This window comes from Armigeres subalbatus, chromosome 3 (assembly GCF_024139115.2).
Source record: "Armigeres subalbatus isolate Guangzhou_Male chromosome 3, GZ_Asu_2, whole genome shotgun sequence".
Classification (NCBI taxonomy): Eukaryota; Metazoa; Arthropoda; class Insecta; order Diptera; family Culicidae; genus Armigeres; species Armigeres subalbatus.
Genome location: NC_085141.1, coordinates 224,806,722 through 224,867,669, shown reverse-complemented (window position 1 = coordinate 224,867,669; position 60,948 = coordinate 224,806,722). Strand labels below are relative to the sequence as shown.

At 42.9% G+C, this 60,948-nt stretch overlaps 2 protein-coding genes across 2 annotated transcripts; one reads left to right on the top strand and one right to left on the bottom strand.

Annotated features, from left to right (window-relative positions):
- Positions 1–738: 738 nt before the first annotated feature.
- Positions 739–21,052, top strand: LOC134220360 (dynein intermediate chain 3, ciliary-like). The gene is made up of 4 exons (XM_062699406.1): positions 739–1,463; positions 6,610–6,859; positions 7,074–7,816; positions 20,542–21,052. The coding sequence occupies exons 1-4, from the start codon at positions 1,080–1,082 to the stop codon at positions 20,992–20,994; spliced, it is 1,830 nt and encodes a 609-aa protein (XP_062555390.1). The 5' UTR covers positions 739–1,079; the 3' UTR covers positions 20,995–21,052.
- A 136-nt stretch (positions 21,053–21,188) lies between these two features.
- On the bottom strand, positions 21,189–37,753 carry LOC134220359 (ecto-NOX disulfide-thiol exchanger 2). Its single transcript, XM_062699405.1, has 5 exons — positions 37,591–37,753; positions 36,335–37,507; positions 34,924–35,030; positions 32,763–32,864; positions 21,189–21,983 (listed from the first exon to the last, which is right to left on the bottom strand). The coding sequence occupies exons 1-5, from the start codon at positions 37,637–37,639 to the stop codon at positions 21,315–21,317; spliced, it is 2,100 nt and encodes a 699-aa protein (XP_062555389.1). The 5' UTR covers positions 37,640–37,753; the 3' UTR covers positions 21,189–21,314.
- Positions 37,754–60,948: the final 23,195 nt, after the last annotated feature.

Here is a 60,948-nt window from a genome sequence, read left to right as displayed (position 1 = left end):
CCTGCAGAAGTTGAAATATGTTGCGAGAATGCCGGAGAAGACACTTTGATAAGTTTGTAAAACCTACCTTCCAATAAAATTCCACGTGACTGGTTCAGATTCAAATTCAGAGGTATATTTGGCTTCAGTGGGCGAGTGACTGCATCATCATGTCGTCTTCCTTCATATATTGATTTGCATCCTGGCGTGGCAGATACCAGTGTTAACTAACAATTGAGATTATCAGTGCATTGAACATAAGTGCTAGTCCTAGTACCACGCAAGCATATTGGTTTTTTGTACAGGAACAGCCGATTTGATCATAATTTGAATGCTTTTTGCTTTCTCATACCTACATATATTAGGTATGTTCACGTAGAGGCTATAAAAGCAGTATAAACCGGAAAGTTTATTGAAAGGCCCTAGACCCAGAGTTGTATACAAATCTTGTCCAATTGAGGTGATTTCTGCTTGCATTCTATTGCTATGCAAATTGATGAATTATAAATGTTTGAAAATCTGCTTTATAAATATCAAGTATCAAGGTGGGAAGTCAAAACAAGATATACGTATACAGCGCACAGATATACTATTACAAGTAGAACTCATTGATGACACCCAAAGCACGTGGCTTTCATTCACAAAACGCAACACTTGGGGTATCCATAACATCCAAAAGCCTATCGACCCAACAAGCTGCTATTCAAGAAAACCAATCAGCTTCACCCCTACCGCAATAAAATAAAATTGCGTTACCAGCATTCGCTAGTTGGAAGTTTTAGCACCTAGTCGTGGCTCTTTCGCTCTTTCTTCCGTCGGACCCCGTTATTGATACCTTCGACTATTCACTGACGACAGCCGAAGACGCGTGGTCTACAACGCCGTGTTACGTTACGTACCCTGCAGAAGTTCAACTATTTTACACACATAACTCGCGGTTTGGGTTGCTTCGTCGCGCGTCTGGGGAAAGTTTGCGTGCGAAAAGGAAATTAGGTCACAGACATAGTAATAAAGGTTTCCAGACAAACATTGTAGCGTGCTATCGTTAACACAACCTTGAACTTGGGCACAGCAGTCTAGCTTAGCGACACTAATTCACGATGAAGATCGACGGGAAGGTAAGCACCAGCCAGATGGAGCAGAACTGGACCCGGTACATGGTGATGACCGACACCAAGTCACTTCGGAAGCCAATTGAGTTTCAAGAGGAAAACGAAGTGCAGGTCAGCGTACCAACGAACAAAGCGCTCCAGAAAAACTTCACCACCGTAACTCCGGTCGAGAAAGGTCTCCAATCTACGCCGCTCATATTGAACACGCCGGTCTGGACGGTGCACAATAGTCTGGTGCACACGGGAATAACCCACTACGAGGGTGGCTGGCCAAAGGATATCGACACCCACGATGAAGAAGTTACGGCCAGATACAGGCGCAAACAGGAAAAAAGCGAAGCATACCTGCACCAGATGAAGGGGCTGACCAAGGTTAGCGAGTAGTATTGATTATCAAAAAATAATATTTTTGGGATATCCTTGACAGACTGAGTGACAGGTTCCCCCGTTCAACTGTGTTTTTTTGCAGTTTGAACTAGATAGCAACTAACGATTGCATGTCAAGCGCGGAACTGCAGTTTTCGTCTATATTGGATGTCCAAAATCAAATGCACATTTTTTTGCTTTTCTCGCACATTTATGTACAGCCGAAAGGTTATATTATAGTTTGAAAACAAACTTTTGTTTGAATTCCCCTGAAGGGACAAGTGACCCTCTTACTGATCAACCTAAGTTTCTTTGTTTTTAAAAATTCTGAACATATTCAATTTCATTCGAATGAAAGGCACCAATAATACGTTTAGGCGAATCAATCAAAGCCTTTTTACGATGGAAGATAAATTTCAGCACAAAGCTGTTTGTTTATAGAGGCAATCGGTTTCATTTCAAGCTACTACCTAGATATAAAATAGATTTTAACACCTTGATGGAAAGCATTATGAACTTGCCGAAAAGGCGAACACGAGTATCTGCATCGCGTGTTTTTCAAGTCATTTCACATCCTACAAGTAATGCTCTTTAAATGCTTTCGATGTCATTATCAGTAACATTGACCGTTACAAGTTCGATACTGCCTATTCGACTGCCCATGCAATCGGCTGAAACTGAAACACAAACAAGGAAAACAATTTGACTCATCTTTCTAGAGTTGAGACCAACTGATCTATCAAGTTAACTGGGTTCGATACAAAGCCAATAGCAACCTATGGTGTCCATACAGGCCATGCACCTGATTAACGATTTTGATATATCCAAATCGGATGTTGTAGCTCTACAAACCATTCTGGAGTTCGGACCAATTGTTTAACCAAATCACCTGGGGTTGCACAATGGTCGGATTGGTCAAATTTCACGACATAAATCGATAACTCAAAAAACAATCAGTGTTAGAGTTTTGACGTCTTCAGAAGAAATGATCTACAAGAAGAGATCTATTTTTGGTGTAAGTTGTCATTAGGGTGGCCATTCGGTGAAATTTTTTTGGAAATGTATTTTTTTACCCTTTTGAGTTAGGAGTTCATATAGTAGAGTACAAAGTTGTAGAGAATTTAATTCTAAGCATTTTTGCTTAATAAACATTTATTTTATCTCATATGGGTAATGTTTTATGATCAAATTGCTAAATTTAGATAGGGTGGTCCCGAAAAAAATAGTTTCTAGCTTCCACTTTCATCAATTCAGAATATTTTCAAAAACTGTCTTAGCATCGCTTTACGGTCTCTGGATGGCGCATCTTTTGGTTACATAAGATGGTTGATAGCTTTATTTTAAGCATATTATAAGCGTTTTTTAATGAAAAAGCGAAATTTTTCTGAACATTCTACTGCAGCTAGTAGCAAATATTAGCAAAAATTTCAATCGTAATCTGAAAGTATACATGCAGGCCCATCAAATCCATGGTATTTCATTTGTCCAGGTTTGTCCACTTTTGTTTGATAATCATATTAGTTTTTGTATGAAAAATCTTATGTAACCAAAAGATGCGCCATCCAAAGACCGTGAAGCGATGCTAAGACAGTTTTTGAAAATATTCTGAATTGATGAAAGTGGACGCTAAAAACTATTTTTTTCGGGACCACCCTATCTAAATTTAGCAATTTTGTGATGAAACATTACCTATATGAGATAAAATAAATGTTTATTATGCAAAAATGCTTAGAATTAAATTCTCTATAACTTTGTAGAGTTATATGAACTCCTAACTCAAAAGGGTAAAAAAATACATTTCCAAAAAAAAAATCACCGAAGGGCCACTCTAATGACAACCTACACTAAAATAGATCTCTTCTTGTAGATCATTTCTTCTGAAGACGTCAAATCTCTAGCACTGATGGTTTTCGATTTATCGATTTATGTCGTGAAATTTGACGAATCCGACCATTGTGGGTTGGTTCAAAATGGATAGCAACCAAGGATGTCCAGTCCCTTAGAGGCCATGCGCCAATTTACTATTAAGATGTGTGCAAACCGGATATTCATAGTTCTCCGAATCATTCTGGAATTTGGCCCAATTGATCTACCAAGTCAACTTGGCTCGATACAAAGCCAATAGCAACCCATGGTGTCCAACGCTTTGACGAGACCTCTTGCAGTTCACCACAATCGGAAAGTGAGAGTGAAACATTCTCTTTATATTTGCTACAAAAGTTCTACGGATAATGTTGTGAGATTGATGAATTTACTTACGGTACTTCATTATATTTTTGCAGAAACGGAATTAAGCTAATTCCGAAACGGGTACATATCGAAACAGTCTTGTGCATTTTCTCGTTAAATTCTTCTGAATCTTCACCGGGAAACCCTATAGTATTTACGAAAAACTTTCTCAGGAAAATATTCGATAAACCTTCTATTTTCCAGAATTGCAATCTTTTGAATTCCCGCTGATTTTCTCTACTGGGATTTTGATTTGAGTATTTTTATTTGATTTAAAAGGATTTGTTTTTCCAAATTTTAACCGAATTCTCTGTGCTAAAAACTTTTGTTTAAAAAAAGTGAAATTCTTTGAAATTAAGACTGCTAGACGAATTTTCTTCCACAACTATCTTCGACAAGAAAAATATAAACATTATTAAATTAAATCTTAAATTTAAATATAATTTCAGCAATTGTGTACTATCGTAAAACTTTTGCATCACATCTATAAACCTTATAATAGTTCAAATTCATAATCTAAGCTGTTAGAAACAAGGATAAAATTTTGAGAAAACTTTGAAAGTAATGTGAACAATGATGAAATATGGCACAGCTACTAGTAGCAGGGCTTTGAGATTTGGAAGACACTTATATATTCCAAAGAAAATAATAATGTTTGAGAAAAACTTGAACCTATAATTTAATATTGAAGCTTTACTCAAATTTGGTGAAATTCGGAAATTCAGAAGCAATCTGTAAAATCTGTAAAGAATCTGTAAAATCGAAGGTCGATTTATTTTTGTATTTTTTTTATTTCCCTAAAATTTTGCATATACATTAGGGTGTCCCAAAAAAAATCGATGTTCGAAAAGTCATGGTGCTCAACCCTAAAATGAAAGATATACCTGACGATGGACTCTAAGCTGTATAAGGAAGAATGTCTCAAAAACCGCGTACTAAGTCTCATAAAAGCCCATGAAGGTCCCGTGAAGTTTTGGCCAGATTTGGCGAGTTACCACTTCAGCCGGGAAGTCATCCAGTTGTACTGCGATAATAACGTAGATTTCAACAATAAAAACATAATCCACCCAACTGCCCGCAGTTCCGGTCCATCGAGACATTTTGGACAATAATGAAGCGGAAGCCTAATAAAAGTGGATAAACAGCTCGGGACGCGACTCAGATGACCAATATGTGGAAGAAATCTCGCTTAACTTTTCGAAAGGTCCTAAGTAACATTTTTTCATGAATTAATTTGAGTAGCGCAATCAACAGACCAATATGAAAGCTTTTGATTGCACTACTCAAATTAATTCACGAAAAATGTTACTTAGGTCCTTTTGAAAAGTAAAGCGAGAAATGTGTCAAGGAAGTTGTCTCCGGAGGTGTGCAGCGTTTGATGAGAGGAATAAAGAAGAAAGTGCGAATTGTCACTAGAAAACTAGAAATGATTTGCATTTATATTTTTTCCTTAAGGTCACTCCTCACGGAATCCAAGTTTTAAAGTGCTCGCGTTTTCGGGGGCACACCATTCGATACGGAAGACGCAGCAAAGCTAAATCAACAAAAATGACAGTTGTGCGCCGCCTCCGTATCGAGTGGTGTGCCCCCGAAAACGCGAGCACTTTGAAACTTGGATTCTGTGAGGAGTGACCTTAAGGTGATTATAGAATGAAGCCCGTGGTGAATTTCAAATTCACCACACGTTTATCTACATACATTTCTAAAAGCCCAAATCTGGCGTAATAGTTTTCGTACAGTGCCGAACCTCAAATTATGATTGTTCAGCATAACTAAGCAAACGATCTACCATTATTTCAGCCCCATACGCGTTATGGTTCTTTTATCTCGTGCTCTTGAAAAATATATTGGAAAAGCACGTGGTTTACAAAATGGCCGATTTCTGGCTTCATTCTATAATCACCTTAAAGTTCAGTAAATTACCTTTGTTTTGATGTATCCGTTACCTAGATACATATGTTTTATCATTCCGGATTCTAAATGGAAATAGCTTTATATAATGCTTATCAATGGGCCACATGTAGTGTTTTAGTTTAGAAATCCGTTGCGAGCCGCAGGAAAAGGCCTCTTTGGGGATCACTGTTGTAAGGTATGGATAGAAAATAGGGCGCATGGACCTTTTTTGGCACGTTTCGGTGTTGCTGACTAGACCAATCCATAAATCCTTATTAGAAAAATGAAATAAATGGACTCTTGTGGAGTAGCGCTTAAGTCACGTTCTTTTAATGCGATTTCCCCGACTTGATTGAATGAGTTAGTGACATTATGTCTGTACCTGGAGTCAATTGTCTCGCTACGTTTTGCCTTTCACGTATAATAAGTATACGTAAAGGCTATAGGATCACTCCAAAACCGAACTTTTGATAGAAGACTCGGAGACCCATAGTGTTATATACCAATCGACTCAGCTCGACGAATTTAGGTGATGTATGTATGTGTTGCTGTATGTATGCATGTGTGTGTACAAAAAATGTGAGACAAACTTTTTTGTACTTAGCCTTATCTGATTGCTTGCAACAGATTGCATTCGACGCGGAATCCTTTTTAATTTTTCGCTATTGAAAATTTGCCCAATCGGCCATTGCGTTTCTGAGTTATTAAAAAAATATTGGCCAAGGCCAAGGGCCCCGGAAAAAAATTCAAAACCGAAAATTTTCTTTTTTGAAAAACTGCTGCAATGCATTCAAATAAATGCAAATAAATGTGAATTGATGGAAATAACTGAATCTATCTCCCTAAATTGCAATTTTGACCTCTCTTATGTGCTTTTCTTGTTACTTTTATGTGTTTACGTGTTTTATAATACACGAGAAAGGCACCATCACCGCTAGGTGGATTATTCTGGGTTTTTTGCTAAAAACTGGGATCTAGGTATTTATTTCCTCAGTAATCTGATTTTATTTTTTCCTAATTTTACTTCAAGACAATGGAGCATGCCATTCTTCAGAACAGTGCGTGCGATATTTACCAAAACTACTTCGAGGACATCGAACAACACGAGTTGATCGAACAGTTCAGCTCAAAGACAGTTCACGTGTATAAGGACAATTTAGATGTGAAACGATCATGTTGTTACATTTGTTGGTCGGAGGAAGGGATGCATTTCGCTTCAATACACTGCAATATCGGAGAAATGAATAACACCGTAACGGATTCGTATATTTGGGATATTGGTAAGTAACTATGTAGGTACTAGAAATTATTGTTTTTTTTTTATAATGCTGAGTTAAGATTGGACAAGTTATTTCATCAACTCAATTAAATTCAATTAACATGCCAACATTTTGTGTCCAACTTTTTTCAATTCAAGTACTTGAATGGAAGTGTTTAGATATTCAAATCAAATGACCTAATCTAAACGTAACATGAAGTTTTGTTTTATTTTAGAAAACCCAAATGTACCACTGCAAACCCTCGTACCACCGTATCAAGCACGCTGCTTAGAATATAACTTCAAAGATGGTTGCCAACTGGCTGGAGGTTTATTCTCGGGTCAAATAGCGATATGGGACATAAGGGTGGCCAACGAACCGGTGGAAATTACCTTGCGTGAAGCGAGTCACAAAGATGTGGTCACAAAAGTGCTCTGGACGGGGACGAAGACATCCAACGAGTTCCTATCCGGATCAACCGACGGTAGGATCCTTTGGTGGGACATGAGAAATTTGAACGAACCGTACGACTTCCTGAATCTGGTCCCTAAGGATACCCAAAATAATGACCCTAAGCGTTGCTTCGGTGTTTGTGCGGTGGAATTTGAACAAACGATGCCAAATAAGTACACGGTCGGGACGGAGAATGGATTGATCTACAGCTGCAGTCGAAAGTACAAGACACCGGCCGACAAGATCCAAGCGTTGACTACGGCACACACAGGACCGGTTTACTCGGTGGAACGAAATCCGTTGTTTATCAAAAATTATATCAGCGTTGGCGATTGGCAGACGAAAATATGGACAGAGGATTGCCGCGATAATCCAATAGTCTGGACCAAGGAGTACGCAGTCCAGTTGACATGTGGCGTATGGAGTCCGACACGTTGTTCATTGGTGTTCATCTGCCGTATGGATGGAGTAATGGATGCTTGGGATGTCATTCATCGGTTGGATGGACCGGTTCTTCGGATAAAGGTAAGTTGAATAATATATCATATCAAGTTTATGTGAAGTGACGTTTAATTCCAATTGGCTGCTGATGTTGCTCTTCCGCGACAGACCTTACAATCAATGTCAATGCGACAAAATAAAGTTAAATAGCAAACAATACATGTTTTGAAATGGGAGGATTAATAGCAAATTAACGAAAACCCACAACCTCCTATTTTCCAGAAAAGCCTGATAACCCTTACACAACAAAAAAAATAGTAATCTGAATCAGACCTCTCTCCTTCTACGCTATAGCTCCCACAGTATTTGCTCCACGACTCTGCTTACCGTATTACTAGTGCCACATTTGCTATGCGATGTTTTCTGTCCATCTATATACTCCCGTGAACCTCGGACAATCGAATACCACGTGTACTAGAATCTCCTCTACGTTGACACACACCAAACAAAAGAGCTACGATGCATGGCCACATATCGGTGTAAGGTAAAAGTTCCCCTCTCCATGCTTCCTGTTCACCCACGTCGACACATTGGGGATGAGCCGGTGGGTCCACCTTTCATTCTCCGCATTGTCCCACTCCTGCTGCCACTTGTCCATAGAGTCCAGTCTGAACGTCCTTCTCGTATTACTGGTTTCTCTCCGTTGGTAGCACTCGATATTCAGCTGGGCTAGGGTTATGCAGATTAGAATCATCCTGGCGATAACGCAAACTGCCTCCAATTAATTGGTCTATACGGAATCGCAGGTCGGATGCCCATCAGACGAACCACGCTGTCTAACATTCTGCGTTACGTTTCGTTTCCATGTTGTAATTCTATACCTCAGTGAAGAGGATGATACAGCCAATTGAAGACGCCGACTGCTTTCGGTATGATCTTTGCTAGCGCACTGATAATTTTAGCCATCTTTTAGCAGGATTAGTCGACATTTGTGTTGAAATTCAACCGGTCGTCGCCGATAATCATTCCTAGATGTCGCAGAGCCCGCACCGACAATATGTCGTGGCCTCCGACGGCAATCTGCATAAATCTGGATCATTTGGCAGTTAATGACTACCATGCAGTGGCGTAGCCACGGGGGTGGTTTTGGACATAAAACCCCCCCCCAGAGACAAAATTTTTAGAAGAAAATTTTTTTTCGAACCTTCTAGAATTTAAAAAATGTTCAAAAAAAAACCCACCCCAGACCAATTTTCTGGCTACGCCACTGCTACCATGACTTCTGTTTTTGTGCTGATCAAGCTGCAACTTAACGCCATTCACCCTGGTTTCAACTGCGTCGATCGACTCCACCATCAGCGTTTCCACTTCTTCTAGCGACTCTCCTTTTATCGTTAGCACGACATCATCCGCAAATCCGAAGGTCTTCACGCCTTTGGGCAACTTTAGTATTAGCATCCTGTTGTACATCATACCCGCCCTAAGCGCTCTTCTAATCCTAATCGACTTCTACTACGTATTCGTTTCGAAAACCAAAATCCGGTTCTAGAAATAGCTCTTAAGGACTCTACACCAGTGTTGTCCTACACTCAAGGCAAAAAATTCTGCTCTTTGATTTTACTCCATCTAAACGATTTTATAGTCTCAACTAAGTAAGTTCAACTAATAGAAGGATATTTGAATTTTCTAAATGTCATGGCAAACTGTCAAAAAAATGCACTCCAGAGCCACAGGAGCGCGCGCACTGAAAATACACTGGAGTGTTTTCACTGGAGTGTATTTTCAGCGCGCGCGCTCCTGTGGCTCTGGAGTGCATTTTTTTGACAGTTTGCCATGACATTTAGAAAATTCAAATATCCTTCTATTAGTTGAACTTACTTAGTTGAGGCTATAAAATCGTTTAGATGGAGTAAAATCAAAGAGCAGAATATTTTGCCCTGAGTGTAGGACAACACTGCTCTACACCACACTTCGAACGAATCATGTACATTTACATCAAATAGCATGCACATAATTGGAGCATGATAAACGATAGAAATTTACATTTCATTTTATTTTTACATCACTTATCATTTCCAATTTATGTGTTGTTTTAAATTTACATAATCTGTTTTATGCCGTATAAATAAAAAAAAATCAACATGAGAATCGAACTCAGGCCCGCTCTACTGTTTTCACTTCTTGAAACCACTGTTGCTCAAAGAGTAACATTTTCTGAGTTATGGCGATTCTAACATACAGTACCGAACCCGTCGTGATCGGGTTCTGGCTAGGTAATGTAAATTTACATGATCTGAGTAAGCGCATCGTCAAGGGGAAATATCTGGATGGATGAAGTGCAAGAAGTTGAAGTTTTCCATCGATTTAAGAAAACGCCTGATAAAGTACACCAATGAAATGCAGCATCATGGATGCTGCTTTGTAGTCGCAATGGAAAATCTTCGCTTTAGTATGACGGTGGTCGAAAACGATGGTTTCCCGCTGCATTTGCAGCTGCCTTGATGGAACTGTTGGTTTGTTTACATTCTACCGAGATCGTCGCAAGCGTGGCCACCTTTTGTTTCGGTTCACATAATTTCATGTAAACTTAATGGTTTATAAATTAATTTTCAGGGTGGATAAAGTATTGTTTTCAATAGAGTGTAGTTGGTGATGTATCTATACGGTTTGATTCATGCTCCGTTTATGTGCACGGTTTTCAACGCATAATTACATTCAAAAAACGATTACATGATCTGTATTCACATTAGTTTTATTGATTACATTACCAGTAAAAGTCAAATTTATTTACTGTGCATATACTCAGAGACCTGCATTCCGTGCAACTTTGTGGCGATGGCCTCCAGCTGACACTGTTGAATGCGTTTTTAACGTCAATCATTACTGTTGCGCAGAACCGATTGCCGCATCTCTTTTTCTCGAATTGTACTGTTGTTTATTGTCAACAGGTGAAATGGTCACCCCAATAAGAGTTATCTCATGACTAAATACACTTATTTGTTTCTCGTGACACATTAAAATTAAACAGAGAATAACATTTGTTAAATAGACGAAACATGCTTCGCACAGACTCTTGTAGCCTATAGTTAGTTCTGGATGCAGGAAGATTGAGAAACGAGTGCGATCGGAGATTATGGCGGCGTGTGTTGATGTCCAGAAAACTAAGCAGTATTGGGCAGTCACACCTTGGACCAACATTGACTCCGCCCTCAAGGAAACGCTTCGGTTGCTGCTTTGTTTGATTGTGTGCGAAGTTATTCGAACCACCTTTTTTTTGATAAATTTGTGTTTATTTTCTGATTTGATTTGCTATATTTTTATACATGGCAAGTGTTTGGCCACATGGCCTTTCAGCTTTGATTATTATTTGTGTTTTACATATTTGATGAACACGGTTTTCCGGATAAACTGACACGGTTGATCAAGGCGACAATGGATCGGGTGATGTGCGTAGTTCGAGTTTCAGGGGCATTCTCGAGTCCCTTCGAAACCCGCAGAGGGTTACGGCAAGGTGATGGTCTTTCGTGTCTGCTATTCAACATCGCTTTGAAAGGGGTAATACGAAGAACAGGGATTAACACGAGTGGTACAATTTTCAATAAGTCCGTCCAGCTATTTGGCTTCGCCGACGACATAGATATTATGGCACGTAACTTTTAGAAGATGGAGGAAGCCTACATCAGACTGAAGAGGGAAGCTAAGCGGATCGGACTCGTCATCAACACGTCGAAGACAAAGTACATGATAGGAAGAGGTTCAAGAGACGACAATGTGAGCCACCCACCGCGAGTTTGCATCGGTGGTGACGAAATCGAGGTGGTAGAAGAATTTGTGTACTTGGGCTCACTGGTGACTGCCGAAAATGTCACCAGCAGAGAAATTCGGAGACGCATAGTGGCTGGAAATCGTACGTACTTTGGACTCCGCAAGACGCTCCGATCGAATAGAGTTCGCCGCCGTACCAAACTGACAATCTACAAAACGCTCATTAGACCGGTAGTCCTCTACGGACACGAGACCTGGACGATGCTCGTGGAGGACCAACGCGCTCTTGGAGTTTTCGAAAGGAAAGTGCTGCGTACTAGCAACCCTATAACCAGAGACCGGCGGAGTGAAAAACTGTCGAAATGGCAACGTATGAAAATGCATGAAATCGTGAAAATGATACTGGCAGCACTTGAACTTTTTGCTTGCTTCTTATGGGTACAAAAAGTAAACAAGTCGAAATGGAACCGCTTTTGACGGTTCGATTGGAAACAAGATGGCGTCTTCGCCGATCTCTTATTCTAGTATTTCTACTGCGTACCATCTATGGTGGGGTGCGGATGACGGACGGTACGTGGAGGAGGCGAATGAACCACGAGTTGCATCAGTTGTTGGGAGAACCATCCATCGTTCACACCGCGAAAATCGGACGACTGCCGTGGGCCGGGCACGCAGCCAGAATGTCGAACAGTAACCCGAAGAAAATGGTTCTCGACAACGATCCGACGGGCACAAGAAGGCGAGGTGCGCAGCGGGCAAGATGGATCGATCAGGTGGAAGATGACTTGCGGACCCTCCGTAGACTACGTGGTTGGCGACGTGTAGCCATGGACCGAGCCGAATGGAGAACACTCTTATATACCGCACAGCCACTTCGGCCTTAGTCTGAATAAATATCAATAATAATATTTGATAGGAGAGTTTAAAAAGTGAATCTAATTTGACATATTTGCCTCTCGGAGGCAATGATTAGTTTGTAAATTTGATAACCTAACTACTATATGTACATTAAATATTTACAATACAAATAAATGATAACCTAGATTGGAACTAGCGTCCTAATATCGGGCTGATCCGAAGCTAAGCAAGTGTTTTGATTCCAGTCAGACGGTGGACCTCAAAATTTCGTGTCCTGGGAGGGGTGTTGAGGATCTTCCTCAGGAATTTGTTTAAGGCCCGTAGAAGTTTAGGGTGATGGGTTTTAGCGTAGCTCCCCCAGACCGGCATGCCGTATTCGATAACAGGGAGGATGATTTGCTTGTAGACAGCAAGCTTATTTTTCAGGAACAATGACGACCGACGGTTGATCAAAGGGTACAGTAGCTTCAACAAGACGTTACACTTCGTCACCGTTTTGTCAACCTGTTGACGATAAAGCTTTCTGTCGAGGGTCAGGGCAAGGTAGTCGACCTCATTGGCCCATCCCACAGTCGTGCCATTGAGGATGATTTCTTCGCCGTGTTGATACATATCTTCCAGCTAGTGCGGTACTCTGTCAGGGAATCCAGGCCTCGTTGGAGTTTTGCCACTAGCGCTCTGATCACTCTACTGTTGTAGACGATGGAGGTGTCATCTGCGAACAGAGACAGAATGCTGCCTTCTGGAGGTTCTGGCATGTCGGACGTGAACAGATTAAAAAGTAGGGGCCCGAGGATACTGCCCTGTAGAACGCCTGCGACGATGTTGTGCGCATTGGAACTCGCTTCGCTGATTGAGACCCGACCCTGAATGCCTTCTCGACATCGCGTAAGACAATGGCGGATGTTTTAGAGACAGACTTGTTCCGCCTGGGGACGTTTGGTGTACGGTTGATCGACCGCGTCGGAAACCAAACTGTTTTTCAAGCAAGATGTTCTGGTATTCGGCAGACTCAAGTAACCGGCTAAGAATCGCCTTTTCAAACAGCTTGGATAACCCTAAGAGAAGGCTGATGGGGTGATAGGTTTTTGGAGAGGGAGGATCCTTACCAGGCTTCCGGATGGCTTTGGCTAACTTCCAGGACGATGGGAAGTAGCTAAGACGGAACACTGATTAAAGAGCAGCGAAAGGTGCTCGAAGAACGGAGCACTCATATGTTTGAGCTCAAGATTCAGGATGCTGTCGAAGCCTGGGGCTTTCATGTTTTTCGATGATTTGATATAGGCCGTCAATTCGCCAGCTGTGATCTCCAACTCCTCGGAGAAGTCGTTGGGAATAAGATGGATGTGTTAGCATGCTCTCTAACGGCTGTTTCGTGTGGACTGACGACTTCTGTCCACGATTGTGTGAGCTGACGAAGTTACGACCTATTTCAGTAATCTTCTCTGCAGGAGTTATTAAGCGTTACTTAGAGCCATTGCTGTCTAATGGGATCAAAGGTGGAATGGGTCGAGGCTTGGATTTTAGAATTTTGGTTAGCTTCCAGAACGGCTTAGCACAGTTCTTATTGAAAAAATCACTATTTCTGAGGTCCACCATTCTGGCCTGGATAATTTTGGTCATGCGATTGCACCGGGTCTTAAGCGCAGGCAGCCCAGTACGTCGGTACTGCCTGCGAGTGACATTTCGCAGATGGATCAAATCTTTAGTGAGTATATCAATGTTCAGGGTGTTGCTTACTTCTTGGGCCTTTGGAACATGGTGCTCGCGGGCTAGAGAAAGCGCCTCCTGGATGGCGTTCAGCTGCGGATGACACCGGATGTCTCGTCCACGCACCGTTGAAACCTACCCAAGTCGACTTGATGATAGTTCCGCCGGGCTCCGAACTGTGTCAACCGGGTAGGGCTGTCAGGGCTCAGGATGGTGTAGTGGCCCTCTAGCTCGACGTTGTACCAGATGACTCCGTTCCGGTTTGAGACGGTGTTGTCCCATGATTGGTGCTTAGCGTTCAGGTCTCCGGCGATGATTAAGCCACGATGAACGTGACGACTCCGACGGAGGTGGTGACTTGCACTCCAACGGCTTCGATGATTTGGAGCTTGAAGTCCGGCAGCAGAGGCCAGGCGATGTTCCTCCGCAAGGCGACTCCTTGCCCTTTGGAGCTTGTTCGATCGATTCTCACCAGCTCACCAGGCCACTCCTTGCCCTTTGGTGCTTGTTCGATAGATCCTCACCAGCCTAAAGCCCGGAATTGTTGCACTTACCTCGGGATTCAGGTGGGTTTTGGTGATGAAAGCCGCATTAATCTCCTTCTCCTGAAGGAAATCGCTGAGCTCGACGATTTTGCTTTTGAACGAGCAAGCGTTCCAGTTTGCCAGACCCAATCTAGAACCCAGCAAACACAAGATCGTATATCATAGCGAATAAGTGTACAAAGTGGAGGCCATATACGTGCGCTTTGCATGCAGGCAAATGGAAGAATGCGCCTATATCGCCTCCACCTTGTACACTTATTCGCTAGCATATGCGACTTTGTGTTGGATGAGAAGTCATATTTAATGGCGAAAAGGCCCAGAGCCGAAGCCGAGCCGGGAGCATGCTGCTCCGGGGTGTAGAGCGGAGCGGAAGCCTCCGAGGGTTGAGTATGCTCATCTTGCTGAATCCAGAAGGAGGGAGCGGGGTCCATTCGCTGGAAGATGGAGCCGGCGGTGCTGGAGCTTGAACCGACGCAGCTGCTGCTGCCAGTCGCTTGCGCGGTTGTAACGGTGGATTGGAATTGCTCGACGGGCGGTCGGGATGGCCGGATAGTTCACCTCGTTGAGCTCAGGAACACGGTTCTTCTTCGGAAGGGTCCTGGTGGAAGCCGGTGTAATTTATAACGCCGACCAACTTCAGGTCCTTCCACGTGGTGGAGCCGTGTTCCAGATGAAAGCTGGTCGCGATATTTCCTCGCCTTGTCGGGACGAGTAATCTTGTGCACGGCCACTGGCTTCAGACCGCAACTTTCAAGCTCTGCTCTTCCTCCTTCATGCCGTGGAGTCCTCGCAGCGGCTTCCTGCCGGGGTGGTCATGAGTGTAGTACTCATACTTGTGGACCTCGAGGAATTCCACGACGGATTAGTGATGGTCCTTGTTTGCATCACTTTCACGCCCTCGCTGAAGAGCCGAAATGTATACTTCAGCCCTGCTTCAGCCAACGCGACGAGGCAAAAACGAGAAACAAACGAACGAACAAAAAACACTTGAAAAAAAAGCGCGAGCAAAAAGCACGTCCGTACGCGCTGCAGTCTCGAACTGGAATTCGAGAAATTATTTGACAGTTTGCCCACGTTCGAGGCTCGGTTGGAAAACATCAAAGCGGTTTGATTTTGGTTTGAATTGCCGGGGCGGAGTCAAGGTTCACCGAACATGTTTGAGCGTTTGTAGTGAAGTCGCACAAACCCCCATATATTGTTTGATGGATGGTGTTTAAGTTGGCCCTTCGGTCGTTCGTGTGTGATATTGTTGGTAGAAAAAAAAGAGTGTTCGCGCCGCTGTTGGTAGAACATGGTGGATGCTTGACTAAACGAGAGTTAATGTTGGTCAAACTGCTTGACCGGTGTGTACGCTGCATTACGTCTTGTCTCGAGTCGAGATTGATAGGCATGCATTTTTTCTTTAGCTTAGATCTAAACTAATACCGTTTTGCTTCGAATTGCCGGACGCTTCGAAAGCCGGACACTTCAATTGTTATTTGACTTTATTTACCATCTCAACAAGTATTTCTTGGGTTTTCAATGCAGGGAACGATTCTTGGACTTGAAACCATTTTAACAAATGTAAGTAATCCGTGATACGTGGTAAAAACTTGAAAATTAGAGGTAAAAGTTGAAGGCATGTCATAATCAACGGTGAATTTCGTTTTTCTTAGAATGCAGCTTTAGACTCAACATTAGAAAAACTTAGGTCATATTTTCTATATTCTATCATTTGCAACGGGTATTAGTATTTTATTAACATAGTATGATAGCACTCTTTGTCATGAATTAAAGAAATTGCTTGGGAATTCATGGATTTATAATTTTTATTACATTTTCTGTATGTCCGGACTTCGAGGCAAGTTTTTACAATTGCTTCGATTGTCGGACATGCTGAAATGATGTTAAATAACTGTTTAACAGTTAAGTTAATGGAAATCAAATGATTCGTAATAAGCAAGCATAGTAACAATTTCATTAGATTTGAGTTGCTACACCCCAGAAGGAACATTGCTTGCTCTCAGCTTATCGGTATATACTCATACACATATTGTAAATGGTATCACTTTTTTAATTGCACACAAGTAGCAAAACTTGCCATCAGTTTCTAGTGAAAGGTTGTTTTCAAAAGTATTTTTTAACCATTCACATTTTGTAGAAAAAAATGAACTACTTCGTAAAAATAGCTTTCTTAACAGAATTGTACAAAAAGACACGTTGTGAACGACACCTTCCAAATAAAAAAAATCAACATTTCTCGGACACGCCCGGATTTCCATCAATCCGCAAGAATTCATTATTTCAATCGCTCCTTTCAATTCATGATTTCTAATAGCAAACTGAAACGGATTTCAAAAGACACATAAATACCACTAATGTCTATATTTCGAAGTATATCTTAAGAATGACAAGATAATGCATTATTTTAATTCTCCGATGTTCATCCCATCAAAAACAAAAAAAAAATAAAAATTGTTTGATTTATTTCTTACTAGCAGACCCGACGAACTTCATTTCGCCTAAAATTGATTTATTCTCTGCTTAGTTCTTGAATTATGCAGAAATTTATGTTCCATTTGTATGGGAGCCCCCCTTTTCAAAGGAGGGAGGGGTCTCGAACCATCTTAAGAACCTTCCCCGGCCCGAAAAACCTCTGCATACACATTTTCACGCCGATCGGTTCGGTAGTTTCGGAGTCTATAAGGTTCAGACAGACAGAAATTCATTTTTATGTATATAGAAGAAGAAGATTGATGTGATTTTTTCCGCAGTGAGCACGCAGGTTGATAAAAATAATCGACGAATTTGGTACAGTATTTCTTTGTTTCGCGATGAGATGAATATATATTCAGATGGAAATCGGCACAATTGGGGGAATATTTATTTCTCATTCATTTATATTCCCCCTATCATATTTATTTCTGGTATCATTGATTAGAAAAGAATTTTGGTCATCTAATGATTCTCATGATCCATTGCAGCTTATCCACGTTGAATTTGAGAGGTAGTTTTGAATAAAACTTTTCATTACCCACAGACACGTCAAATTTCTAAAAAGCGTTCTACCTTACGGATTTATGTTAATCGAGAAATATGAATGCTGTATCCTAGTTGTCTTTGAACGGATTAAATTGGCTATTTGAGAATCAATATAGGCCAAACTCGAAGTGTCCGGAAATTCGAAGCAAAATTGTCCGGTATTTGAAGCATCCCTTATACTGTGTCCGGATTTCGAAGCAAGCGATGTTCAATGTTTTCGATAATATTAGCTATTTCGTGCATACAAAATGTCATTTTCAGTACACTACAGCAAATTTGATAAGTTAATCTTGACAGGATGTGTTATCACTCAGTGTCAAATACTTAATTCCGTTTGAAATATTGAACTGAAAATTCAGCAGTGCTTAGGTGTCCGGACTTCGAGTCAAAACGGTAATCACCGAATCAAAAATTTGACGCTACAATGCACGGGTCGATGCCCGATCTCTTCATCCTCGATTGTGCCCCACGCTCGCCAAGTCGTTCTGTACCTGGTGCCCCACCTTGCTCGCTGCGCTGCACGCCTTTTTGTACCTGCCGCGTCGGAAGCGAACACCATCTTTCCTCGGTTGCTGTCCGACATTCTTGCAACATGCTCTGCCCATCGTATCTTTCCAGCTTTGACTACCTTCTGGGTACTGGGTTCATCCTTCGCCACCACATACCGTCCACGTACACCGACAAAGATGGTCCCTATCATTAGAAACATTCGGTAGCATGGGCGTGAATTGGCATGGATAAAATGTAGCAATACTAGCAATCGGAACGCTCTCAGCTACAGAAGATGCTGGGAGTTGATAGTGCTTGCTAATTACAAGATTTCGGAAGACTCTGTTTCCCAATTCAGACGAAGAACCGGGACGGCTGCTGGTCGCTGGGAGCGGATGCTCGACTGCGCTCAGAAAAATAGGGGTTTCCAGCTTGTGTCGATTGTGTGTCCCGGTGGCAAACTTGACGAATGAGCCGCGGCGCAGCGGATTGATGATGAGGTCAGAATGTACTGTGTGGTGCTTGTGGGCCCAACTCTCAACGTAGGGCCGGGACGGCTGCTAGTCGCTTCTTGAACACTCTCTCTGCAACTTGAACGACTGTCCTGATTGCATCCACCGTCGATCTGTCTGATAAGACGGTCTCGCCTTTCGTGAACAGTCGATTAACGATAATCCTTCCCAGAAGCACCCACAATGTATCCAGCAAGCATATGGACCGATACGATCTTGGATTTCCCGGCAATTTCCCTGGTTTCAGCAGCAACACCAGTTTCTGGATCTGCCACTTACCTGGAAAGTAGTCATTTACTAGCCATTCCTGCAAATTCGGAAACACCAGTTTTTATAATCATGTTTGGGACTCCGACCCCATCATGACAGCTCGTCATTTGCATACATATAATGGTTACTCGGTCTTCATCTTCGTATGGTGTAGACGGCCACGTCGTAGAACCATGCTGCGAGAGAAGATCGTCCACGATGATCTTCTGCTTATTCGGACAAATTTACGTAGGCGTCACTGGATTCATGAACTGCGAATTCGCTGTTATGACCCGATAAGCGTTGCCCTAAGGATCAACGTCAGCTTCTCGGCACAACTCCTTGATATAGTTGGACTTGCTGACTTCGATCTCCCGCTCTTGCTTAATGGGAAATTATTTTACGCTTCTTTCTGATCGTTTCAGACCTCCTTCTGGCTCGAAGATTGGCAAGAGTTTCGTTCCATCAGTAATTTGGCCGCCGACTGCTCTTTGGCTGCAGTTTCCACAGCATCGTAGCATCTAAAGACTTTGCCAGCGTTTCCATCAGCTTATCTGCATCAAGATTTGTAGCGCCACGGTCTGCTCGAAGTGCATCGATGAAAGGATGTTATCTCTCGACGTACCATCGGCATTCGTGTTCTACTATTATATTGGATCACCTGGTGATCGCTATGTGTATAATCGTCACAGACTCTCCAGTTCTTGTTTCTCACTAGCGACGGACAGTCACGGATGCAGTGATGAACTCTAAGAATAAGTAAAATCACTTTAATAAAGTTAAAAAAAAACCTGCAACGGACTGCAGAACGTGACTTCGATGATGAACTCCCTGCCAACGCCTTCGGTCGATCAGCGCTTCTTCGTGAGTGCGTCCAGCATCCGGTTATACTGTTCCAGTATCCTCCATGGGGGTGTGTAACAGCTACACACGAAGATTCCGTTGATTTTGACGATTACGAAGCCTTCGCTTAAGCGAATCTGCTCATCACTTGGATAGTCGCAATTCCCGTTGAATCTGTCACCCAGTTGCCGTTGTCAGAAGGGATCCGATACGACTAAGTAATAATTGCCATGTCGCACAATGTACCTATCTGTAGTCGACTACCGATTTTTCTTGGGTTATTTTCATTAATCCCGGCCCGCCTTTGCCTTCTTGTATGCAGGAAAATGGAAGCCACCCGTCGTATGGTCGTTTCCGTCCTTCGGTTTGCAGAGCAAGCATATCGGTTGCTTCGTGGAGTCCATAGCAACGTATTTTCCACCACATTTCTTACATATACCGGATTTGTCTGAACCTTTGCGGTTTCGCGCTTGGTGGCCAAACGCCATACATTTGAAGCATCGCTCCATCTGTTTGTTGACTCGAGGGGTGAGTCTCAAGGGCCACACCGACCACCCGACTTTCACTTTGCCCGCCTCCATCATTTTGTTGACAGCGACTGCCGGTAATCGTATCGTTGCTTCACCTCGCTATTACTCTGGCAGGCACATAACGAAAAATCAAACGATTGTTGGCTTGTTTGATGGCTTGAACAAAAGGAAATTTTGAAATAAAAATTTCAAGCGATAAGGAAAGAATTTTTGAAAAACACATGTATTCACGTTATATATAAATATCAATTAATGATAAACAATTTTTCTCTTTAATATTCACCCAGCTCTCGGATGTACCACTCCTGGCGTTGCGCGTCCACAAGAGCGGAAAACTGATCGCGAATGGTACCGAAAGTGGAGCAATTTACCTGACCGAAATATCCGACAACCTTACCTTCAGTTCGGCAAACGACAAACCAGCGCTGTCCGGAATGCTCGAACGGGAAATGCGACGCCAGCGTTTGCTGGAGGCTAAAATCAAGGAAATCAAGCTCAAAGAGAAGGAACTCGAACGGGAGCGGATCCGCCGACAGATGCGTATGGAGAAAGAGAACTCGATTGAGGATGAGGAACAGGATCTTATACTGGAAGCGCAGCATCAGTTCTGGACAAAGATCCACGGCCGCAGAAGTTTGAAGAACACGTTGAAGGGCATTCGAATACGAGACGCTGGAGTGAATTTACTAAAACCGAACAAGAAACCAATATTTAAGAAAGAAGACAAGGAAAATAAGTAAAAAGCTTCGTTTGTTGTTAATTGATTTGAAATTTGAATGTTTTTGGATATACGTTTTAAAAAGCAATTATAAACCGTCAATGGTTATGACGCAAAATAAATATTTAATGTTGTTGTTGCAAATATATTGGCTAAAATAATAAACCCCAATAAAGATGTGATACTCATGAGAAGTAAATGGCGCAAACAGGAATATACTGTAATAAACGAATTTATTATATTAAAATTTATTTCGTACAAAACAACATGTTTGCGATAATTACGAAAGACGAATAAATACTAATTTTGTAGTGAGTTGTGATATAAACGTTCGATTGATATCTACGATTTTTCACCTTCCTCTTCTTCCTTGCACTCGAATCCGCTGAACTTCCAATTGCGTACGATTTTGGCGCCAACGCCACTCATCTCTTCACGGAAGAGATCCGAGTATCGCTGTAACACCTCTTCCACCTGTTTTGATTTCAACTCCGGAACATAGCGATTCACGTACGACCATATGTAGTCGATGCTGGCACCATGCGGATGTACGACTAGGAAGGCAGAAACCAGAGTGATAACTTTGGCTTCTTTCGGATCAATTACTGCGGGTGGAGGAGGGCTTTTTGGTGGCTCCGCTATGGGAGTCACATCCACCGTCGGCGCGGAAGTTGCTTCCGAAGTGGGCTTATGCTCCGATTCTGACAGTTCGCTTTCATCCAACTCCGAACCACCCTTCGAGGAAGAAGTATTCGTTGTACAGAGGGACAATTTCGATTGCGTTGTAGCTATTTTAGTTTTTAAAAGCAACTGTTTCACGTTGGCTTCTTTCAGCTTGTCTTCAAGATCTTGAACCTTATTTTGACGTTCCGTCTCTTTGGATTTGTTTTCAAGTAACTGGGTTTGTAGATTCCGGATTGTCTCCTGTAGGACTTGAATTTGCATAGTTTTCATTTCAAGGTCTGATCGTACGGCTTGCGCGTCCGCATCTGATGCACTGTCCCGACGTTCCTAAAATGTATCAGAGATATGCGTTTAAAACCTTAGCCGGATTAGAATTGCATATAGGAAAAACATTCTTCTGATTCTCAAATCTAATTAACGTAAAGTTGCCCTTATGCAGCAGGAAGTGGCGAGTACATAATACATTGTATGAGAATCTCTCAGCTATGAGCATATGTACAGAGCGTATGTACAGAGTGGGGTCCTGCATGTGCTGTAGTGGGATTTGACATAAATTAACACGTCAATCAAAAGTTCGTGTTACCACAGATAACAGATATTGAGACTTGTATCCAATATGTGTGTAAATATCCGCAATCGCTAATTCAAAAGTGTTGGGAGGACCACCCTACGACCAAGAAACGCACCTATTTACCGGTGGGCTCATCGTCTGACACCATCTGTCAGAGCGACTGACGTATACCGAGGGAGCAAACGAGAGGAAGCGATCTGTCAGCCGACAGCAACAGTTAAATTTATTAAGTGCATTCACCACCACCGCGACAGTTACCACGCCGCGTTTTAAATTGTTTGTAATTAGTTTTGAATAAAGATTTTAATCTGTTTGTTGTGTAAATCATCGGCCCATCTATCACAACAAAGAGACGACGAGTATATTCAGTGTCGGTGTTCGGTTTCGGTTGAGGTTAGCAGCATAATGCCGGATCCAACTGTACAGCAGGCATCAGGAGGCGCATCGCAGAATTTCAACCAGATGCTGATGCAAATCCTTAACAGCAGCAGCAGTTGATGACGCAACTCACTCAGCAGGTTTCAGCAATCCATTTAGCTAACCATTTAGAAGTTGTCGAGGGATGAAATTTATTTGGATTCGCTCTTTAGCAACATCACTGAGTTCGTTTATGATCCGGAGCAGGGCTGTTCCTTTGACTCTTGATACGCACGGTATGCGAATTTGTTCGACAAAGATGCCGAAAAACTCCACGATGCAGCGAAAGTTCGATTGCTAGTGAGGAAATTGAATCCAGCAGCGCATGAACAGTTCACAAGCTTTATTTTGCCTAGACTATCAAAAGAGTTAACATTCAGTGAAACAGTCACGAAATTGAAAAACGATTTTTTGATTCCCAGTTTCTGTGTTTCACCGCCGTTATTTGTGTCTGAAAAAGTGGTGGAAGATTGTAAAAGTTTACTGAACTTGAACCAAGATAACAGTCTTGTAGAAAAATAAAAATCATTCAGTGCTGTGAATGCAGTTCATCAGGATTGACCTTTCAAGCCAAGACACAAACAAGGTGCCGGGTGGAAGTGAATAACAATCAACCGAAAACCCCATGTTGGTCGTGTGGGGAAATGGATTTTTCTGTCGATTGCTCAATCCGTGAATATCAAGTGCAAGAAAAAGGACATAAAGATGGATATTGAGCCTGTTTTTCATCTGGCAACAGCAGCGGCAGTACAGTTCCAAGAACAGCAAGGATGTAAAGATTGTATCAGTGAAGAACATCAGTCAGCGGAGGAAGTACGTGGAAATTCATATCAACGATGTTCCGGTTCGTCAAATCAAGGAGGGACTCGCACTGATCAACAGGAGGGACAGTTTATCAATTGTTTCCGATTGCCTCACCTATGGAGAACGACTGGCTATTTCCTCGAAATTTCGGGACCGTGCGCTACGAGCACTACACAAGGAACATCCTGGAGTAGAAAAAGTGCGGTATAGCACGTAACTACGTCTATTGACCTGGAGTAAACTAGCAGATCAATCATCGTATTCGAACGTGCGTAGAATGTTCAAGAGCAGCCAAGACAAACAGTAAAACCAACATGGAGACTTGACAAACACTCCGCGATGCTATTGACACTTTTCTTCTGTGCTACTGCAGTAGGGACTATATCCAAGGGCTTGACGATCCATCCCCAGGTCATCTACGAGTTGTGGTGCCTGCCTAGGATGTGGTGGGGGAAAAGCGACCGTGTGTCGCTCAAAGCGCACAAGCCCAAGTCCTGGTGTTATGAGGGACGCTATACAGACCTGACACGACGGCCCTCCGCCAAGACAGGAGGTTTGCGCAGGCCCAATAAGCGGCCTTTAAAAACAACCAATACGAACGACATAGAAGATGATACGACTCTATACAATCGGCAACGACCTAGGCGATGAATAATGGATCACGATTGGAAGCTTGGAACATGGAACTGCAAGTCACTAGGCTTCGCAGGTTGCGACAGAATAATCTAAAATGAATTACATTCCCGCAACTTCGACGTTGTAGTGCTGGAGGAAATCTGCTGGACAGGACAGAAAATGTGGAAAAGCGGGCATCAAGCGGTTACCTTCTACCAAAGTTGTAGCACCACCAGCGAGCTGGGAACCGGCTTCATAGTTTTGGGCAAGATGTGCCAACGCGTGATTGATTGGCAGCCAATCAACGCAAGGATGTACAAGCTGAGGGTAAAAGGCCGTTTCTTCCGTTACCGTGGCAGCCATTACCGTGCGCGTAATGCTGTATATCCAATTGATTGGAATGCATCAAAGTATGCTTGATATAAACAATAAACGGAGAGCCACCAAAATATCAATCAAAGCATCGTGGTACTTCGCAGTCAACGACATATGATCATCCATCACGGACTGGAGTGACAGTTTATCAACAGACTTCCGCTTGCCTAGCAGTATGATAATCTCCACAATTCCCTTTGGTATTCGAGAAGGATTCTTATTGGAATCTCTAAAAAATTTCTTTCAGGATCATCGAAGTATTCCAAACGGAATCCAGAAGAATGTAACCAGTGGTGTGTAAAGTGTCCCAAGATTAGTGAAATTTCGAAATTTTTATATCGTTCTATTTCAATATTCTCAATACCTAGAAAACATTTGAATGTTTACGTTGGACAGCATCCGATACCCATGGTGCAGAACGCAGCACCAGGATTCCGCTACTTACCATCAGGCGTCGCAGAAGGATATGATTGGGCGGCCATGATGGATGGTAAAAGGGGGGCATGATGAGGCGAAAACGTGATGAGGAAAATCTCAACAAGCGAAGGCTTGGACGAAAAACCGCCATTGCTTGGGAAGCCATAAGTTCTAAACGCTCGAAAGAACAAGACGTGTGCATACGAGAAAGCAAAGTATATTTTGGCAAAGTTAAAATTGGAAGTGAGTATTTAGAGAGAAGTGTTGAGGAGAAGTTTCATCAAGGAATCATCCAGGCAGAACAGTCACTTACCAAATGCCCAACCGTCCCCTCTCTTAGCTAACCACCACAACCACGTGGGTACCCTTCAATAGGACCCCTGTGTTCCACGTTCAAAACATCACCGTCTGCCTTCCAAGTTCCAGTCCAGGACCAGTTCCGCTGTAGAGCTTGAAATATCCCGTGGCATATGGCGCCGAGAGGCCGCAGTTCGGTTCGGCTCTTCCTGGACTCAGCCAGCGGCATCCATTTTGTGGTTGCACGAGCTGACAAGCAACGTCAACGCATTGTCCTGTCCTGTAGACTAGGACTTTGCGCAGCAGCTGGAAGTGTGCAGCGCAGTGTCTCTTGAAGAGGACTGGAGATATATTAGATCCGCCATTGGTGGCACCGCAACTGCTGCACTTGGCACGGTGCTCCCGGATCAGAGAAACGACTGGTATGACGGCGAATGTGATCAGTTTGTTGAGAAGAAGAATGCAGTATGGGCGAGATTGCTGCAAGACTGCACGACAAGACTTTCGGAGGAAAAAGGGCCAGCAGGATGAGACCGTGAAGAAACGGAGCAACTATACCGCGTTAATAACGCATGAACGTTCTATGAGAAGTTAAACCGTTCACGTAAGTGACACGTGCTTACTTACTTACTTATGGATCCTGTACACCTCCGGTGGTGCAAAGGGCCGACTTGAAAGATCTCCATCCTGAGCGTTGCCCGGCTATCGCTTTAACCTGTTGCCAGGTTAGATTTCGGTCGACTTCTTTTATTTCTTTATTGGTTTGTAACACGTGCCACAGCTCGATATTTGTAAGCACATAAACGGGAACCTTCTTACGAACGAGCGTGAGGTGGCGGCAGTATTACGAAGAGCACCTGAATGGCAATGTGGCAGACAGCGGTGATGGCATGGTAGTGAACCTGGGATCAACACAACGGCTGAAACACAACAAAGCCCCTGGAGTTGACCAACTACCAGGAGAGCTGTTTAAATACGGTGGCGAGACACTGGCTAGAGCGGTGCACTGGTAATTACCAAAGTTTGGGAGGATGAGGTTCTGCCGCAGGAGTGGATGGAAGGTGTCGTGTGTCCTGGATTGCTGAACGCCGCCTACAAGGTACTCTGGTGCTTTAACCAACAAAGCTACGAAGATCCTCCGTCGGCCTACATTTACATTTTCCAAATCAATATCTTCCACATTGTCGTAGCCAAGCAAATCCGTTCTCCAACATGCTTTTTTTGTTGAAAATAAGCGTTGGACACTTGCAATCAAATGGCGTGTGCGTGTTCACGCCTCAAGAAACGAACACTGAATGATCTTCATTTACTTTCTTTGTCCCCTTCTAACAATCTAGAATTCCCTGTCAGCCTACTGAGATTCAATTTAGAAATTCTTCTCATTAGCTTCTTAGTATGCTGGCGTTTCAAATGCCTAGGACGATAGAATTTCAAATTCGTTATAATTTTATTTTATTTCAATTCTATTTTATTTATCAATGTAACCAAAAACTGCAAATGTTTTTGTCGCACAGTCAAGTTGAGGTATCAGATCAAATGACTCTCTCTGGGATTGTGGATTTCATCTTCAATACATTTGAAATCTCACCCGCGGTAAGAAATGTTATCAACATGATAATTTCTCTGGTGAAACCCTTATTGAAGCAACTGATCTCAAAATGGCCTGTTCTTGATTCAATCTTATCCCTCGATGGCTAATTTAACCAACGAGGTCGGGGATAAGATTGTGCTTCTGCAGTGGAACTGTAGGAGTATTTCTAAAAATATGGATCCGTTTAAGTTTTTAATTCACAGTTTAGGTTGTGATATATTTGCCCTCAGTGAAACATGGCTAACTTCGAATAAAGTTCTTTCATTCCACGATTTCAACATTATTCGCCGAGATCGAGGTGATGGATATGGAGGGGTGCTCTTGGGGATCAACAAGCTTCACTCCTTTTACAGAATAGATCTTCCCTCGATGATTGGCACTGAAGTAGTCGCATGTCATGTCACTGTACGAGGTAAAAGCTTCAGCATAGCTTCTGTATACATTCCGCCGAATGTAACCGTACGTCACAGAGACCTGACGGCCATTTGCTCAGCTATGCCGGAGCCGCGGTTGATCCTAGGAGATTTCAACTCACACGGTACAGCCTGGGGGGAACTGACCGATGACAACCGCTCCTCGTTAATTTACGACATGTGCGACTACTTCAACATGACATATTTGAATAACTGAGAAGCAACGCGTGTGGCACCTTCAGGTCTCGAAAGTAGAATTGACCTCTCAATCTGTTCGATATCACTAACATTGGATTGTACGTGGAAAGTAATTCAGGATTCCCATGGTAGTGATCACTTGCCTATCAAAATTGCAATTGACAATGGATCGGTCCAGCCGCGCAAAATCGATGTCTCATATCGCAGGCCTGGGATTTGTCACCTTCATACAGAAGAACCATGCGACAAAACCAAAGAGAAAACAGTCACATCAAACTGGACAACACAACCTAACCAACGTAGCTCGATACAGCGTACTACTGGTCTCTCGCTCCGACAAGACATTTTGAATCTTGTCACATACTTATTTTGTTACGATATATTTGTCGTGTGACGCTTTCCATCGCGACTAAGGTTTTGCACAACCAGACGGATTAGAATAGTTGTCATGGTTATTGACAAAAAAGTTCGTCATGTCACCTTTGAATTTTGTCGCGACAAAAATTGTTGTCGTTGTCAGCAAAATGTTGTCATTATGAATTGATGACAAAATGTGGGGAAACCACTGAAATGGTGTGGTTTCTGGGTTTTACAGCAGTTGAAGTCGAGCTCATTATAAAAACGGCTAATATGTACGGCATAATAATAATTTGTCGAATTTTGGTGATTTTAGTCCAGCTCCTCCTGTTTAACCAAAATGCGTCATTTAATTACATATCTTAAATGTATGTTTAAAAATCACGAATGGTTTGAAATTATCTATATCCGGAAATCTTTTAAGCGGGCCATTAACACTCGAGCACACAAGCTGTTGTATCATATGACTCATATGACCTCACGAAACATATCGACTGGGTAAAATACGCTGAGACAATCATCGAAGCTGAGTTCTCGGTTGACGTACTTCCGCCGATAGAAGAATATAACTTTCTCGCCGGGTTAATAGTAAACAGCGCGCTTCAATCTCAAAGTCGACCAATACCGGGACCCCATGTGCGTCGAGGTCCCCCCACCCCCCTCTGATGGGATGACGAATGTACCAAAGTTTATCGGGAAAAATCAGCCGCGTTCAAGGAATATCGGAAGCGTGGATCGCGAGGTAATTATGATCGGTATATTTCTCTCGAACGTAAGTTCAAGAACCTCGCGAATGCTAAGAAACGAGGTTATTGGCGTCATTTTGTCGATGGACTTACGCGAGAAACGTCTATGACAACTCTCTGGACCGTCGGAAGGAGAATGAGAAATGTATCGTCGGTTAACGAAGATAGGGAAAGTTCACCTAGGTGGATCTTTGCATTCGCGAAAAAAGTATGCCCGGATTTCGTCCCAAGACAATGGTTTACGCGAGAGCAAATCTCTTATCGGAATGAGATGGATGCTCCTTTTTCGTTGGTTGAGTTCTCATTTGCTCTTTTCTCATGTAACAATTCTGCTCCAGGAATGGATAGAATCAGATTCAACTTACTCAAGAACCTCCCAGACGTCGCGAAGAGGCGCTTGTTGAACTTGTTCAACACATTCCTGGAAAGCAACATTGTTCCAGATGAATGGAGGCAAGTGAGGGTGATCGCCATAAAAAACCCGATAAACCCGCGTCGGATCATAACTCGTACCGTCCAATCGCGATGCTGTCGTGTATACGAAAGCTGTTAGAGAAGATGATTCTCAATCGGCTCGATAGATGGGTTGAATCAAATGGCTTTCTTTCAGATACACAGTTTGGATTCCGCAGAGGCAAGGGAACGAACGACTGTCTCGCGCTGCTTACTACAGATATCCAACTGGCCTATTCTCAAAAAGAACAAATGGCTTCAGTTTTCTTGGACATTAAGGGGGCTTTTGACTCAGTTTGCATTGACGTCCTTTCAGACAATCTTAACGAGTGTGGGCTTTCTCCAATATTAAATAACTATTTGTACAACTTGTTGTCTGAGAAACATATGAGCTTTTCTCATGGAAACTCAACAACTTCAAGAATTAGTTACATGGGTCTCCCCCAGGGCTCATGTCTAAGCCCCCTTCTTTATAATTTTTATGTAAGAGGCATCGATGGATGTCTTGTGGAAAATTGCTCGTTGAGACAGCTTGCGGATGACGCCGTTGTTTCCTTTACAGGAACAGGGCGAACGATCTGCAAGGACCATTGCAAGATACTTTAGACAATTTGTCTACTTGGGCTATTCAGCTGGGTATCGAATTCTCTCCGGAGAAAACGGAGCTGATTGTCTTTTCTAGGAAGCATAAGCCAGCAGAACTAGAGCTTCACCTTAGGGGTAAGATAATCACTCAAGGCCTTTCACATAAATATTTAGGGGTCTGGTTCGACTCGAAAGGCAAAGGGGAATGCACATTAGACATCTGTATCAGAAATGCCAACAACGAATCAACTTCATGCGGATAGTTACCGGTACATGGTGGGGAGCCCACCCGGAAGATCTGATAATGCTTTATCGCACAACGATTCTGTTGGTTCTCGAATACGGTAGTTTCTGTTTCCAATCCGCCGCGAAAACTCACATTTTAAAGCTGCAACGTATTCAATATCGTTGTCTCCGTATCGCGTTGGGCTGTATGAACTCGACTCATACAATGAGTTTGGAGGTACTTGCGGGAGTACTTCCTTTAACAGATCGCCTCGCGGAATTGTCGATTAGGTTCCTCATTCGGTGTGAGGTTTTAAATCCATTGGTAATTGAGAATTTTGAGAAGCTTATCGAACGAAACTTCCAATCAAAGTTTATGACCCTGTACCATTGGTACATGAGCCTGGAGATTGGCCCTTCCTCGAATGTTCCCAATCGTAGTTGCTTCTTAGACTCCTCCAGTTCCACTGTAGTTTTTGATCTGACCATGAGACAAGAGATCCGTGGGATACCGGATCCGCACCGAACGGAGTGCATACCATCAATTTTTGCTAGCAAGTACAGTGAGGTCAGTTGTGACAAAAGGTATTTCACCGACGGGTCAAAATTAAATGAATCCACTGGTTTTGGTGTTTTTAATGAATTTCATAGCGCCGCTCGAAAACTTCAGAATCCTTGTTCAGTATATGTCGCGGAACTAGCGGCTATACACTACGCATTAGAGCGAATAGCCTCTATTCCCTCTGATAAATACTTCATTTTCACGGATAGTCTCAGCTCCCTTGAGGCAATTCGTTCAATGAGGCCGGTGCAGCACTCACCGTATTTCCTGAACAAAATACGAACCACATTGAGTGCTCGATCGAATAGCTTGTACACCATCACCTTTGCATGGGTCCCTTCACATTGCTCAATTCCGGGTAATGAGAAAGCGGATTCACTTGCCAAGGCGGGCGCTATGGAAGGCGATATATACGAGCGTCAAATCGCCTTTAATGAATATTTTACAATTGTTCGTCAACAGGTCTTGTTCGATTGGCAAAAAAATGGGATGAAGGAGATTTGGGGAGATGGTTACATTCTATTCTCCCGCATGTATCGAAGAAACCCTGGTTCAAGGGGTTGGATCTTAGTCGAGACTTCATTAAAGTGGTGTGTCGTCTAATGTCCAACCATTACTCATTAAACGCGCATTCCTATCGAATAGGGCTCGCAGACAGTAATCAATGCAGCTGTGGTGTAGGCTATCAAGACATCAACCACGTAGTCTGGAACTGTCCCGAATACGGATTTGCCAGGTCCGATTTATGTGTATCCCTCCGGGCCCAAGGGAAACCAGAAAAGGAGAATATTAGAGATGTGCTGGGTAAGCTTGACCTTGACTACATGGCCCAGGTATATAACTTTTTGAAACGTATAAATGTGTCAGTTTAACTCCCCTGTCTTTCGTTGGGCCATGTTCACCTCGCCCACACCCACTCCGCTCGGCAAAAACGCTTTGTTTGTATCTTTACAGTTCGTCCTCTGTCAGCAGTGAGAACAGCACAGCAACGCTGCTCAAGAACATCGTCACAGATCCTAGGCCCCTTCCCCTCCTATTTTTTTTTGTTTTGTAATCCTTAACCTCGACCAAGCCGCGAGTTTTTCGGCTCCCCAATGCTAACATATAAATTAAGAAGCAAATCATGAAATTGTACAAACAATTCAACCAAGTTATGGCTCCGTTATGCCTCCTGGCGCCTGAGCCTTTAAATAAACGACAATTAAAATAAAATGTTTTTGTCAGGCTCACTTTATTCCCCACACACATAATGTACATATTCACATATGAGTTTTCACAACATTGTAAATTAATGTCCAAGTCGGGTGGTTTAATCCCCGGAAATAGGCAATTAACTTTGATTGAACTTATAACGGTTGATCAAGGCGACTTTGTTTCGGGTGATGAGCATAGTTCGAGTTTCAGGGGCATTCTCGAGTCCCTTCGAAACGCGCAGAGGGTTACGGCAAGGTGATGGTCTTTCGTGTCTGCTATTCAACATCACTTTGGAGGGAGTAACACGAAGGTCAGGGATCGACACGAGCGGTACGATTTTCACGACGTCCGTCCAGTTATTTGGTTTCACCGACGACATTGATATTATGACACGTATGTTTGAGAAGATGGAAGAAGCCTACATCAGACTGAAAAGCGAAGCTAAACGGATTGGACTAGTCATCAACACGTCGAAGACGAAGTACATGATAGGAAGAGGCTCAAGAAAAGACACCACCACGAGTTTGTATTGGTGGTCACGAAATCGAGGTGGTTGAAAAATTCGTATGCTTGGGCTTACTAGTGACCTCCGATAACGTTACCAGCAAAAACGAATAAAGTTTGCCACCGTACCAAACTGACTATTTACAAAACGCTTATTAGACCGCTAGTTCTCTACGGACACGAGACCTGAACGATGCTAGTGGAGGACCAACGCGCACTGGGAGTTTTCGAAAGGAAAGTGCTGCGTATCATCTATGGTGGGGTGCAAATGGCGGAAGTTACTTGGAGGAGGCGAATGAACCACGAGTTGCATGAGCTGCTGGGAGAACCATCCATCGTTCATACCGCGGAAATCGGAAGACTGCGGTGGGCCGGGTACGTAGCCAGAATGTCGGACAATAATCCGGTTAAAATGGTGTATGACGATTTGCGGACCCTCCGCAGACTGCGTGGTTGGCGACGTGCAACCATGGACCGAGCTGAATGGAGAAGACTTTTAAGCACTGTACATGCCACTCCTGCCTCAGTTTGAAAATAAATAAAAAAAGAGAAAAACGAATAAACTAACATAGGTATTATTGAGTTATTTTCTCCTGCGCGGGGTGGTTTACAACGAATATTTCATAAAATTCAATTTCCAATCAACTACCATTTATTTCGCAAAACGCTACGCCGAAGGGTTTCTTTGTTTGCATTTGGTTTTGACATAATTTGCTTACTAGTTGGACCATCACTAATTACGATTGTACTGGATAAATTATCATTATGATAACAACACTTACCTTTCGGACATCCCAACGGGACTTCTTGGGAGCGGACCCGTCATCTTCCGATAGGTCCATTTCGTCATCACCGAGATCATCCAGTTGAACGCTTTTGATTTCCTAATCATCGATAATCATTCGTTCACCCATCGTGGCATTTCCGTATAACAGAGAGAAATAAATTGATACAATGTAGAAAAGATCTCACATTTACCTTCGCTTAGATGTTATCTTAACAGTAGGTCTTAAGTGCTAAATATTAATGTTGAGGAATTAAATTCGATATATTCATTTATAACTGATTTAGAATAGAATACTCTTATTACAAATTTCCTGAGGCGCTTCCAATCTTCGCCGCCGATGTTCTGAGCCGACCAAAAAGATGATGAATTACGATTGCACAATCCGATATCCATCCCATCAGATTGGGCTTTCTTGATCAGAGAATCTTTGTCTGTTTTGATGGCGTTCCTATCTTTGTTGGTTGGGTTGCGATTACTTTTTTGTACTTACCTCTGCAGAATCATCAAACTACACTTTCAAATCACCCTTCCACCATAACCTTTGATCGACAATTTTATGAAATGGATTCTTATTGTAGGTTTAAAAGCGAACTTTTTTATTTGGTGCAATGTTGCAAGTGCCGTGCGTTTATTAAAGTATTTTCTTTTACAAGCGTACATGCCACGTGCAATAGAAGCAATAAGATTTTAACATATAAAACCAATGTTTCTCAATTTTTAATTAAATAGCATAACGACATGATGGACAGATACATTTTGATCCTAGGAAATATATTGCAAGTTAATTTTGATATGTATATTTTTTAGTTATTTTAAATTCTTTCCAATTCGCATGAATGTGTTCATGTTCAATGTTTGATACACAATGAACACAAAAATAAGCATGCAAACTAAATATGTAGTAGTAAAATGCAATAGATGTGGTAAAATATATTTTAAGGGAGTTATTATTATCAAATTATTACAAGGAATTGAATTGCTTTTCGTTCGATATAAATTCTCGCGTAACATATGATTACGGCTTATAAACCAAAACCATGATTTTTGATTTTCTGGCATGAAAGATTGCTTTGTAAATTATTCTTCATGCTAGTTAAAACTCCGTACTTGATATTTCTTAAGAAACACATTAATTGCTATTTTGAGTGAACGTCTCATGAACCATTTGCACCGTAGTGGTTTGTAAGTCCTTTGTTGGCGCCCTTAACTACCATGCGGAATGTTTGCTTTGGTTTTTAGGCCGTTCACTTTAAATTGTTTATTTAGAAAAACTAGCTTCAAGTTATTTTAAAATGTATATTCTTACTAGGTTTTCGATATATCGCACAGCAGAACTGCTCTGGCTAACAAATCTAAACAAATCCGATGGTGCTAGTAGCTTTGAGCAAACGGCTTAAAAACCAGACGTGTTGCCGGTGATGCGAGTAAACGGCGCGATTTTTGTTTCAGCTGAAAATTTGTAGATTCCGAATGGTTTTTTAATTGATCTTGATCTGCTGTTATAATATAACCATTTACGTATAGTATTGACATGGTTTTGGCAATGAGATGAGTTTGTATTTCAATAAATGAATTAAATTATTCATAGAAAATTTGAACCTAATTTTTCTCGGTTCAGCTTTGTTGGTTTTTCGGCCCTAATCATAGGTTGGTCGAGAATTAAAGTAATATGGATAGTCTGTCTAAGTTAAGATCGACTCTATCACATGAATTCCTACACATTTTTCTTTGTTTGATCTGCAATTCTCAAATTGCCACTTTATGGTAACCTCGCTAAAAATCATTGCATGCTTTACTTTCTAACTGGGTTTCCTAATTTGTGTATTTTACAACTAAACGTATCTTTAGAATAATAAACCTGACTGATAGCAAACTTGGAGTTCCAATATTTCAAAATGTCAAAACAAAAATTGAGAAACACTGGTATCTATCTATTAATTGATTCAAGTCGAGCACATATTGCATATTATTGTCTAAGTTGTCTAAAAACATGCATTTGATATTATTGGAGGAAACTGCCAAATAACCAAAAAGGACACTACAATGCGAGACATGACTTCAATGCTATGAACTTTGCAGAAACTCTAGTTCGGACCAGGAGAAAAAAAAATGCAAACCAACCGAACGAGTAATAAGAAAACATTTGTAATACATACCAGCGATTGCTTCTTCCAGGCATCGATGTTCTTTCTCTGGGCTTTAGAAAAATGATCCCAAACCTTCTTGTGACTGGCCGCATTGAACACTTTTTCAATCTGATTGACTGAATTGGAGTGAAGTGGAAAATAATAACAGTAATAATAATGATAGAGCATTTTCCTGGGTTTTGCTGTAATTTGTTTTGTGGTAAAGTCTTAATGAGAGGGAAATAGGAAATGGTTCGTTGTTATACCTATTCAAACAAGATTATCGGGCTTCTATATGTACAGTAAATTGCATATCAAAATATTGATCCGATTTTTATACCTGCTACAATTTCTGAGATTTGTAGATGTTGAGTAGGAATTGAATTTAGATCACCTAAGATGATCCACAAACATTGAAACCCAAGGAAGCAGCACAAGAGTTGCATGTGCCGAAGACAGCCTTATCGAGTAATGAAGGAAAATGGTGAACACAAAGTTACATAGAATGTTATTCAGGAATTTACCGTAAAATGCTGTTTACGTCAAGGCACAGAACCTTTCGCATAGTTAACAGGAAGCAATTCGGCTACTCTTATTCGCATGTTAACTACAGTGTCTCATTGCAAATTGGCGGCTACATACCTTCGCAGAGTACCAAACGGTTTCCAATTTGCCTAAGTAGAACCCTTCTTCCGGACAGTGAGATTTGTGTGAGAAAGAAGTTTTATGTTTGAAATACAATACCTTCAAAATATAACTACAGTGCGACCAAGCAGGTCCTTGAAAATAACCTCCACCAAATGATTTAATGACCCGCAATTCTTGCATATAATGATAATGAAACAGGTTTAAGGCATATTTATTTGGGAGTTTTAACACTTCCCAATTAGAAATCATTTCAAGAAATAAGAAGATCCATGGAGTACGTCAACAAGTAATTATCTTCTTCCATTTTCGAAGTTGATATCTTTTTCGTGCATTAGAAAAAAAAAGTGTATTAACAATTAACATAGATAAGAAGAAAGGATCAAAGAGAAACTTTTGGGAAGATAGGTCCTTAAATTCGAATTCAGTTATATTTATTACCGTTCCTTCTACGATAGAAAAAAAATAAATGTTTAAATAGTTGATCATTTATTTTGTAAGATCATTAACTGGTTTAGTTTGCAATGATGGTCCAAAACTATCCAAAAAAACATGCCTTAATCTGTTACTTATCGATGATCTTGGATAATCGTACTGAGCTATGTTGTCGCACAGTTCAACTTACTGTTACTGATCACGATGAATGTGTTTCTGGTTAGGGGAAAGAAAGTATGGAATTGGGAGAAATGTGCTTGAAAATCAAATATGTAGGCTGCTTCTTACCACTTTCAACCACGACGTAATTTTTTCAGGTGTGTTGACAAACATTAAGGTAAATAAAGAACTATCTACTTACATTGTGACAGCATACACTGCATTTGCTTCCGGTATTGCTCCTTTGCCCGGCACAACTCCTCGTCGGTTATTCCTTTCTCGTTCAACAAGCGCCGAACATGCGAGTTGGTGCTCTGAATCATTGTGTAAAAATTATTGGCGTTCTTCTTGTTGCAATCTCCTCTCTCGAGCCAAGTGATGAGCGTTTGGACAGCTTTGATGAAAGTTTCGTCTGTTTTCAGTTTTTCTGCGACGGAAGTTGCCTCATGGTCAGTGTAATGAACAATTGGCTGAGGGGAAGTAGGTCTTAGACGATCATCTTCGACACGTTCCCGGTGGCGGCGCTCTCGTTGTAGCTTTCGTTGCCTGCATTCGTAGTCATACTGATCGTCACGAGCGTGAGCATAATCAACATGGAGTTGTCCGAAGGTAGCCGGATCTTTCGGCTCAGGGGAAGTGAAATTGAATCCACCAGTACTCAACTTGATTCGATAACCAGATAAATAGATCGCCGAGTCCACCGATGCTTCGTAAACGTAGCGAATATGACAAAAGTTTTTCTTAGAAAACCTAAGGGTAGTAATTTCCCCACAACGTTCAAATATTTCACGGATAATCTCTTCGGTGATGGAATTCGGAAGACCTCCCACGAACACTGTTCTGCATCCAGGTGGACGATCAATCGTTTTGGGTGTTGGTACGTTTGGGTTTGGTGGAAACATTGTACACGATTTGCAATAAATGATCTCTTTACTGCCATCCTCTGTCCTAACGACACCCAACGTCTGTTGGCTGATGTCAACTCCAGTGTTAATCTGCTGTGCGGCCATAACCGGGAACGTCTGCATTCCGATAAGCGACGAACCATCCATCATGTTCATCATTCCAGGGGCCATCATCATGAAACCTTGCGGTTGAGGGATCAATCCGTTGAACAAAATCTGTCCACTTGCATCCACTCCCAGTGGACCACTCTTCTGAACCATTGGTTCCTTCTTTTCACTCACACATACTTCCTTCATCGAATCTCTCTCTGCGGCCGACTCCAGATCCATCGGAGCGGCTCCGGATTGGGTTTGACTTTGCTTACGGGCATATTCCAGTTGACTATTGCTCAACAATGAAGCGGCGCTGGTCGTGGCGATGGGTTGAGCAATGAAGCCACTCCCGCCTGCAATACTTCCCATTATGGGATCTGGAAAACATTCTCCATGAAAATCGATTTTTCTTCAAAGAATAAAGGTTTAAAATTGTCATATTGAAAGAAACAATACTTACGCATTGTGGCTATAGCGTTGCCCGACAGCGAATTAAGCGTGAAGGACATGACTGCGAAGCCTTGGCCCCCAGGAATTTCAGGAATTTAACTAAATCAAAAATTTTCGCGGAGAAAAAGTCCTGATTTACGTAAACAAAATCTCTGACTGTATCCTGAAACGTCAAGAAAACGAGGGATAAGACATTGACAGGCACTACAAAATCTTTTACCGCAAAAGAGCAATCTAGTACGTCGCAAGCCTTATTTTTCAGAATCAGCGATGCCAGATTTGAAGACATGTCTTCAATTTGAAGACATTTACAACAGAGATATTTTAGTTACTGCCGATTTCACCAATTTGAATGTGAATGAAATCTACCCAATTATAGCTCACTACTCGTTAGGCACATGTAAGCGTACCATGTAACGTCACATGTAATCGATTCCCGGTGCCATGATTTGACGAAAAAATATTTTAGTTACTAGATAAAGATTGTCGCTGTCGTCGCTATCCGGAACATATCTTTTGCTGGCGAGGATAGTGGATCTAAATGTCAAAAATACATAAGATTTGACAGTTTAGTACAGGAGCCGTTCGATAACTGCAAAATGTTTGCTTCATTTCCTTTAGAGATGTCGTAAAATCCCGATTAATCGATTAGTTACTAATCGATTACTCTTGATTCTTGTCGATTATTGAATCGATTAATCATTGTATAGTAATCGATTCAAAATTAATCGATTATCACAACGATGAATCGATTAATCGAAATAATCAATTAATTTTCGACATCCTTATGATGTCGTAAAATTCTGATTAATCGATTAGTAACTAATCGATTACTCACGATTCATCTCAGTTATTGAATCGATTAATCGTTGGGTAATAATCGATTCAAAATTAATCGATTATCACAACGATGAATCGATTAATCGAAGTAATCGATTAATTTGCGACATCTCTATTCATCAGTACCCGCTAAGCTGCGGAGGACGACGGAAGTCCTTCGTAGCTTAGTAGGGAATGCACCTCATACTAGCGTACTGGGGTCGTTGGATCAAAGCCCACTGAAGGGGCGCCTTTTCCGAACTAATTCCATCACATGTTGTGCAGATGCATAATCGAGTTTCAGACATAGTAATTAATATCAACTCCGGGTGGCTTAATACCCGGCATATAGGCAATTAACTTTGAATGTACTTTACTTTTCAGTTAACGAATGCCGTTCGATAACTGCAATGCATTCTAGACGTCAAACGATTGTTAATCGAAATCAGATGCAATAAAAGTGCATTTGAATGTGCAGCGCAATGCAGCTGTTATTGAGCTTGACAACAGTTTGAGATTTAGCGGTCCGATAACTGCAAAACTGTTGCAACTATCGAATTGCAGTTAAAAAGCATTGCAGTTAATGACTTGCAGTTAACGAACGTCTACTGTACCACACAATGTCATGTTTTGGACAGCAGAACAGAGAGAACCGAAGCGACAATCTTTATCTTGTAACTAAAATATCTTTTATTTGACGTCTTTTTGTTTTCAGATTGAGCACTCACACACAAATAATATATGTGTGTGTGTGGGGCGAAGTCGATGGAACGATTGATTCGGCGAAGAGTGCAGACAGATTCTGGAAGAGAATCGCAGCGTGGGCGGTCGCGCTGGAACTTGGAACGTTAAGACGTAAGTGGGAACGGCAGACCCGTCTTTTTCAGGAAAAGAAACGCCGCCTGGAAGAAGCGGAGTACGAGGAGATGGAACAAATGTGCTGTACTCAAGAAACACGCAAGTTTAATCAGAAGCTCAACGCATCCCGCAAAGGCTCGGCAGAGCCGAGATGGCCAGGAATAAAAATGTAAGCATCTTAACGAACAAACGTGTGCGATCGAAAGGTGGAAGCAGCACTATGCGGAACACAAATGACGCAGAGAGTGCAGGCAGTGAAAGTCAAGGCAGTGGAGGAGATGACTACGTCAGTTCAGCGGACGATGGAAGCCAACCAGCTTCCACCTTGAGAGAAGTTAAGGATGCCATCCAACAGCTAAAGACCAATAAAGCCGTTTGGTAAGGATGGTATCGGCGAAGGTATCGGAGCTGAGCTCATCAAGATGGGCCCGCAAAAATTGATTGTCAGAATCAGGGAAACGTCTTTAGCAGCAGTACAATTCAGACCAACTTGGTTGCAGCAACTAATTTATTTATTTATTATCAGACTAAGGCCGGAGTGGCCTGTGCTGCACATAAAAGTCTTCTCCATTCAGCTCGGTCCATGGCTGCACTTCGCCAACCACGCAGTCTGCGGAGGGTCCGCAAATCGTCCTCCACCTGATCGATCCACCTTGCTCGCTGTGCACCTCGCCTTCTTGTTCCCGTCGGATCGTTGTCGAGAACCATTTTCACCGGATTACTGTCCGACATTCTGGCTACGTGCCTGGCCCACCGCAGTCTTCCGATTTTCGCGGTGTGAACGATGGATGGTTCTCCCAACAGCTGATGCAACTCGTGGTTCATTCGCCTCCTCCACGTACCGTCCGCCATCTGCACCCCACCATAGATGGTACGCAACACTTTCCTTTCAAAAACTCCCAGTGCGCGTTGGTCCTCCACGAGCATCGTCCAGGTCTTGTGCCCGTAGAGAACTACCGGTCTTATAAGCGTTTTGTAGATAGTCAGTTTGGTACGGCGGCGAACTCTATTCGATCGGAGCGTCTTACGGAGTCCAAAGTACGTACGATTTCCAGCCACTATACGCCTCCGAATTTCTCTGCTGGTATCGTTATCGGCGGTCACCAGTGAGCCCAAGTACACGAATTCTTCAACCACCTCGATTTCGTCACCACCGATAGAAACTCGTGGTGGGTGGCTTACATTGACCTCTCTTGAGCCTCTTCCTATCATGTACTTTGTCTTCGACGTATTGATGACTAGTCCAATCCGTTTAGCTTCGCTTTTCAGTCTGATGTAGGCTTCCTCCATCCTCTCAAAGTTACGTGCCATGATATCAATGTCGTCGGCGAAGCTAAATAACTGGACGGACTTCGTGAAAATCGTACCACTCGTGTCAATCCCTGCCCTTCGTATTACTCCCTCCAAAGCGATGTTGAATAGCAGACACGAGAGACCATCACCTTGCCGTAACCCTCTACGCGTTTCGAAGGGACTCGAGAATGCCCCTGAAACTCGAACTACGCACATCACCCGATCCATCGTCGCCTTGATCAACCGTATCAGTTTATCCGGAAATCCGTTTTCGTGCATTAGCTGCCATAGCTGGTCCCGATCGTTTGTATCATATGCGGCTTTGAAGTCGATAAATAGATGATGTGTGGGCACGTTGTATTCGCGGCATTTCTGCAATACCTGACGTATGGCGAACACCTGGTCTGTGGTAGAGCGTTCACCCATAAATCCCGCCTGGTACTGCCCCACGAACTCTCTTGCAATTGGTGTAAGTCGGCGGCATAAAATTTGGGAGAGTACCTTGTAGGCGGCGTTCAGCAATGTGATTGCGCGGTAGTTGCTACAATCCAGCTTGTCGCCCTTTTTGTAGATGGGACACACGACACCTTCCATCCACTCCTGTGGCAGAACCTCATCCTCCCAAACCTTGGTAATCACCCAGTGCAGCGCTCTAGCCAGTGCCTCACCACCGTGTTTAAACAGCTCTCCTGGTAGTTGGTCAACTCCAGGGGCTTTGTTGTTTTTCAGCCGGCCGATCTCCTCCTGGATTTCCTGGAGATTCGGAGCCGGAAGTCGCATGTCCTGCGCGCGTGCTCCTAGGTTCATTACCATACCGCCATCTTCGTCTGCCATATCGCCATTCAGGTGCTCTTCGTAGTGCTGCCGCCACCTTTGGATCACCTCACGCTCGTTTGTAAAAAGGTTCCCGTTTATGTCCTTACAGATATCGGACTGTGGCATGTGGCCCTTGCGTGAACAGTTTAACCTCTCATAGAACTTCCGTGCGTTATTAGCGTGGTACAGTTGCTCCGTCTCTTCGCGGTCTCGATCTTCCTGCTGGCGTTTTTCCTCCGGAAAATCGAGTTTTGTCTGTTCCGCGCCCGTTTGCATCGTGCCTCGTTCGCCCTCGTGCGGTGTTGCAGCAATCTCGCCCATGCTGCATTCTTCTCCTCAACTAACTGCTCACATTCGCCGTCATACCAGTCGTTTCTCTGATCCGGAGCCACCGTGCCTAGTGCAGCGGTTGCGGTGCTTCCAATGGCGGATCGAATATCTCTCCAGCCATCTTCAAGAGATGCTGCGCCTAGCTGCTCTTCCGTTGGGAGTGCCACTTCCAGCTGCTGCGCGTAGTCTTGGGCTAGCCTACCGTCTTGTAGTCGCCCAATGTTTAGCCGCGGCGGACGACTCCGACGCGTGTTGATCACCGTCGAGAGTTTTGAGCGCAGGCATACTGCGACGAGGTAGTGGTCGGATTCAATATTCGCACTGCGGTAAGTGCGTACGTTCGTGATGTCGGAGAAGAATTTACCGTCGATTAGAACGTGGTCGATTTGGTTTTCTGTTACTTGATTAGGTGATTTCCATGTGGCCTTGTGGATATTTTTGCGGGGGAAGAAAGTGCTTCGGACTACCATTCCACGGGAGGCTGCAAAGTTTATGCATCGTTGGCCGTTGTCGTTCGATACGGTATGCAGACTATCCGGTCCGATGACCGGTCTATACATTTCCTCCCTTTCTACCTGAGCGTTCATGTCACCGATGACGATTTTGACGTCCCGCAGTGGGCATCCATCGTATGTCTGCTCCAGCTGCGCATAGAACGCTTCTTTCTCGTCGTCGGATCTCCCTTCGTGTGGGCAGTGCACGTTGATGATGCTATAGTTGAAGAAACGGCCTTTTATCCTCAGCTTGCACATCCTTGCGTTGATTGGCTGTCACCCAATCACGCGTTGGCGCATCTTTCCCAGCACTATGAAGCCGGTTCCCAGCTCGTTGGTGGTGCCACAGCTTTGGTATAAGGTAGCCGCTCGATGCCCGCTTTTCCACACTTTCTGTCCTGTCCAGCAGATTTCCTGCAGCGCTACGACATCAAAGTTGCGGGGATGTAATTCATGCAGCAACTAAAGTGTAACTAAATTCGATTGTATAGGGGTTAGAGTAACTTTAGTGCAACATGTGTGCTGTTCGGTTGAACAGCTACCGATGGACTGGAAAGAAGGGGTCATATGCCCCATTTACAAAAAGGCGGAGTGTGAGAACTTTCGAGCGATCACCATCCTGAATGCCGCCTACAAAGCAATATCCCAGATCATCTTCCGTTGTTTGTTCTTCTTCTTCTTCTTCTTATTGGCATTACATCCTCACACTGGGACAGAGCCTCGCAGCTTAGTGTTCATTAAGCATTTCCACAGTTATTAACAGCGAGGTTTCTAAGCCAAGTTACCATTTTTGCATTTGTATATCATGAGGCTAACACGATGATACTTTTATGCCCAGGGAAGTCGAAACAATTTCCAATCCGAAAATTGCCTAGACTGGCACCGGGAATCGAACCCAGCCACCCTCAGCATGGTCTTGCTTTGTAGTCGCGCGTCTTACCGCACGGCTAAGGAGGGCCCCTCCGTTGATTGTTACCAATAGTAAATAAGCTCGGGGAAAATTATCAAGCCGGCTTCGTTGACGGCCGCTCGACAACGGATCAGATCTTTACTGTACGGCAAATCCTTCAAAAATGCCGTGAATACCAGGTCCCAACGAACCATCTGTTCATTGATTTCAAGGCGGCATATGACAGTACCCAAGTAACAAAAAGTTCCTTTAAGAAAACGTTTTTAGCTTAAGCAGCTCAGTGAAGCTGAATAAGCGAAAAACGTACTCTTAAAGTAGTTTTTTATTTACCTGGGTATAGACCATGTAGAGCTTTGGAAAATTATGGACGAGAACAGCTTCCCTGGGAAGCTTACCAGACTGATCAAAGCAACGGTGGATGGTGTGCAAAACTGTGTGAATGTTTTCGGGCGAACACTCCAGTTTGTTCGAACCGCGCCAAGGACTAAGACAAGGCCCAGAGGTGCCCAGCCAAGGGCTGAAATCATAATAATAATAATATGACAAGGTCCTTAGCCGTGCGGTAAGATGCGCGGCTACAAAGCAAGACCATGCTGAGGGTGGCTGGGTTCAATTCCCGGTGCCGGTCTAGACAATTTCCGGATTGGAAATTGTCTTGACTTCCCTGGGCATAACAGTATCATCGTGTTAGCCTCATGATATACGAATGCAGAAATGGTAACCTGGCTTAGAAACCTTGCAGGTAATAACTGTGGAAGTGCTTAATGAACACTAAGCTGCGAGGCGGCAATGTCCCAGTGGGGGATGTAATGCCAATGAAGAAGAAGAAGACAAGGTGATGGAATTTCGTCCCTGTTGCTCAATATTGAGCTAGAAGGTGTCATGCGGAAAACCGGGTGTAACAGCCGGGTACGGTTTTTGACAGATCCAGTCGAAGTATTTGTTTCGCGAATGAATGGACATTGTCGGCCGAACATTTGCAAAGGTGGCAGAACTGTACACCCGCCCGAAACGCGAAGCAATAAAAGTTGGACTGGTAGTGAATGCGTCGAAGACAAAGTACATACTTGTGGGCGGAACCGAGCGCGACAGGGCCCGCCTGGGAAGCAGTGTTATTATAGACGGGGATACTTTGGAGGTGGTCGATGAATTCTTTTACTAACGGCCGATAATAATGTTAGTCGTTAAATACGAAGGCGCATCATCGGGTGGGCCTACTACGGACTCCAGAAGAAACTGCGGTCAAAAAAGATTCAAACCCGCGCCAAATGTACAAAACGCTCATAAGACCAGTAGTCCTTTATGGACATGAAGTTTGGACCATGCTCGAGGAGGACTTGCAAGCGCTCGGAGTATTTGAGAAACGGGTGCTTAGGACCATCTTTGACGGTGATCAAGAAAACGCTGTGTGGCGGCGAAGGATGGCCAGCGAGGCCAGCACCCAGAAGGTTAATAGCTCGGTTAACAGCTTAAGCCGGAAGGTACCCTTCCAGCTTGTTGGGTAAGGCAGGGCATGTTTCAAAGATGCCGGACAGCAACTCTGCAAAGATGGTGTTCGATTCCGATCCGGCTGGTACCAGAAGGCGAGCGAGGTGGGCTGACCCGGTACATAACGACTTGGGGAGCGTGGGGCGCATTGGAGAATGGAGAGATGCGGCCTCGAACCGTGTATTGTTGATTTAGTGTTATCTGTCTAGATGTAAGCTAAATAAGGGGAAGGTGGATGTTTGAAAATGAACCTTGCACTGCGCCGAGGTTCTGTTTGTTTGTTAATGGACGGGGGTGACAATGGGTCAAATGGGGGTGAGAATGGGTCACTGTTTCAACTACTTAGAATGCTTGTAGAATGGATTAAATGTATCTGAGGGCAAGAAGACTAAAATATAAGACACCTATTTGAACGGTTTTGCTCTAAGACCTCCAGGCTGCCTGTGAGAGCGATGACCCATTTTCACCCCCCTGACCCATTGTCACCCCCGATGGCGGTAGATTAGAAAGGCGAATTTTCTTATTAGATATAAGAGTGTAATAAAATAAAGAGAATGGTCATTTAATCTGTAATAGAGGCCGAGTTCTGGCTTGTTTAATCTGCAAATAGGCATGGTCAGAATATTTTTTCCAAAATATATTAAACCACTTCAGGTCATAAGGGAGATGCGGTCAATATGCGCCCCTAAGCTAATCTCTTAATTCAATGGTGATTTTTCATCCGAAATAGTGTAATTTAGAAGTGTTTATCAATAATCTAGCATATCAGTCATTATATGGTTCAATTTTTTTTAAGAAAAACCAACAATATTACAAGAAAACGATTTTATTCCAAAATACTGCATTTTCATTTAAAATGAACGACGCTGGGCAATATGCGCTACCCAAAAATGATAATCAAAATATTCCAATATTTTTTACTGAAATAGTCTCACTATTTTGCAAAAGAATAGTGTCAGTCTTATGCTTTAAGGTAGTCAATATTTTAGACTAATAAAATAAAGGAGAAAATATTTTTTGTATGTGAAGAAAAAGCATTGTTGACGTAAAGACCGAAATTGCATGGAAAAGAGCCAAAAAACCATTTTATTTTTTTTAAATTTAAACACAGAGTTTTTGACAAAGTTTTTTTGTGTAACGGTTTACAAACGATATTTGGCTTCAGCCGCTCACGATTTTGAGACAAAATTTGGGTTAATAATCAAGAAAATGTGGTGGCGCATTTTACCCAACCGGCGCATTTCATACGTATCTTCCCTACATTGCCTATTGCTGAAGGGAAGAACAGGGAAAGTTTGACTTCGCACGTGATCCAACAACGGTTGAATAGCCGGAGTGCCAAGCATTGGCCTGGCCGCGACCCCATCGTTGCAGCGAATCGTCCGGCTCAATTACCACAACTTATTGTCCATACACTAAAAATGGATTTAGCTAGGTTTTGGTTTTATACCGCAAACATTGCGCAGAAGTGATCTACTCAGCTATACGGCAATTCAAATCAATGCAATGTGTTGTCATGCAAATCTATTGAAAAACAAGATAACGTTTTCTGATTTGAAATCCTGGTCAGGGCTGCGACAGGTTTTGAGGATTCTTCCGTTTAATCATCAGTAGGAGCATTTCAATTAACGTTAACAAATGAATTCATGGTAATCGATAACAGCTTACGTTCGATATAGAGAAAATGACATACGTATGTAGTTGCAACAGTCCACCGATGCTCGGCGGTTTTCTTGGTACTCGTCAAAGCAAATTAATAGCAGACATTCGAATAATGTCCCTTCGTTACCTGAATTCCTGGTCCCATGTTGCAGTATTCTTTTCGGTAGCATCGGTTGTCGATAAACCCCGAAGGACTAGATTTTGCAGCACCGTATACACTCTACATCGTACCGTAATCGAAGGTAACAGTCAGAAGCGAACGAAATGAGAGTATAATTTTTGCTAATAAATTTTTATCGGTTCGATATTCTGGAAACAATAAAACAAAAGGAATTAATTCAAAAGGCCAACTGTAAAGGAATCAGTTCTGCTGACGAGCGAGCGTGCGAAAATTGGCAGAAATAATCACAAGTTCGGAAGCCGCGGCACGTTGGACCCGGTGATATGTTTCGAGATGAAAAGGAACAAATGAAATGAACGAATTTGAGTTGTAGATACTTTTGAATGATGGTGAGCAATAAAGCTTTATGGTTATATTCTGACGGAAATGGATGAGGTGGTCAAATGATTTGTATGTTAACGAAAACTAAAAGTACCTTAAATGTTCTTTTCAACCTTTCATAGATAATGTGTTGTATTTACAGCTTCGCAAGTTCTCATTCGTAGATTACGCGACACATTAGGACTAACATCGTTATTCATTTGGCATTTATCGTTGCTTACAGCATATTTTAATCAAAGTAGGAAGGGAGCACATGACTGAAGAACAGAATGGATATCACAAGGAGCGACCAAGTATGAAGTGGTCAAACATTGAAATTTTAGCTGAGAAAACAGCATTGTTGAATTAAAATCGCTGTTATTCTGCCTAGCGTCGTCCAATGGACAGCTTGGGTAGTATTTTGGTGACTGCAAAATGGGTCAACCCACCCAATAAAGGGGCGTCTAATATAGCTCTGGTCCTCACAAGTTCCTACCTCACGCTTTCACTGGTCAACCGGTGACAAAAGACCACTAGCTAAGGTTTGCGTACTTACCTGGTAGTGCGGCGTGAACACTGTTGTCTTTCTGGCATCAGTTAGAGTGAGAAGTTACGCTTCGAGCGTCTGTTCATCAGGAGGTGCGTCTCAAACAGCTTCTGCCTGGTATCAAGCGGCTTATTGACAAAACGCTGCACCCCACCAGCGCGATGTAGGTAACGCAACCCCGGTAAAAATACTAAGTTTAAAACCGGACCAAGTTGCAATTGGAATGTAGAGCCATTGATTATGAAAAAGAAGGTCTAACACACGGAGCATGGAACTACTACTCAGCTAATTACTGACTAGCTGATTGGGTTCGCGAGTTAGCCAGATTATTGTGAATTAGCTAATAATAGCCTATTCAGATTACGTCATTTATCATAATAATTATCGTTTTAAATATGAGAATGAAAATTGAATGCATAGAAATTTGCATTCTTTAAGGGTCTGTTCACAAATTACGTAACGCAAAAATCCGAGTTTTTGACCCCCTCCCTCCCCCTCGTAACAGAAAGTAACATTTTTGGTATTCCCTCCCTCCCCCATGTAACGCGTAACTATGAAAATTTTAAAGGCATTGGATGCTCACCTCTTACATACCGTGTGAGTCTGACTTGTATGCTCACCCAACCACCTGGTTCACGCTCAGGCACTGTGGTGTCGAGAAATTCAATATTCGCCTGGTATTTTTACGCATATCAGTCCCGCTATGTCAGCATGCTTGATTTCGATAATGACTAATATACGAACCGAAATACGCCGCTTCAAAATTACGAGGCGACAATGCCAGAAAAGGACAAAAGATAGGAAAAAAACACGGTGTGTAGTGCCTCCCCGAGTCACCTTAACGATAAACAGCAATTTCTTCAATCAGTGATTTTAAAAAAAGACATTCAAATGAATTTTTATTCGCGTTATGCGTAACATTTGGTAGTACCCACCCCCTCCCCCACCTTTTAGTGTAACAAAGTATAACGCAAGTTGGACCTACCCCCTCCCCCCAGAAGCGCTACGTAATTTGTGAACAGACCCTACGGAGTTTTCTCCAGAAGTTCTTTAAAAAATAAAGAGTTACTCCGAAAATTTCTTCAGGAGCTTCTCCAGAAATTCGTTTAGGAGTTCGTTCGGCATTTTCTCGAGAACCTTCTCCGACAATTTCATCAACAATACCTCACGAAATTCCTTCAGGAGCTCCTGAAAACTTCGTAGAACTCCAAAAACTGTGGTAAAAAAGTCGCGTAAAAAACGAGCCGCATAAAAAAATCGCGTAAAAAGCGTTTCAATTGTGGAATTACCCTGAATGAAGATTTTGAAAATTAAATAAAATAAATACAAGAATTTCCAAGAAAATAATGAAAAATAAAACAACTTTAACTGCAAGAAATATGAGATATGCATTGAAATAAGTTTAATTTCAATGATTGAATTGACAAAGTGAAAATTACTTTGCTTGATAAGGAAACTTAAATTCTTATCAAGTTTTCGATATACCTATTCGAGTTTTAATACTTTCAGGAAAAATGTGGGACCATACTTTTACCTGAGCTGATCAACAAAAGTATATTGCAATAAATTTTGATTCACTTAAGCGTGCTACAGTGAAACAGAAGCCCAAAGTTTCTGTGCGACGGAATGATTTCCTGCCATGATGCGTCTCCGAATTTCTCTGCTGGTATCGTTATCGGCAGTCACTAGTGAGCCCAAGTACACGAATTCTTCAATCACCTCGATTTGATCACCACCGATAGAAATTCGTGGGGGGTGGCTTACATTAACCTCTCTTGAGCCTCTTCCTACTATGTACTTCGTCTTCGATGTGTTGATGACTAGTCCATCCGTTTGGCTTCGCCTTTCAGTCTGATGTAGGTTTCCTCCATCCTCTCAAAGTTACGTACCATGATATCAATGTCGTCGGCGAAACCAAATGACTGGACGGACTTCGTGAAAATCGTACCACTCGTGTCCTTGTATGTGCCCTTCGTTTTACTCCCTCCAAAGCGATGTTGAATAGCAGACACGAAAGACCATCACCTTGCCGTAACCCTCTGCGCGTTTCGAAGGGACTCGAGAATGCATCAATTGCGTTCAGCAATGTGATTGCGCGATAGTTGCTACAATCCTGCTTATCGCCCTTTTTGTAGATGGGACACACGACACCTTCCATCCACTCCTGCGGCAGAACCTCATCCTCCCAAACCTTGGTAATTATCCAGTGCAGCGCTCTAGCCAGTGCCTCACCACCATGTTTAAACAGCTCTCCTGGTAGTTGGTCAACTCCAGAGGCTTTGTTGTTTTCAGCCAGCCGATCTCCTCCTGCATTTCCTGGAGATTCGGAGCCGGAAGTCGTATGTCCTGTGCGCGTGCTCTCAGGTTCATTACCATACCGCCACCGCTGTCTGCCACATCGCTATTCAGGTGCCCTTCGTAGTTCTGCCGCCACCTTTGGATCACCTCACGCTCGTTTGTAAGAAGGTTCGCGTTTATGTCCTTACACATATCGGGCTGTGGCACGTGGCCCTTACGTGAACGGATTAACTTCTCATAGAGCTTTCGTGCGTTTTTAGCGCGTTACAATTGCTCCGGTCACGGTACAAATTCACGGTCTGGATCTTCCTGCTGGCGCTTTTTCCTCCAAAAAAATCGAGTTTTGTCTGTTCCGCGCCCGTTTGTATCATGCCTCGTTCGCCCTCGTGCGGTGTTGCAGCAATCTCGCACATGTTGCATTCTTCTCCTCAACTAACTGCTCACATTCGCCGTCATATCAGTCGTTTCTCTGGTCCGGGGGCAGCGTGCCAAGTGCAGCGGTTGCGGTGCTTCCAATGGCGAATCGAATATCTCTCCAGCCATCTTCAAGAGACGCTGTGCCTAGCTGCTCTTCCGTTGGGAGTGCCACTTCCAGCTGCTGCGCGTATTCCTGGGCTAGTCTTGTAGCCGCCCAATGTTTAGCCGCGGCGAACGACTCCGACGCGTGTTGTACACCGTCGAGAGTTTTGAGAGTAAAATATACTGCAATGAGGTAGTGGTCGGATTCAATATTCGCACTACGGTAAGTGCGTTTCCGTTACTTGATTAGGTGATGTCCATGTGACCGGTCTATACTCCTCTCCCACCTGAGCTTTCATGTCACCGATGACGATTTTGACGTCCCGCAGTGGGCATCCATCGTATGTCTGCTCTAGTTGTGCATAGAACGCTTCTTTCTCGTCGTCGGGTCTCCCTTCGTGTGGGCTGTACACGTTGATGATGATATAGTTGAAGAATCGGCCTTTTATCCTCAGCTTACACATCCTTGCGTTGATTGGCTGCCACCCAATCACGCATCTTTCCCAGCACTATGAAGCCGGTTCCCAGCTCGTTGGTGGTGCCACAGCTTTGGTAGAAGGTAGCCTCTCGATGCCCGCTTTTCTGCACTTTCTGTCCTGTCCAGCAGATTTGCTGCAGCGCTACGAAGTCGAAGTAACGGGGATGTAATTCATCGTAGATTATCCTGACGCAATCTGCGAAGCCTAGCGAATTGCAGTTCCATGTTCCAAGCTTCCAATCGTGATCCTTTATTCGTCGCCTAGGTCGTTGCCGATTCTATCGAGTATTATTATCTTCTATGTTAAAGGCGGCTTATTGGGCCTGCGCAAACCTTCTGTCTCGTCGCAGGGCCGTCGTGTCAGGGCTGTTTAGCGTCCCACCTAACACCAGGACTTAGGTTTGTGCGCTTTGAGCGGCACACGGTCGTTTTGGCGAAGCCTACTTGCGGATACATGCAGTTTTTTTATAGAAGTTTAACAGGACCCACTGTCAAACCCCACCACATCCTAGGCAGGCACCACAACTCGCAGATGGCCTGGGGAGGGATCGTCAAGCCCTTGGACATAGTCCCTGCTGCCCACTAACTTCACCAGGAGATCCTCCGAAAATTCCTCCCGAAATACTTCCAAGAGTTCCTTCGGAAATCACTTCAAAACTGATTTGGAAATACTTTGCTTTGCTTATTTTTTTAAAAATTCTTTCAGGAGTTCGTCCTGAAACTCCTCGAAGAGTTCATTCAGAAAATCCTCCGGAAATTCATCCATGACTTCCAGAAATTCTTCTAAGAGTTCATCAGAAACTTCCCGATGAGTTCCTTTGGAAGTTTATTTAGGAAATCTTCAGGAAAGTTCACCCTTCGCCTGGAACTTTTTTATTTTAATGCAGTAATGAACTAAGTATTCTTACTCCGTAAAATCCCGTTCTACTTTGAATGGCGCCCTTCAAGAGGCATTTGCGGTCCACCTCAGCATGGCTACAAGGGCAACAAGGTTGAAATTGTTTCTTGCTCGCTGTAGTAAAAACAATGGATCCTAGATGGAGTGTGGTCTAAATCACAGAATCGACGAGTGGGTGAGTGAGTCAGTAAGAGTTAATGAGTGTGTAGAGTGAGTAAGAGTGAGTGAATGAGTAATAGAAAATGAATGAATGAGGAAAAGTGAATGAGCGAATGAGTAAGAGTTAGCGAGTGAAAGTCAGTGAGTAAGTGAGTGAGTAAGCACGTGAGAGAGCGAGTGAGTAAGTGAGTACTCACACTCACTCTTACTTATACTCTTACGCATGACTAAAATTGAGTGAGTGGTATGAATGAGCGAGTGAATAAGAGTGATTCAGTGAGCAAGAGTAAGTGAGTAAGAGTAACAAAATACCTCCCTTACCCTACTCGGCCAATTATTTCGATTGTTTTTTATGGGCATTTGTATGAACCTCATGTAAAGAGTAGCTCGGTCTCTGCTGGACGGTTGCAGCTGTAATGCACATGATTTCATAGGGTACACCGAAAACAACGATTCTGTTGATATTTCAGGGTGGAACTCGTTGAACTTTTTCCTGGGCTCAATTTTTTTTAAGTTTAGGAATGTTTATCGCTTAATATTTCAACGAATTTAACATTTCTGTTCCTCGCTTCCTCGTCTAACTCAACTGATTTTTTGTTTGCAATACAATATTTTTTGCTTAACATTAGATATTTAAATTACGAATTGTGGCTACCTGCAGTAGAAAATCCGTAGGAACGTTTTATGGACCTTATCATTTGAGGTTAATTTCTGATTGATTGCCTAACTATTCATATAAGTTTTTAAGCATATCGTAATAGATGTGACTGTTCTTAATCCATGCAACACTCGTTCACATTACAGGGACTATATACAGACACTTTTATGTGCAGAATATGCTAGAATACGAATTTTTCAATTCAATTTTTGTCTACGAATCCGAATCAACCCACTGTGCGCCGCTGCCGGCTATACAAAACAGCTCACGTTGTCTCTATTTGGAATTTTTTTTTTAAATCAGTGCCGCTGAAACACTCACCACGTGAAAGCAGATGATCTCCTCTTTCATATCGTGGGTAAAATAAAATGTTCTATCGGGGGATCCAGATTTTTTTTTTACTTATTTTTTTAAACTATTTTTGGTGCAAACTCCATAGAAATCTCAAATGATAGCGATTTAACCCCCCCCCCCCGCAAATTGTATGGAAAATAACCCCCGAAAGAACATTTTAAAAATGCACCTACGTGAAAGAGGAAAGCCTATACTTTCGTGTAGTGGGTATTTTAGAGATACAGAATTTTTGAAAATAAACCTCTTCGGACGAAGACACCGTAGGCTTTCGGTGTAACGATTTTCGGACCGACGTTAACCTCTGTGAGTTTGTGACATTGGAGCTTTTGGAGCAATCGATATCCAGCTATTGTTCATTTCATTTCCATTTATTTAGTCTACATCTAAACAGATAACATTGAATCAACAATTTGACGCCACAATACACGGTTCGAGGCCGCATCTCTCCATCCTCGAATACGCCCCACGCTCGCCAAGTCGTTTTGCATCTGGTCTGCCCATATCGCTCGCTGCGCTCCACGTCGTCTCGTACCTGCCGGATCGAAAGCGAACACCATCTTTGCAGGGTTGCTGTCCGGCATTTTTACAACATGTCCTGCCCATCGTACCCTTCCGGCTTTAGCTACCTTCTGGATACTGGGTTCGCCGTAGAGTTGGGCGAGCTCGTGGTTCATTCTTCGCCGCCACACACCGTCTTCTTGCACACCGCCAAAGATGGTCCTAAGCACCCATCTCTCGAATACTCCGAGTGCTTGCAAGTCCTCTTCGAGCATTGTCCATGTTTCATGACACATTTGGTGCGGTGGCGAATCTTTTTTGACCGCAGTTTCTTCTGGAGTCCATAGTAGGCCCAACTTCCACAAATGATGCGCCTTCGTATTTCAGGACTAACATTGTTATCAGCCGTTAGCAAGGATCCGAGGTAGACAAATTCCTGTCGTATGCCGCCTTGAAATCAACGAACAGATGGTGCGTTGGGACCTGGTATTCAAGGCATTTTTGAAGGATTTGCCGTACAGTAAAGATCTGGTCCGTTGTCGAGCAGCCGTCAACGAAGCCGGCTTGATAACTGATATGTCACCTGTCACCATTAGTGATAACTAACCCACGAACTCATTCACTAATGGTGACAGACGACGGAAGATGATCTGGGATATCACTTTCACTTTGTAGGCGGCATTAAGGATGGTGATCGCTCGAAGGTTCTCACACTCCAGCTTGTCGCCTTTCTTGAAGATGGGGCATATAACCCCTTCCTTCCACTCCTCCGGTAGCTGTTCGGTTTCCCTGATTCTGACTATCAGTTTGTGCAGGCAAGTGGCTAGCTTTTCCGGGGCCATCTTGATGAGCTCAGATCCGATACCATCCTTCCTTACCAGCTGCTTTATTGGTCTTTAGCTGTTAGATGCCATCCTTAACTTCCCTCAAGGTGGGGCTGGTTGGCTTCCATCGTCCACTGAACTGACGTTGTCATCTCCTCCGCTGCCTTGACTTCCACTGCCTGTACTCTCAGCGCCATACAAATATTCCTCGTAGTGCTGCTTCCACCTTTCGATCATCACACGTTCGTCCGTCAAGATGCTCCCATCTTTATCCCGGCACATTTCGGCTCGCGGCACGAAGCCTTTGCGGGATGCGTTGAGCTTCTGGTAGAACTTACGTGTTTCTTGAGAACGGCACAGCTGTTCCATCTCCTCGCACTCTGCTTCTTCCAGGCGGCGTTTCTTCTCCTGAAAAAGGTGGGTCTGCTGCATCCGCTTCCGTCTATGACGTTCCACTTTCTGCCGGGTACCTTGCTGCAGCGCGACCGCCCGCGCTGCGTCCTTCTCCTCCAGGATCTGTCTGCACTCTTCGTCGAACCAATCGTTCTATCGACCTCGTCCCACATACCCGACGTTGTTCTCCGCTGCGTCGTTAATGGCTGCTTTAACTGTATTTCAGCAGTCCTCAAGGGGGGGGGGGGTGATCGAGCTCACACTCTTCCGGCAACGCTGCCTCGAGATGCTGCGCGTATGCAGTGGCGACATCAGGTTGCTTCAGTCGCTCTAAGTCGTACCGCGGCGGTCGTCGGTAACGAACATTGTTGATGACGGATAGTTTTGGGCGCAGTTTAACCATCACCAGATAGTGGTCAGAGTCGATGTTAGCGCCACGATATGTCCTGACGTCGATAATGTCGGAGAAGTGTCGTCCATCAATCAGAACGTGGTCGATTTGTGATTCTGTCTGCAGTGGTGATCTCCAGGTGTACCGATACGGGAGGCTGTGTTGGAAGTAGGTGCTGCGAATGGCCATATTCTTGGAGGCAGCGCAATCAATTAGTCGTTCGTCAGCCGGTGAGCGCTGAACTTCCCAATAGTCGGTCTAAACTCCTCCTCTTGGCCAACCTGAGCGTTCAAATCGCCTATGATGATTTTGACGTCGTGGCTTGGGAAACTGTCGTACTCACGTTCCAGCTGCGGGTAGAATGCGTCCTTATCATCATCAGTGCTTCCGGAGTATGGGCTATGGACGTTGATTATGCTGAAGTTGAAGATCCGGCCTTTCATCCTCAACCTGCACATTCTCTCGTTGATCGGCCACCACCCGATCACGCGCCTTTGTATATCGCTTATCACTATGAAAGCTGTTCCCAGCTCGTGTGTGTTGCCGCAGCTCTGGTAGATGATATGATTACCTCTAAACGTTCGCACCATTGATCCCTTCCAACAAACCTCCTGCAGCGCTACGATGCCGAATCCACGGTCCTTGAGCACATCGGCGAGTATGCGTGTGCTCCCGATGAAGTTAAGAGATTTGCAGTTCCACGAACCGAGTTTCCAATCGCTAGTCCCTTTTCGTCGCAGTGGTCTTCGCCGATTGTTCTGATCCGTACTCTCTTGTTGATTGTTCGTTGCGTGAGTTTTTTTTTTTGGCTGGCTTGCAGGGCCTGACACCAAACCCCCTAAATTTCCGGGGACCATCCTCCTTATTTCCGGTGGACCATTGTGCACAGTTTCACTTAGAGTCCCTCGCTGGCACTAGGACGATGATCAGCCGCCCCTAACATGGAGAACAGACACTGTTGTGAGTCGATCCTGACATGGAGAACAGACGCTCAATGAGATTTGCACCACCGGAGAGGAGCAAACCCCCCCTTCCCTGTCAGCATACGACCATAGTTCCCACCGGGGTTGGTTACCCGATCTTCCCTAAGGTTGCTCGTATCCCGGCCAGCACCACGGGGAGGTAGGGATAGGAGTTGCTGGGTAAGTAAGAGGCTAAGGACCGCGAGATGGGGTCTATTTTATTCCTTCAGATACGCAAAGTACCAATGGTACGCTTTACCCAGCATTTGCCGTGCCAATCCAGCTATTGTTATTGTTGATGTTGTTGCATTTTCGCGTTTTTGCTTGAGAAGCAGTGCTTTGTCCAGACTGTGTTTGCCAAGTCAAAAGGTAGATTTTTCAGGATATTGATGTCTGCAGCGAGCTCTATCTATTGATGAAGTACCGTCGTGAGGGGCTTCTTTTAACAAATTGGGGGCTACTTTGGACATTTTGAAACAAGAATTGTAACGTAAATTATTATCAAATCGCCATTATTACCATTCGGGTGTCTTGTTGATAGTTGGATGCTAACTTTCTGTTTCAAATTTGGTATTTTTTTCGCCTAATTTTTTCAGAAAATCCAAAATCCAAAGTAACCCCTGAAGTCAAAAGAAGCCCCGCACGACGGTATTCTTTTTGCATGCTTTGACTTGCAGATATTTTTTCTACAACATATTTGGCCTTATTCTTATATCAGTACTACAATAGTCAAGAAATTCACAGCAAGGTGATGCTAAACAATCGATTCTTGCATGTCAATTACCCGTTAATTGAGAAGCAGCATAATTTAATTTTGACGCACTTGATACCCACCAGGTTTTTTTTTCTGTCGGTTACAGCGCTGCAATCAGTTCTCTGCTCTGTCCGACTCTGCGACCCGGCAAAGTTGAACGAGACATGATTAAATATGCGGTTGAAAATGAGCTATTCAAAAATGATGTCCTCGAGCAGAAGAAAAGTGAAAGGACGGTCTGACCACATATCCTTTTTTCCCATTTTTATTGTCTGAAATTATCTCACGGCGTATCGATAAAGCGTGTACATGATTATTATACTGATGGCGACGAGTTTACGCGATCCGACACCAAAGCTTGACCTCCGTAAGCAATTCGATTGTGCGCAGCTGACCGACCTGACATGACAAGCTCGAATAAAACGATACGACAGAGGTTGCGCAAGTCGCTACAGTTTCTCGCACCGTAATTAAAAATGATTTGCCAAAAATATCGGATCTTAAAACCAAAAAATAATAATAACGAAAACACTACTTTCCATGTCGCGAATCAAGTAAACTATAACAATAATTGAGCAATAAAACTATGCTGATGAAATCGGGGTCTTCCAATGTGCTGCTGTGCACCACGCCCATGGTAAGCGGGAGCTCGCGCAATGGGTCACCATCAGCGGCTTGAAACGAAATCGAGATTCATTGTTAAGCCATTTCAGCAATCGAAAGACGCCAATTTGTTCTCCTACATTTAATAGTTTAGCCCTTTGAAGACCAATTGAGTATTGTTTTTGGAGTAAACTTTTAACATTTTATCTGCGCAAAAAATCTATCACAGCATGTGATCTGGAGTAAAATTTTAATTATTACAACCTTTGGAAAAGATATCTGCACATTGTGATACTGCACATGTCATAATGAAAACTATTTTTCAGCTCTGTCTGATATGCACCTCCATTGTGGATGAACTTGACAAATATTTGCCGTTAAGACAAAGAATGTACGACGAGCAATACTTGACAGGTTTTTGGGCATTATCACTTATCAGTGCCTGATGGAGCCACGTCACACGTGGGCGGATACCATGCGGGATGTTCATGCTCATGTTCATGACCGTTTGACACCACAAACTTGTCCACAGTTGTCCATCGAGACTTACATAGGTAGGTATAGGCTTTCACATAATAATGCAATGATCATTTCAGTATTTAGTTTTTGGGTAGAGCTCACAGCTTACAGCAAGCAAGATTTTCAACTATTCTGCATTTCATAATTCGTCATCACAGGAACATGGATGCTAATAAGACGATAAAGTTAAGTCAGGACTATCTTCTAAAAAACAATATAGATAGGAATTCTATTGCTATTGATAATAAAATTGGTGTGACATATGAGGACGGTGAATATCATTTGTCATTATGGATCATTATTATAAGCAAACCGTCCTGCATGGGTAAATTATACACCCAGTGATAAGGAAAGCGTCCAAAAGAAAAATTAAGACATGGCACAACACTTGACCGCATCAACAACAATTATGAGGCAAAAATTTGCTCGCCCTAAAGGAGCACGGGCATGCAAAAGATCAATCCTGCAGACCCCAGGGAAGACTCCCGCGATGGAAATACCAAAACCGAAAAAAAAGGAACATGAAGAAAAACGAAGGATTACGCACGGTCGCCGGGTCACAAATAGCCTCGAAAAAGTGAAGGGATTTTTGCGCTCATTTATAGCTTGACACGATATTATATTTTTGACCACCGAACACCACCGCGCGCACGCTGGCTGGCGCGAAGATCCGCAGCGTAGCCCTTCTCGGTAGCCCATCAGGTCGGGGCGCATTGCATGGGGCCATCATGCCATTGTGGCCGATTTTGTCGTTTTTGTTTTCTTGCTTCGGGGCTCTAAATATATTGTCTGTGGTACTGTAGCTCTGCACTCTACATATGCGAGGGACCCGCGCGGACTGAGGTTGCAGGTTTGTTGCTCACCTTATTCACGCGCGCATATCCTTTGCGTTTTGTGGTTCAGCCCTCGTGTGATAAATGAGCCAAACAGACGACTCGGCAGAGAAAAAAAGCGGCCAGTGCAAGACTTCAAGACGAGTGCGAGTGTGTTATTCCGCAGCGATGACGACGACCCGGTCGCAGTGAAAATGAACAGAAATTTCAAAGGAATCCGCTGAGCTGGTCCGATAATTGTATGCGGTGGAGAAATTTAGGACCAATCGCCGCCAATCGGGCGGGTCGCTTAGGGTAATGTTGATGATTTTGGGTCTGATGTGCTTGTCATTGTGTTGTTTATATATTATGTTTGAGAGAATTAGATCCATAGCTGAACTTGGTGGTGGATGAATGCATCAGCAGGTGTAAAGCTGGTCGATCTAAAACTATCATGTGGGTTATGCTAATACACTTATGCCCAGGAAAATCGAGAAAATGTCCAACATAAATATTTCCTAGAATAGATCGGGATCGAATCCACTTAATTTGTCCACAAAATCCACTGTAATTTCATTTGATTCCCCGGAAGCTTTTTATAATTTTATAATTATTTTATATAAAAATAAAGCAATTCGCCAGGGTTTTATTAGTTCCATCAAGAGATATATCCCTCATGCTTCAACGCTGCTTTCAACTGATCGATTATTTTGGAAAAATATGTATTCAGGGTTGGCCAAATTAGGCACAAAGTTGGCCAAAACTGGTGCACTTCCTCTACTTTTCTAAGAAAATTCAATTAGTTTCTGAGGAAAAATATTACGATTAATTTTGAAAGAAATTCCTCTATTATTTTTCTGGAAAATTCTTTTGCGTTTTTGTGGAATAATTTAAAGAATTTCCTGGTGATTTTTCTAAATTTCCTCTAAATATTCGTTTGAGTTTTTTTTACAGCAAATTCATTGGTTTAACTACAGGGTGCTAGGGGGGGGCTTTACCCCCACTTGGATTAAATTAGCCTCTCCTAGAATTGTTGCTACTTTGCATGATTTCTTATTGAAACTATTTTATCTAGTTTTCTTATTTTGAACAATTGTTATATCTTGCGATTATAATGCTAAACACGAAGGATATTAAGGTTCCCCCAAACACACGCGATGCGACGCGATTCTATCGCTTGGCGACAGCGATTCTGTCGCCATTGGTATGGAAGCGTAAATAGAACATTGCCTGCAGCGACCCAACGACAGAATCGCGGCGACTAATTGTCGCCGTCGAGGCGATGAAATCGCTTAGGTCTGGGGGAGCCTTTATGCTCCTTTGATTTCAAGCGCCAGATGTCATTGCTTAATGAAGTTGGAGTAGGAACAATGAATGCATGCTGTTTCAATGCTGAAAGAATAAATAATAATAACAAAGAACAGACACAACTTCTGAGATTTTGAGAGGAAGAAGAAAATTCAAGTAAAATACTAAACTGCTTATACGGTCTTAATATTGAAACAATATTAAATTTTAGAAAAGTATTTAAGATTCACAGAGACTCTTACTCACAAAGATATCCTAAATTTTTCAATGGATTTTCTCAGCAAATGATCAATCCTTCAAGATTTTTTAGTTTTTCCAGTGTAACCGATCGTTACAATCATTCCTTTTGTTGGCTCCACCACAAAACATAAAATAGTATTTTTCGGTGAGGTTCTCACGTTCTCTTTCTCAATCCATTCGCATTGGATATTTGTTGTCAGCGGTTTGAACATCAACAAAAACAAACGCTTGCCCCTATCACAATTTTGTGATACCCATGTAACGCTACCGAGCATACATTCAAGAGAATATGAATTAAGGTATAGGAGGTAAGTTGTAAATGTCAACCATCGGTTTTCAAGATGTCTGCCCTCGATCTTTTCCTTAAAAAAATATATATATACATGTATATATCTCAGCCGAAGAAGGAGAAAATTCTTTCCTGTTCGACCTGTCAAGGAAGCAGTGCGCGACGTGTCCAATCATTTAAAATTTTTGGTTAGAAATCGAATAGCCAAATTAGTGAAAATTTTAATAATTAATTTGTGTCTCGTTAAAGATAATATTCGAAAGCTATAAAAGTAACTATAACTAATAGTACGGTCAGTGCTAACTACGAAAAGTTAGTCCGGTTAGTGTGCAAAAATTATTATAAAGAATGTGCACAGCAAAAAGTAGTCACTGAAAATGGTTCAACACAGTTTTCTCAGTGCACGCATAGTTAATACGAACACCACAATATGAAGATAAATTTATATGTGAAATGGTAAAAATGTCATTTCCAACATGCCTCTGTTGCTCTGAAAAATGGCGTTGAATCAATAACACGTGCGCGAACTTAATTTGCACAAAAGGTGGAAAATCCGAATATGTCGCAAGGCGATATTGCAAAATCGTTGAATATCGCTAAATCTGGGATTATTGCTTTATACCTCGAATCAAAGGATAGGCTGACCATACGTTCCGTATTCAACGGGACAGTCCCGTTTTTTAGACCTTATTGGGTTGTCCCGTCGTATTCTA

Coding starts and splice junctions, on each gene's coding strand:
- LOC134220359 (XM_062699405.1), bottom strand. CDS start 37,639: ATGTCCTTCACGCTTAATTCGCTGTCGGGCAACGCTATAGCCACAATG. Junction 37,508..37,590: donor CAACGCTATAGCCACAATGC/GTAAGTATTGTT, acceptor AATGTTTTCCAG/ATCCCATAATGGGAAGTATT. Junction 21,984..32,762: donor CCCGTTGGGATGTCCGAAAG/GTAAGTGTTGTT, acceptor GATACATTTTAG/GAACGTCGGGACAGTGCATC.
- LOC134220360 (XM_062699406.1), top strand. CDS start 1,080: ATGAAGATCGACGGGAAGGTAAGCACCAGCCAGATGGAGCAGAACTGG. Junction 1,464..6,609: donor AGATGAAGGGGCTGACCAAG/GTTAGCGAGTAG, acceptor TTTTACTTCAAG/ACAATGGAGCATGCCATTCT. Junction 7,817..20,541: donor GACCGGTTCTTCGGATAAAG/GTAAGTTGAATA, acceptor ATATTCACCCAG/CTCTCGGATGTACCACTCCT.